Source organism: Dermacentor variabilis, chromosome 9 (genome assembly GCF_050947875.1).
Source record: "Dermacentor variabilis isolate Ectoservices chromosome 9, ASM5094787v1, whole genome shotgun sequence".
NCBI lineage: Eukaryota > Metazoa > Arthropoda > Arachnida > Ixodida > Ixodidae > Dermacentor > Dermacentor variabilis.
This window is the reverse complement of record NC_134576.1, coordinates 122,220,348-122,292,436: the sequence shown is the minus strand read 5'-3', so window position 1 is coordinate 122,292,436 and position 72,089 is coordinate 122,220,348. Positions and strand designations below refer to the sequence as shown.

The window sequence follows — 72,089 nt, the reverse complement described above, 5'->3', positions numbered from 1 at the left end:
ACTCCATATTATTACGGTCGACCTTGCGCATTTACAACAAGAAACACTGGTAAAGTGTGTTATTTCTTTCTGTAAAAAAAAAAACTTATCTTTCCCTAGAAGATATGGAAGTCAAAGCTCACGAAGCACTGTAACATAGTTTAAAGGACATATCTGGAACTATTTGTACTAATCTCGACAAAGAAAAAAGAAAGTCAAATCATCATGCAGGCGGCCGCGTTCTGAAACGGCAGAGGAATGTTCGTCGTCTGAACGCTTCAGATAATTTAATAACTCTTGAGAGGAAACGCTTGTGAGAAAAAAAATATATACAGACAAAGTTACGAGCACATTCGAGACGCACCCTTAAATATTAGGCAACAACGTACATTAGATACGGGGGTCTTACGTGCCAAAAGTGAAAACCACGATCTGATTATCACGCACGCCGTATAGGGAAGGGGTGGGGTGCGGCTCCGGATTAATTTTGACTACCTGTGGTTCTTTTACGTGCAGACTGTGCACGGTACACGGGCGCTTTTGCATTTCACCCTCATCGAAATGCGGCCGCCTCGACCGGGATGTGATCCCGCGACCAAGTGCTTAACAGCGCAACGCCAAATCCAATAAGCAACCGCGGAGAGTCGCACTGCTGCTGCTGCTGCTGCTGCTGCTGATGCTGCTGCTGCTGCTACTACTACTACTACTACTACTACTACTGCTACTACTACTACTACTACTACTACTACTGCTACTACTACTACTACTACTACTACTACTACTACTACTACTACTACTACTACTACTAAACTAAGTAAATAATTAACTCCAAATACAGTTACTACAGGAACAAAAGCAAACACTACTACTACTACTGTCACAAATAGAACTACTACAACAATAACAGCACAAAACTACTACTATTACTAGTATAGCTACAACAACTACTTGTTTTATTGTTAGTGCAATGACAAAAGCAACGATAATTACAGTACCAACAAAAGACGTATGGCTACCTCATAGTGATTGTCATGATGACACTCCGAAAACCGCAGACGACATCCGAAGGAACGCTGTGGTATGTTTAGCCAACCTGTTTCTCAGTTTTACACTTTCAGTAGCGTGGTTTGCCTGCTCAGGGTAGGAAGAAGCCTAGTTGAATATGGAACTTTCAGTAACATTCTCAAAAAAAAAAAAAAGAAGAAGATGTTAGGCGGCGTTTATAAAATCTTGGGTGAATTATTTGCGGAACGTTCACACGTATATCACGTGATGCAGTCCGTACGTCTATGCACCCGCCCCAGCGAGCAACCTGTCTGGAAACGGGACTGTCATGAAACCCGGAGAATGAAATAAATGGCGCTTGGGAAGCACCTGACGTGGAAATCTGCTCAATCGAGTATTTTGCTGTTTCTTCTTTTTTGAAGTATTGGCATATGGAGCAACGCTAAACGCCAGTTGCGTGAACGAAACAATCTTTATTGAAAGTGCTACCATCATAACACTTGAAGAAGACCCCTGTAAAGCTTTTAAGGTATAAAAAAAATACTGCTTAGCAAAGGTTTAGAGAACGTGTCTCAAGCTTTACATATTAAGCAGAAACTCGTGTTTGCGCTTCGCGGCTCTACAATAAAGCGCGTATCGCCGAGTTTGTCCCGCCCGCTCGTTCATCGTATGGCATCACATATGCACCAGCCGATGAAATCTCTCTCTCTCTCTCTCTTTCTCTCTCCGCTGGCGGTGCTCTCTATCGTCCTCCGTCGTCCTTCGCTTGGCATTGTGTTGGTCCATTTCACGTGCGGCTTAACCTTTTGGTTGCTCGTTGCAAAGCCCCTTCCCCTACCTCCCGCCCTTTCCCAGGTTCTCATATTGTGCTGACCTTTGACACATAGCTAAAAGGTCGTGAAGAGCCGGGGGAGCCTGGAGGGGGGGGGGGGGTGGACTGGTTCGTCAGACAGGGTTGTTCGTTGACCGAATTCGCGCGCCCCTCTTCTATCACGCACCCGCCCGCACAATGTTCCATTGTTGGCTCCACACGCTGAGGACCCCCTCGCCTTCCCTGCCGAGCTTCTACACCGTCGAATCGGCGCACATTCATACGAATGTCCTTGAGGAGAGGGTATGGACGTGCTTCATATTTCACGTCTTAAAATCGGGCCGAAGCGATTCTTCGGTATCTTGTCTGGCCAAGTCGTACAGCGTGTCGAAACCCCTCGATGGGGAAGAGCTCTGGTGGAAGCAATCAAGCTCTCCTGGAGACTACGCATGGCTGCTATAAACTGTACTTTCGGGTGCTGTCTAGCCTGATAATGTAAATTAGTGATCAATACGAAAAAAATCCTTCTTTCTTTGCCCTCGATAATATTAATAATCCCAAAGACAGGTCATCTAAAAGACGTGCTGTCTGATAAACCTTAATGTCGAATTCCCCTCAGCTTGCAACACTGTTCGAACTAGGCACATATGTCTCAAGCTGGAGCCGACATTTCGACACGGACACTCCTTTTCGTCAGAGTGGCGACAATTTTTCTCCTTGTCGCAACGGGGACGCTAGCTTAAGGCAGCCCTTGCCCAACCGCTTCAAGCACACTGTCGATCGACCAGTGTCTGATAAGCATGGGGTTCAACATAAGCGCCCGACGCCGAGCTGAGTCTGCAAAGCCCTTTTTTTTTCAATACGGCGTTGCTTATATTCAGCGTGATATGGCCTAGGCCACCCGACTGGTTTGTGCTAGTGACCTCCCCTCCCTCCCTCTTCCCCCCCTCCCCGTACTTCTAAAGTTGGTAATACGCAAAATATGGGAGTCTCAGGCTGCTACTGACGTAATCGACGAGAGAGACTGACTTGTCCTGGTCATGGCAAAGGCAGTTCTCTTCGTCAAAACGTTCACTCGCAAAAGCGCACTGAAATTCAGTCGTTTTTCTAATGAGTCTTTTTTTTTTTAGGAGGTTATAGCAACTCAACACGAATTCAACATAATGTCAACAAGCACTTTTGTAAAGGTTGGCCCCTTGCTGAGTCTTGTATTCTTTGACCGCTGTTGGTCACTTCAAGTGTCCGCGTTCTTGTAATCTAGGGTTGCGCAAATAGAAAATTTTGAGGTCGGATCGAATACGAAACGAATAGTGCTAGAAGCGAACCGAATCGAATATCGAATATAAATCGATCAGTTTCCAAACGGTGAAAATCCATTCTGACTATCGATTTTGACATCGTAGTTTATTGACAGTAACGCTACCAAGTATGTGCAATTGCATAGCTCTTTGTGAAGCGTTGTTTGTTAAAATCACAAACGGCAGTATTAGGAGCAAACGACCAGTTTGTTCGCATAGTCAAGACTCGTTGGTCAGTGACAATAATAATGCTTTAGCAGGAACAGTCTGGCTACCCGAGTGACCTATAGCGGGCTTCACTGCGTAACTTCTCGAGTTGCATGCCTACCTATAGGCCGTCTGGGTTGAATTTATCGCTCACTTGTAGCCGGTTTAAAAGGGTCCGGGAACTATTCGAAATATGTTCGCATTTACGCATAATGACTGTTCGATTCGGAGACCGAATAAAATAGGCTGATATTCAATTCGATTTGCGAAAGTTTCGAATATTCGCATGGCCCCTAAAGCGTAAACCTCCTGTATCGTTTCCTTCGCCTACAGTCTATATTCGTGTGTAAGTGAATATGGTGCCGATCAGCGTGGGGGAACAGTGTAGTCGAGTGGACGGGAGACACAGATATAGTTCACACTACACATCATGTCGAGTGTGCATCAACTATAGCCCTGCTTAAAAACTCTCGTAAATACCCCGCCGTGGTTGCTCAGTGGCTCTGGTGTTTCGCTGCTAAGCACAAGGTCTTGGGATCAAACCCCGTCGTGGCGGCCGCATTTCGATAGAGGCGTAATGCAAAAAAATAAGAAGAAAGAAAAGAGAGAAAGACGGGCACGTGTACCATGCAGTGTGTGCTCGTTGAAGAACCCCAGGTATTCAACATTAATTGTATTTTTTCCTTACTTATGAGGGTATGAGTGCTTACGGGGGTATGAGCCATAGAGGATGATAGTTTTCTGTCGACGGACGCGAAAGAATGCCGGGATCCTAGCCATATACAGCTTTGCTGTAAAAATAAAATCTTTTGACGCGATAGCGTTAAGGATTCCGTCTCGCAGAAAATTCGGTGTCGCCGTCGGCGTCCGGCGTCGCCGCGAGCGAAAATTTCCGTATATACTGAGGCCACATATGTGCCACACCTTGCTATATGACGTGCGGTATGTCTAACATTCTTGACAAAGTTATTCCTCGAAATTTTGAGAATGACAGCCCACAAACAAATGCAAGGAAGAAAGAACGACGGAAAGCTGAGCTAGTTGGTAAGGATTCATTATGCAAAGAAAAGAGGTGAGGAGTCCACACAGGACACAAGAGTAGAGAAGTGGACAACGCTAACGCCAACTATCAACTGAAGGGAGCACAAGGGAGCAAAAAGGAGCACATGAACTGAAGGGAGCAATGAGTGCATTAAAGAACAAGTGCAAGAGTCGAATTTTATTGGCATATGCGGTGTTTCTACGGGAGCTTTTCTAGGAATTCTTTCAATGTACTTAAAGTCGACGCTGATTGGGTGGAGAGATGGCGTGTTTCTGCAGAAATCAGGCATTTGTATTGGCTCAAAGGTTGCCCCTATTCTTAGCAATATTTACCTGAGTAAGGTTGACAGTTGCTTAGAGAAAGCCTTAGGTGATTGCCTTATCAAGATATTTCGTTACGTAGATGATTACCTGATTTTCTGCAATAGGGAAGAATTCGATTCCGCTGCTACCTCAGTAAGTGAGCAATTTAAACTTTATGGAGGAGGATAAAAGTTTACCAAGGAATTTCCTCAGCGACGCGTAATCCGGTTTCTAGATATTTCCTTGGCCTTCGAACAAAATCACGTTTGTTTGCAGTACTCCCCAAGATCTTCGAAGCCGTTGTTAAACTTTCAATCCAAGCATTCCAAAGTAGTAAAAAATGGAATTGCCATGTCGTGCCTTAAGTCTTCTCTCACCAGATCCTGCCTGCTCAAAATCAGCGACAGTTTTAATGCGCAGGTCCGGCGCCTATTAGAAGCAGGTTATCCTAGCGTAGCAGTGGTCACTGTGGCTGAATGCCTAAAGAAGTCGGTTTCGAGGAGGACGGGCGTGATTACGGAAAGCAGTAATAGCAAAAAAAATATAGAAGAGTAGTGACTATTCCGTACATTCATTCAGTATCGCACAGGCTTAAAAAAGCTGCAAGTAGATATGATGTTAATGTTGCTTTCACTGCTCCCAGTAAGCTAGGTAAGATATGCGTTGCCATGCAGAGGAAAAAGGAGCAGGTAAAAGGCAAAAAAAAGAACAGATATTTGTCCAGTGAAGCACAATAAGAACAACAGTTTTACTGATTGTCCTATGGGTGTGGTTTATAAAATTCCCTTTAGCTGTGGCCAGTTTTACGTAAGGCAAACTGGGCGGCGTATCAATCAGAGGCTAATGGAACATAAAAGGTTGTTAACCGGTGAATCGCCTTCTAATCTTTCCCTACATTGCCAAGATTGTAACTGCACGCCAGAGTTAGATGAATGCACGATATTGTACAGGCACAAGAATGAAGATAAGCGTCTTATGGTAGAAGCATGGCATACTTATAATGCTGGAAGTGCGTGCGTGAGTCAGCCTTCGATTACTTTACATAAGGAAGAGATTAAGTGCCTTAACAATTACCTCTCACGTAGACCGGCACATGTACCCGACTGACACGAGGTGATACCATTCCAGAGCTTGCGCAGATGAGTTTTGTGTCTTTCTTTTTTTTTTCACCTCAGTGCTTCCTTCATTTGATAGTCCGCGTTCGTGTTGTCCACTTCTCTACTCTTGTGTCCTGTCTGCACGCCTCACCTCTTTTCTTGCACAAGGAAGAAAGAAGAACACCGAGAGCGCACGCCTTTTATGTTAAATCTTCTCAGACGTAAATATTAAAAGTGCGAAACAATAACACAAACCTAAAGATGATGTAATCTTTTCTTTCGCGCGGCTGCGCACAACCTCCGGGCTCGGCCCACGGAAGAAGCCGCGCTTCTACCAGGAAGCTCGCCTTCGCGCATAGCGTTCGCCGCCAGCGTTTCCCGGTAAACGTTGCGACTGCATAAGCTGCAAGTGCAGGGAAACGTGAGGATCAGTCAAGGCTCTTTTAAAGCTATCGCGTTCCACTCGTAACGGCGAAGCTTACGTGTTCTCCAATTTTTATGCACTCGAGTCTTGCATGCGGCACTGCATGATCGCGCTCGTGACATCTGTTTCTAAATAGGTTAGGGCCATTGAGCGCTCCTAGAAGGGGCATTCAAAACGGTTCGCTGAGTTTAAAACTATGTCGCACAGACTGATGTGATACTTTAATTGTATTGTATATCATTACGTCGAATTTCACACAGCCTAATGGCTGAATTCTACGCAGTACAGCATCAATTTATTATGCGTCAAGGAGGAATTCCTAGCATGATTTAGCTAAAAAGTTTACGTTCCCTAATTTTGCAATATATAAATTTACCAGCTTGAACAATATTCATCATAATCATCATCATCATCAGCAGCAGCATCATATTTATGTCCACTGCAGGACGAAGGCCTCTCCCTGCGATCCCCAATTACCTCTGTCCTGTGCCAACCGATTCCAACTAGACCCGCAAATTTCCTAATTTCGTCGCACCACGTAGTCTTCCGCCATCAGAAGAACCTTGGTACCCATTCTACCAGCCTAATGGTCCAATGGTTATCTAATCTGAGCATTACATGGCCTGCCCAGCGCCATTTTTTATCCTAATGTCTATTAGAATATCGCCTATAACCGTTTGCTCTCGCATCCAAACCGCTCTCTTTCTGTCTCTTAAAGTTATGCCTAGCATTCTTCGTTCCATCGCTCTTTGCGCGGTCCTTAAGTTGTTCCCAAGCTTCTTTGTCAGTCTCCAAGTCTCTGCGCCATATGTCAGCACCAGTAAAATGCACTGATCGTATACTTTCCTTACAATAGTATTAGTAATGCGTTTAATTTTATTTTCCGTTACTTTGGCAGGGCAAAATGCTACCAGTAAGTCTGAGGCGAGCGATCGCAAGCTGGCAGCGTTCGATCTCTTTAATTAAAGGCAGTAAAATAAAGAATGCGAGGCGGCAGCGACATCCTTGATCATGGTTCTTTTTGATGAGATGTTATGCAATAAAGCTGAGAAACGTATGGTAGAATTTGGCGCCACCAACCGCCGCTACTAGGAGAGCTGCAGAACAAGTAATATCCGCAGTAATGCGTCGAATGGATAATTTGCAGTATACGTTCCTATTATCCACGTGTTGAAATTGGAAGTGCGTCAATTCTCATCTGAATTATAATGGTATAACAGCAACATAACGAACTCATCGAGACAAAAAATGAAAACGAAGGTCCTGATATGCAATGCGAGGCACGGAGTTATGGCTACAAACATATACATACATACATACATACATACACATATATATATATATATATATATATATATATATATATATATATATATATATATATATATATATATATATATATATATATATCGCCAGCAGGCCCCTATATTGGACGGCTTCGCCCAAGCCACTGCTGGCGCTCACGAGTCACTTTGTCCTTCACTTCTTCGACTGCTGGCTCCGATGCCGAAGTTACACAATATATATATATATATATATATATATATATATATATATATATATATATATATATATATATATATATATATATATATATATATATATATATATATATATATATATATATATCTATGCTGAAATTTCGCATTAGGGAGCATCGTAATCACTTTTTTTTTCTCAGCATACACGGCTAAAATATCTTAGGTTACTCATTAAGGCATGCTGCCATCTACGCGAACATGAACACCATCGCATTTGACGTTGCCCTACGGGCGTCCCGTAGTATTTCTCCAAGTGTCCCCGCCGCGGGGATCCCGCGCTGCTCTGAGAAACGCGCCAACGCGCCTGTCGTGCAGCAGGCAACCAGACAGGTGGTACTGTCATCGCTCAGTCCTCCGACTATAAAGCCGCCGTGCCAAGACGCACTTGCCGTTATGGGGCGCCACCTGCCACCCCGAATTCACGCTCCACTTCCCGCGTCGGCGCCTTGACCTCTCATTTATTTTTTATTTTTTTTGTGTCCCCGTCTCCCTCCGCTTCTGCCTCCCTCTGATTCAAGTCTTGCCGTCGCCCCTTTAAACCGTAAGCCGCACCTAACAGTGACGCATGCGGTCGGCCATTCAAAGCGCCTCCGCGCGTCCTCCAAAATCGAACAGCTTTCCTTTAGTCATGCGCGCCCGTTCAGACCGGTCTCCTCCGCTGCCTTGTGTGCGTCGAAAGGAGCACGTATTTATACAAACTCGCGAACAAAATATTGTGGTTCGCGTTTGTGGCTCTTCGCTTTTTATGGGGCCCTGAATGCTTCGGAACTTTCTTTGACAGTGGGGGAGTGATAAGATCGAGGGGTTTCTTCTGCCGCATCGTAGTTTAATATTTTGTGTATTTTTCAGTGTGATTTCCTATTGGCAGTGAAGATGAGTACTGCTGTCGAAAGCCCGAGAAGGGTGCATGAAAGAATCCTCTTCGGTGCCTGAGTTGTACACAGCGAACTTTTGCTTTGGTGCGGTTGAGTAAAGGAGGGGAGGGGGAGAATGCGTTCGATTTTGCTGATTTTCATTTAGGAAACCGAAATCTCTTTCTCCAGAAAGAAAGGCGCACCTTGCCGCCTTGCGCCACTGAAATCTTCCGCAGTTCGGTTTACCCGGACTGCATCGGTTCTTCAACTGCGACCTTCGATTCTATATTTTCTGTTTAATTCTATTCCCAGCCAAAAAATCGAAGAAAGGGTGTCTCGTGTGGACCAATATTTATTATTTTTTTGTGGTGTTCGTGTTTCTTCTTCCTTTCTATTTATTTTTTATGAATTTGGCGAAAACATAGTTGGGAGTGCAAAGGGCTTCTGCTGCTGAGTTCAAGCAATGTAAGAAAGAAAAAGTATGCCCTAGAAGTTAAGATCAGTGTGTACCGGCTAAATGCATCGGCTTTGAATTTCATTTCCAATCTTCCTATTTAGGATTCCAGAAAGTTAACATTACTGTTAACGTTTTCTTTATTTTTTGTACTTTGAATACTACTTTGAATACCACTTTGAATACTACTTTGAATACCAAGGTGCTACTTGCCTTAGTGGTGTCACCAAACTCCGCCCCTTCTCTGCCAATTCACTGTCGACGTTTCCGGGCGGCAAATAATAATAATATTTGGGGTTCTACGTGCCAAAACCACTTTCTGATTATGAGGCACGCCGTAGTTGAGGACTCCGCATATTTTGCCCACCTGGGGTTCTTTAACGTGCACCTAAATCTAAGCACACGGGTGTTTTCGCATTTCGCCCCCATCGAAATGCGGCCGCCGTGGCCGGGATTCGATCCCGCGACCTCGTGCACAGCAGCCCAACACCATAGCCACTGAGCAACCACGGCGGGTCCGGGCGGTAAAGCTAGACAATGGAGAGTAATAGCGTGTCCGGTATTCCGATATACGCAATAGCGTTTGTGTAGTACCTGGTTATCAGACACTGGTAACGATATGTTGTGACGCTTCGCCTGACCACAATGCCTTGTGTACACGTTTTCCTGTTCTGAGTGCTCTCGCCAGAAAAAAAAAACAATTTAAAAAGGCAACGCTCTCACAATTTGCGCCGCTGTCAAAAAATTTGCACCAGCAGTTTGGTAGAATACACTTGGTCACCGCAGTAATAGCGCTATATTTGTCTAGTTGAGCTCCGAGCCACCAGGTGCCGCCACGAACTCGGCTGCTGGCGTTTACGCCTCCTTAATTAGACAATAATCTAGTACCCTATACGTGTAACCTGATGATCCGCTAACGCCGTTGCGTGTTTCGGACATGCTGAACCTCTCTAGTAACTCTGCACTCTCGTTTCATCTTTAACGAGCAACGCCGCGTATATCGCGCAAGTAGTGCGCTCTTAGAAGTGTAACGCTCCGCGCTTTTCCTAGTGAACTTGCTTTTGACCGGCGATGGGCTTTACCGATTGATTTCTTCATATATCCGTAACTCATCATGTATATGCTACGGTCAAGTAACGAATCGATTGAATACGTTGAGCTTACGGTATATGTGACGTGCTATGTTTTGTCCATGCATGCAGGAGATGCGCAGTGGAAGCTGTGCAGGGAGAGTGGTTATGCGAACGTGTCACTCCGCCACTATTTTCACCGTTAATAGGTTCACATCGATATAATCTTGGCACTTGCTCCGTATATTATGACTGCAGCGTATGAAGTGGGCCTTGCGCTAGATCGCGTAGCATATTTTTTTCTAGCTGTCTTGATCGCTACTTACTGACTGCCTGCATTAGAGAGTAAGTATAGCCAGCCTATAACGACGACTACGTGACGATCTAATGGAAACCATTGACCAAATGGTAGAGAAAATTCAGCTTCAGGATTTTTTAACTGCTATCCCAGTACAACGTGTACAAAAGAAGAAAAAAGAAAGGAATGAGAACGTATGGTTGCTAATCGAATCGGTTAGAAGAACTATAACCCTTAGCGCGCCAAACTACCAAACAAAGAAGCAAACGGCAAGCGCGACACGAAGGTTGGCAAGCGGGCAATTTAAAGGAGCACTGGCATGAAATTTCCGACTTGATTATGTATAGGGTGTCCCGGCTAACTTTAGCAAAGCTTTTCAACAATATATATATATATATATATATATATTGTACTGTAAAATAGGGAGCAGTGGGGCTGTGGCAAGGAGAGAGACAACGACGACGAGAAAAAACAACCTTGTTTCGGTGCTCGGTCGGCTACACTACCTCTCGCTGCTCCAACGTTCTAGTCGCGAACGCTTACTGTTCAAAGTGCTTCGCGACAATATATATATATATATATATATATATATATATATATATATATATATATATATATATATATATATATATATATATAGAGAGAGAGAGAGAGAGAGAGAGAGAGAACACGGTGCAATATTCGATTTTAAGACTTCCCGTGTTTGGTTGCCAGAACGACGGAACACCGCAGGTCTTATAATTGTGTATCGCACGGTGTTATTTAAATCATTATTATTTTTGTTGAATATATATTGGTAAATATGCGCGTCGAAAAGTAGGTCCAAACCCACTCTAAGCCCTCTAAGAGATACTAGCAAGCGTTAAGAAATGCGAACAGATTCTATATCTATAGCAACTTGCTTCGACGAACCAGTTTTAGTATCGGTACCCCGGAAGTTGGCTGCATGATGACGTCACGAAACGGCTAGCTCCGTTTCCGGTATACCGCAGGGCTCGTGTCACACGCGAGCCCAGTCAGTAGAAAGGCGCGCTAGCGCTCTCATCGGTTATTCTTTTTGCTTCCCTCGCGAGCAGCGTCATCATACCCAGTGTTATTTATACACGACGTCACCAAGCGTTCAAGTGTTTCTATGAGTCATGACGTCATGGTAACGTCGACGACGCCGCGGCGATCGTTCTTAGACCAACCTTCATATCAAGGTAAAATGTCGATAACTGTTTCCCAACCTTCACACATATTGAATGCTTGTACGACTTCGTATGCGAAATCACACACACACACACACACACACACACACACACACACACACACATATATATATATATATATATATATATATATATATATATATATATATATATATATATATATATATATATATATATGAAATCGTATGTGTGTCAGCATACGCCTTTCAGGAAAGACAGACCGAACGAAACAGAAAACAGGAGCAAACAACGGAAAGTAACGGAAAGGAATCGCTGGTAGAGCAGGTTCCAGGATGTGGGAACAATATTTTTCCACGACAGGTGGTGGCATTTCATTCGCGCGGAAGGAATAAGGGTGGAGAGGAGGAGCGTTGTGGGAGCCGGGATTTCTTTTCCCCATTGTGGGGTTTTGAAAGCAGGAGCGGGGTCTCCGAGCTTTATGTATATATATATATATATATATGTATTTTTTTTTGCCGCGCGTTTTGACCTCCGCCTTTTTCGGGTCACGCGTTCGCGCTCCCTGACGCGAGCCGTCCCGTCGCTGCACAACAACGGGGTTTGTGCCGGCGCAGACCTTTGAAGCTTTCTTTTGTGCACTCGCGCTCCCCGACACTGACTTGTTACATGCGGATATGTATTTTTTGTATTATTTCCTTCTCGAATGCTTTATTTAAGATGTGCTCGCGTGCATATGTGCACGCTTGGCGTTTCTTGCGGCATCTTGATGCAACCTGTTCGATAACCTGCTGCGCTTCGCCTGTGGCCGCACTGCACGATGGATGTGCTTTCTTGGGGGTATTTAATCGAAACGCGCGTCTATTCCTTGAAGTATTTCTGTGGCGGATCCTGTGATCCTATGATGCACGGTTTATATATATATATATATATATATATATATATATATATATATATATATATATATATATATATATATATATATATATATATATATATATATATATATATATATATATATATATATATATATATATATATATGAACACATTACAAACACAGGACACAGGTTTACTTTTGAAGATGTGGGATGAAAAGATGCGCTGCAGATGGATGGGCATTTATTTGCGTGTGACAAATTGGCAATGGCATCGCTGTATCTTTCTTTCTTTCTTTCTTTCTTTCTTTTTTTCGTTCTTTCTTTCTGTTGACGTGAAACGTCTTTAAAAGCGGTCAGAGGGGGCCGCTTGCTGAAATCAATGTAACGAAAACATCTTTTAGCATCGTCATTTATGTACAGTGCTCACGGAATGAAACGCGCGAATTTAGGGCTAAGTAATGCGCATACTTTCGTTTCAACCGGCTGCAGTTCGTGTCACATCGACGTAATTTTGGCGCGTACGCTTACATCGGAGTCCTCGTCACGTTTGGTGACCAAATTCCTAGCGACATGCCATGGTGCTCTCGCGTACTTTGCACATATGTAGGGTTCTACTAGATGCTCCGTGTCCTATTTCATTCCGTGAACACTGTACCCTAAGGTAACCGTACTGCCCACGAACCTTACTTTGACATCTTTGCGTAGAGGAGACAAGCCTTTTACTCGACCACGCATGTGTCGCGTCCGCAGAGGGAGCCTTTGTGGCGCCACGATCGACGCAATCGGATGAACCAAGCGTTCAGAGAGGCGCGCGTAGTTCGGCATTACGTAACGTTTGTCCATCCGAGCAGGAATCATTACGTCACAGCAGGTGTAATCTTCCATACTCGAAACTATTGTTCATGAGGAGTTGTATAGGGCCTACTATTGTACAATATGTTTTGCAAAAGATTTCGCGCTTGCTCGGTTATGCCCCTCGGTCCTCCAAAACGGAAAGCTTTCATAACTTCTTGGGTTTAGCGTTTGGGTGCTTCAGAGAGCGACGTAATTTCTTAACGACGAGCAGTTAACGATTTCCGGGCAGGCTTTGCGAAAATTTGTGACGTCGCCAGCAGCCATCTGGTGCAGAGATTTGGAGGAGGCGTCGCATCTTTCTTGCCGAGCGCCTTTTTCAAAAAGACTAAGCTTATCGCGCGGTTCCACAGCTGCAATTTATCGACAAAGCTGGCCCCGCGGTCCGCGGCGGCTCTGCTTCTGTGACATTGTGCCGCTGAACGCGAAGGTCGCGGGCTCGAATCCTCGTTTCGGCGGCAGTATTTTATACGGAAGTACCGCTCGTGTATCTAGATTTGAATGCACGTAAAAATAATTCCGGGTGTTCCAAATTAATCCGAGTCCCTCCACTGTGGCACCGCCCCGTGTGCCGTCTCGTGATCACTGAGTGAGTGAGTGAGTGAGTGAGTGAGTGAATAAACTTTATTGTAGGTCCGGCGAGGACGCGAACTCGTCGCGCACCCGGCTAGTCCCACGTCGGGACCGGCAGGTCTAGCCCACCGGCCCGGTCGCGGGCCGGTGGGCCGCGACCGGGCCACCGGCTTAGTTTTGCCACTCTGGTATTGCCCTTTGATCTCTATTTCAGTGTAAGATGCACGTACGGCTCAGACATTGCTAATCCCGCACCTGTGTTGCATTAATATACATGCGATGCAAATGATCACGGCGCATTAGAGAGGCCGACACAGCGCTGGCAACTGTTCATCCTTGACAACACAAATACTATGTAGTATATAATAGTACATATAGTATATACAGTGTATATACTATATATACAGTGTATATACTATATATACACTATATATATATATATATATATATATATATATATATATATATATATATATATATATATATATATATATATATATATATATATATATATATATATATATATATATATATATATGTAGTATCACTGTATGTAGCATATCAAGAAAGTGGCTGACAAATCGAATAGCACACTCTGGTATTAAGGTTATAAACAGGGATAATGTTCCTTCGGGTGCCAGCCTTTCTGAGGCACCTTGTCCCTGTTTATAACCTTTGTACCACAGTGTGTAGCGTATGTAGCACACACAGCGCGGCCGCAACGTGCTTTATTATTGTCGCAACTTATTCAATACATACTGGTGCATGGCTAGTTGGTTAATCATGATGTAATATGGCGGCGCTCTCCGATACAAGGACGCAACACAGCGAACAACTGCGCTAGTGTTTTTTCGCTGTGTTACGTCCGTGTATCGAGGGGCGCTGCCATACTGCATCGCAATTTCTTCACTATTTTCTTTTTTAAAACATTGGCTACAGCCTGCATGCGAATATCAAGGCAGCGATGTCTCGCATGATCTCATTTCAGATCCGTGTAACGAGAGTGAAGCGTTACGTTAGGTAGGCGTTACGTTGCGCAGTGGACGTAACCTTATCTGTCGACTAGCCTAACGACAAGTTATACTAATGTATTGACTGTAGTTGAATGGGTCGCGTTCTTAACGTTTCTCGAGCAATATCTTCCTGACGAAAAGTTTTTTTTTAATGCGTTTGTGAAGTAATCGCCTGGCTTAAATCTGAAATCTTATCGAATATTTCGTATCAGCAACTACGGCCCCGGCGATAGAAAATTGACTAAGGATCACCTAAGGATCGATTCCAATTCGGTCACTTTAACGTGGCATGCTTTGCGCATTCGCTCATGGCCACGTTCGTTATCGCAACACCGGCGGTTACCAATCCTTGTGACATATACTTACACTTGAAGTCGATAAAAAATAAAAAAAAAGATCATAAAACTTCCGTAACATTGAGTACTAAATATCACTTATTGGATTGTTGAAATAAAGACTTCGAATCCTCCGAAATGTTGCTTGTCGAATATAAGCTTCGAATCTAGGAATCTGGCCTACGTTAAGCATGTAGAATAATGCATTTCAAGGAATTGAGCAAAGGCGATGTTTATTTGCAATGTCCTGCAGGGCGGGTCGGTTTGCAGGCTCACTGAGGATAGTGTCTCGACGGGACCAACGAGTTGCAGCCAAGACGCTCGCCGACCTCGTAAAAGGAACTTGTTTACGTTCCTCGCAAGCTGCGGCAGGCATCCCCGGGATTTCTTGGAACCGTGCGTCCCTTGGGTCCGGATCACGGTGAGTCACGGAGAATCTTCGTTTCTTTTTTTTCTTTTTACGGTGCAGGGGGGGAATGCTTTGGTCGTCTATATAGCCGTCCGTTGCCTAGCTATTGCGACGCCTAACACTTGCACGAGCTGAAGGTGTGATTTATGCTCGTGACGTCACTCAGCGGCCCCGGCCGCTGCGACAGCGCGAGCACTCGGTATCCGCTGGCTCCCGTGCTCGGTTGCTCACAGCGTGGATCATTAGATCACACAGCCCGCTTTTTCTTGTTTCTTGTTTGAAACAAACGATGACAATATAAACGCGTCTATGCGAGCACTGTAGACGTGTTTCCGCGAGGCCGCGTTAGCTAGAGACCTTTAAGGCACATTCACACCGAAAGCGGAGCGTCTAAGCGGACAAGCGGATTTTCAAAGCGGCGAGGCGGCGAGCGCCCGCGCCTGTTCAGAACGGCCGCGTTGTCTGGCTATCCGCGCCGCCGGGAAGGAGGGGCATCTCGCAATTTCTTTAGCAATTTTAAGGATGTGGCGCCATCTCGCGGCACTTTGGGTTTGTGCGCGCACTTTCGATATTTTTTTCTTTGTGGGTCGGCGCGCTCCCGTCCGCTATCTACTTCTGCAAAATAAGCTCAGACGAAGAAGACGAGATCGTTGGCATTTTACTCGTCACTTGTCTAGTCGATTTTCAAGATTTGTTACAGCGCAACACAAGACAAGAACAAAAGAAGGTATAAAGCGACGACACGGCGCCGTGTCGTCGTTTTATACCTTCTCTTGTCCTTGTCTTGTGTTGCGCTGTAACAAACCTTACTATGAATCCCAACCAACTGGCCCAACTTGCCGTTTTGACGCTTTTGAATAACAGAAGCGAAAAGCCCAGAGAAAGGCATTCGTTTACATTCATTCACCAGCGCTTCCGCAGTGTCGGGTTCTTATTGGCTGCGGCCAAAGTGGCCAACTTATCCGCGCGGAAAAAATCGGTCCGGGCGCGATCCGGCCAAGCGGCCGCGTATTTTCCGCAAAGCGGAAAATCCGCGGCCGCTTGGCCGGATCCGCTTGTCCGCTCCGCCTTCGGTGTGAACGTGCCTTTAGCAGTGCCGTATTACGGTACGGTAAGTGCGGTATACGGTACGGCATTACCGTTCCGTACTAACTTACCGCGATGACCGAAGACGTTTTAGCTGCGTGTGCCGCTCGATGCGTACGGTAATGTGATAATGATGATAGCGGCTAACATTGGGGCTTTGCAGAATACAATAACTACGCGCTGAGCGCGAAATATTCATTTTGACGAATACTAGAAAGCTTTAGCTTGTCCATAGACGCATTATACAGAAGTGCCCGGCTACGGCAAACGTAGACACCAGTCACAAGACCGGTAGCGACATCTTGTGACACTTCGTCCTGAAACACGTGAAACCTTTTGTTACATAGGTGTTCTTATCTGATCAATATATAAAAAAGGGTTTGTTTCTTGTAAATTGCACCGCTACTGACACTTTACATCAGCAGATAAGTATAATATAGTTAGTTACTGCAATAAAAACTCTACGTCCCCTCTAAGTAAACTCTGCATCACTAGGTGGCGCCACCGACCTGGTTTTTTTTTTATGTCACTGTTTACTTGTTGCCACTTCGTCGCTCCTCAGAAGGTAATTTAAGGTAACTTCTTGCCTTGGTATTATCATGGTAAACAAAGCACGCGAGACGTGGCCATGCACGGCGTGGACTCTGTGGCCGACATCAGCTTCTCACTGTTTTCTCTTGGTGCAGCGCGGTGCCACACGGTGCCACACGGTGCCACACGGTGCCAGCCGAGCCTTACCGACTCCTTACCGTCTAGTATGCCGTACGGAAAGTCATTCCGTACGGTAAAGTTCGCGCATGCGCACTCCTCAACCGGTACGGTATTACGCACTTACCGTACCGTATACCGTACTTTCCGTCGCACCGCTAAAGACCCTAGTATCGGATCCGTTGACAGCCGCCGATGGCCAGGAGCCTGCAGGCATAGCTCGCTGGGCCATCGAATCCGACACCGGTGGCGCTTGTGATACGATCGCTTGCAGCTCGTATAACGAAGCGCCTATGTTAGTCGGCACAACGTGTACACAGTTATGTCACGCTTAAATTGCAGCACATTTGATTTCATTGGCGCCGACAGAAGCTAACGAGCATGCCAGGCGAGCTTGCGATCGCTGGGAGACAATGTAGGCCTAGCTTGCCGGCCGTCTATCCGGGGCCGAGGGTCCTTGCGATGCGTCCGCAGCTCGTAATAAAGCGCCTAAATTCGTCAGCACAATCAATGCCTGAACATTTATGTTTCTCTTAAGTAAAAATACGGTTAGTTTTCCCGGTGCCGTTAGTAGCGATGAGTAAACACGCCAGTCGGGCGAGCCGCTTCTTATACAGACGATTGCTGGCGCGTCTGCGCTTACCGCATCCGAGTATATATAATTCACGCCAACGATTTACTATTTCGCACAACGTTTTATAACTCGCACTCTTTCGAGGTCACTTTATTCTAGAAGTTATTTCGTGTCAGAAACAAATTGTAGCCGATTTATGTGCCGCCGTCAGCGGCGAAAGAGGCCCGCGTTTCGACCACGGAGAGAAAAACAAAAAAAAAACAGACATGATCAGAGCGGCGAGGCGCCCGCTCGCCGGCCCCGCCCCGCCGGGTCTACCACGTGGCCATGACGTTCACGCTACCGGCGCTATCATTGGCTGCGGTCGTCCGACCGATGCGGTAGTCGCACGACAATATTCAGCAAGTTGGTCGCGCACGCTGGCTGCGCGTCAGAGCATACGTCATGGCTTTTTGCAAACACGTGACCACTTTGTTTACATTCCCGTTTCTCCCGTCTCGTTGCTTTCTGGAACCGAAACTTCGACTGGTCGCTACAAAAGGGACTACAAATAATTACCTGTCGCGCTCTGAAGTAAATGAAGTTTCGTGCCGTGATTACTGGGTCATTAACTACTTAGTAAAGCAGAAAAAAACCACGTGGATTTTTTGTGTCAGTACTCCTTTAAGACATCTTTATTTGACAATTTGTAGCGGCCATTCTCAAATTTGCAATGCATCGGGTACTTTAGCAGTTACACACAGGAGGACATCTCTCTTTGACAATTTGTAGCGGCCATTGTAAGATTTCCCATGCATCGAGTTGGTTACCAGTTACACACAGGAGGGCTCCTTTCATTTAACTCGGCATCTGCTGAGGCCCTTTTAAATGTCATGTCCTAGCTGCAGGGGAGGCGATGTAACCGGTTTCATACATGGTTGTGATTGAAGCCATAGCGGGGGCAATGTGCAGCTGTTGTATTTTGCACATTGGGTGACCCATCGCATGCGCTGTTGTTTCGATAGCGTGAGTTCCGTCTCTCGGATTAGATTGCAAAGCAGCAGCAGCATCACGCAAAAGTGTGGAGAAGTAGGCTAAGAATGCTAATCGCGTCAACATAGTTAAGATTCAAAGTAACCTTCGTTCACACTTCCCCAGACGGATGCGTGTGAATACACTCGGGGTGAACGCAACGCGTGGTCACGCCACATTCAGGGCATCATCATCATCATCATCATGTTATTTTCGTAAACGTATGTACAGAGAATCCTCACAGGTGGGACTCAAAGTGTCGAGGTGAATCTCAGGGGGTAGTGGGTACAGATGTCAGTGAGACCCTTGAAGAGTGCCAGCTAAAATCTTAAATGTTCGTAAATAATCGACAGCGTAGTAGGCAATTGAAGAACTTTCATTTGCCCTTGCAATTGAGTTTTTTGGCACTTGCAGTTGCAATTTTAATTGTAGGGCTTGGTTTCAAGTTAACACCTTCTTAATGTATGGCCACCAAGATCTGTTATGTATGACCACATCTGTTAAAGTGTTTTTATAGCTCTTTGATGCGACTGTTTACAACAATGAACGTTTCAAAAGCTCTCCCTACTTCACATCCTGGTACACAAGCATGCGTACGATTCCTTATATCTGTCCAACTGCACCGGTGCATAATATATACATGCCAACTTTTCCGAATGTTCCGTGTAGTTTACGCATTTGGTCTCGTCCCGAGATTTTACGAATGTTGTGTGAAGTTTTGCGTGAAGATCTGAAAAAGAAACATAATTGTTTGCGAAAATGTTTCGCTCGCTGGTCCCCCAAACGTTCCCTTTGGAAGTATTCTCGTGGTTAAACGATGCAAGAGGGTTACTCGCTTCGAGAAAGATTACACAGACGAATTCCAGAAGCACGCGAAATCGGCAGTACCAAACCTACTGGAATAAAGTAACTCAACTAGAAGAACGGGGAGTGTGGGGCCCGAGTTTTCTTGCCCACAACCATAGAAGCCAGCATATAATGCTCACCCGCCGTGGTTGCTCAGTGGCTATGGTGTTGGGCTGCTGAGCACGAGGTCGCGGGATCGAATCCCGGCCACGGCGGCCGCATTTCGATGGGGGCGAAATGCGAAAACACCCGTGTGCTTAGATTTAGGTGCACGTTAAAGAACCCCAGGTGGTCAAAATTTCCGGAGTCCTCCACTACGGCGTGCCTCATAATCAGAAAGTGGTTTTGGCACGTAAAACGCCAAATATTATTATATTATTAGCATATAATGCAGTCAGTGAAAGCGCCGGGTAAGTTATTTGTTGTTCATAATTGATGCGTAGAAATGATAAGTTAAAGGTAAACGAAAGTTGAGGAAAAGCAATTTGCCGTGAGCGGGAACTGAAACGACATCTGCATTACGCCTGCGTTGTACTGCCAACTGTGCTACGGCAGCGGCTCTAGCCCGGTCCACATTCTTCGTTATTTATGTGTACGAGATATAACATTGGAAGTGTTGGCCAGTGCCACCCAAGTACATGGCGGTGAATGCGTAACATTCACGTAAGGGCACGTAGCGCCTGGCGTAGGGTCTCACGTAGGGTCACGTAGCGCGTGACGTAGCGCATGACGTAGCGCGTGACGTAGTGCTAGTGGCGTACGTAGCGCCGATGGCATCACGTAGCCCGTGAACTCTTTCAGAGCAGGCATCTGACCAATAAACCCTCGTATGCTGCGCGAGGGCATCAAACCTACTGCAGCCAAGACCCTCGCCATGCAATAAAAGAACGGGAACTGAGGGCTCCCATTTTTCTGTTAGTGACAAACGTAAAAATAAAGTAGTGACCGCGCAATTTTCACGTTGGTATACGTATGCCTGTCCCTCGCGAGCCATATCCCCCTGCTCGTTTCGGCGCGTTCGCGACTCACCTTCTTTCGTAGCAGCGAGGTTATCGGCGAGAAAACGCGGCACACACAAGTCGCGCGCTCTCCCCGTTTTACGCCGAGAGAGAGAGAAAAAGAAAACCGCGCGACAACCTCGTAACAAAACGGTCCGCAACCCCATCGGTCCAAGAAACGCGAAGAAGACGCCGCCGCCGCCGCTTCTAGAAACGCGGCATTGTACTACACGCGAACGGCGACCGCCATCCTCGTCACAATGGATTTTCCGGACTGCCGCCCCTATCCGAGTACCATTGTCTTGAACGCAGTCGGTTCCGCGCGCCCCGTGAGAAACGGAGCCCACCACCGCGCCAGCATTGGCGGCAGAGGGGGTTTCCCTCCCACCACCATTTGAATAAGTTTAGCCGCGCTGGCTTGCGATGCCATATGCTACACTCGACGCCTCCGCCGCGCACCACCGTGGAAATCATCCTCCGGCACTTGCCCTGCCTCTCTCATTGTGCGTCGTTCGAATAATCGCACGCGCACTGGTTTGACTCTCGTATTGCAGCGGTGAGAACGAGGAAGGAAGAGAAACGCTTTCCGCACACGGTGTATTAGTGGTCCGGGCGTCACTTCTTTTTTCTCCTCTCCCTCTCAGAGTCCGTCTCGTCTTCCACTTTGCGCAATCCTTTCGACTTCCCGCGTCGGCCGGCGATCCGGCGCGGGGAAAGACCTCTGCCCGAGATGCGCGATGGGAGCGAAGCTCGTTCCCCTGCCTTGACGTTTGTTCGTAAATTTTTTTTTTTTTGCTCCTACTCTCGCTGCGCCGCGTTCCTCGTGCACTTGCTCTCTCTTCTGCACCTGCTCACCGCAAAGCTAAAAAAGCAACGTTGCCTCATTTCTTTTCATAAACATTTTACTTTCTTTTTGTTCGTTTTCGGCTTCAATGTTTCGCCACGTATGTGTGCACAGTGCAGTTCGCTGTTAAAGGGAACGCGCTAATTACCGGCTATCGCCTCGGTGGCTATCGCCTCTAGCTAAAATTGCCGCTGAAGTTATGTCGATTCATTGAAAAGGGGGGAGTAGAAAAGGTATGAGTGCCACCGACCCCAATTCGTTTGCGGCGAAGCCGGGTGATCGCGCATTTGCACATTGTTCACTGCGAATGTGCTAGTAGAGTGCCAGGACGTGTACTTACTTGGAGTACTCCTCAGGACATAATTTGGCTTTGGCAGGTTTTCCTGTATTTCCTACCTGTGTTTATATACATTTACTACGGTTTTCTTTCCCCACCTTCCTTGTATACGCCGTGGCACAGCCCTGTGTCATGCCGAGTTGTGGCTTTTTGGCTGTGTCCTCGCGACATTTCAGTGTCGCAAATAAAAATTTCATTGAAATAATCGTAATTGATTTGAAGTTACCGCCATTCGAGCACGCCTATCTTAATGTCACAAATCTGTTCTGCGCTGCGAAAGCCCGTGAGGCGTAGGAAGGTTCGTGAAAGAGAGATATGCTTATCCACCCGAATTGTAGCACGAACCTACACAACGGAATCCACGTGGGTTTCTCAGAACGAAAACTTAGTTCGCCGTTGAATAAAAAAATATGTTTGTCCCGGTGTGGCGATCGAACGCAAAACCAACGGACAAGGTGTTTCCGTGGCGGTCGCGCTCACCATCGGAGCCAACCAGTACTTTCTCAAAGGCGATCAGAACTATTAGCCTACACTTCCGCCAGACTGTGGTGTGTATCGCGTTTCTCGCCTCTTTACTCTGGCAGTATTTCTAATAATAAAAAATTCCGGCAGAGACCCATCTTACGACCAATGTCGACGTTAATGCGATTACCATTGAAGCAACGCGTAGTGACACACCGTGGTCACGCCAACATCGAAACGCCTGTGCAGTCGAACTCTCTCGTTCGCACTGCCTGCTGCGCATGCTGCGACATCTAGTGGTGCCGCCGTAAGAACTGCGTGTGGCCAACACCACCTAGATAGCGCAAGGCCTGTCCGCTCTGATCCATGACGTCATGCTATTAGCCCGAAATTTTCATTGCCAAGGCTGGCGTGACGATAGCGGTGACGTCAAAATCGCCGTTGCTTACTCGGGAGCATCCCCATTAGACTCTATGGCAGTCGGGCCACTAGCATGTCGTCATGGATCGGAGTGAGCGGGCCTTGTGCTATCGAGGCGGTGTTGGTGTGGCGCGCTTTCAGTTTCACCGTGCATTAGAGAAACTTAAACGACCACCTTTTTGTCATTGTAGGGCGGCACATATGCCTATTGGCACACTCCTAGTTAGACCCAAGTTGGCATCAAAGAGGTTCGCTGAATAGCGAGCACCACAGACCCGAGTGACACATACCCAGTGCTCCAAGTCGAAAAAATGCTCATTGAATAAGCGGCACGTAGGTGCAGAGTGCCGCATGCCGAGAGACCCCAAGTTGGTCAGATGGTTGGTTTCTAACCCCGTTCTCTCGGCACAGCAAGCTCGATGCGCTTCGCATTTGACCGTGGGCTAACGCTGAAGCAGGTTGGCGGGGGAGAACGTTTAGAAGGCGTAGATAAGGCAGTACCCCTCCCCGAGAAGTGCGTTAAGCGCCCAACGAATGCTAATCGCGCTGAAAGAAATACTCGAAAAAAATCTTCGGTACTTTTCGGTATTGCACCTGGGTACCCCGGGGCACAGCAACCCGATGTTAAGTCCTCCTCGGCCACAATCACGGGGTGGGCAACGAAGGATTAATTCTCGGCGTTTAGTACGTACCCGCATGCACATCACCGGTGCAATCTCGGAGGCTATACATGCACAAGGAAGGGGACTTCGCGCGCGCCCCTCTAGAGGGCGCATCGTGTCCAAAGAGAAGCGCGAGATAGAACCCGGCTGCAGTAGACGGTTGATACGTACCACTTGAATGCTGATCTCATTAGCGGTGATAAACATCCCGCAGGGATATGGAGTCTGTCCGATTTCTTTCTTTACTGCATGGAAATAATGTCAGTAATTTGATATGAACATTATTTACACTACATCTACACTTGTTCGCACGGATGCGCAAACGCATAGACGCACAAATGACTCACGGCATGCTAACGAAGCTCCCCCCCCCCCCCCACAGCAAACAAACATAAAGAATTGGGCCAACAAACCGAAACATCCGGAAGCGCAAGCCACTATGGAATGAGATGAAAGGTATTGACCACGCTACGCCCTTCAGCAGCTTTTAAAAAAAAGTACAGCAACAACAAAAACAGCCCTTGTCGATGTAAGTTGGCTCGGTGTACGCGTCTGTCGATCGTATGGCTCCTCAACAATGAAGAAGGTACTACTAACATGAATAAATCGTGTGGTTTATAAATGGTAGCCTAGCCCATTGCAGATGGAGGCCGAACTAATTGACAACTAGAAGCAAAGGAACACCAAACGTGGCAAATCAGTTCTGCCGACGCACGCGGGTAGCCAGTGTGGGTTTCCTTTGCAAATTCGCGCTACAAGTCAGGAGGATGACAATTTTCGATTTCACACATGTTTTAAATTTATTTCACTTGAAACAAAACATAAAGGAAAATGGAGGGGAAAGAAAGAATGGGATAGTAGGGTGAACTTAAAACATGATCTGCGGCGTCCGTTTGTGAAATGCTACGCCGAGGCATGTTATTCTTCTCATTTTGACGATGCCCCCCCTTTTTTTTTTTTCTGGAATAACGCCCCGCGCTCCAGCGGATCCCATTCCGAAGGTCGGGACACTATTGAAGGGCTAAAGGAGACCTACATGGTTGCACGCATTGCACCGCTAGCAAACCCTATTCTTCTCCTCGCGAACAAAAACAGCTATAGTAAGCCGAAATGTCATATTCCATTGCCATTCGGTGCCAGGGCGGGCCCATAAGGGGTGCATAATAGACGTGGCATCTGAAACGACCCCCGAAATTGCATGCACCGACTGCGAATGAGGTGGGAAAAAAGTGCTCCTTAGAAAGAAAATAAGGAGGAAAGGTGTTTTCCCAGGTGTTCTTCTGTTATTTATTTATTTGTTTATTTATTTATTTTACCTACATCGCCCAGTCATGGGCATTAGAGCAAGGGTTACTGTGACACAGAAATGTATAAGGATGATAATGCAAAATGAAATTTACAAGACGAAGTGAACGAGCGTTGAAATTGCCTTCCGCGCGTCGACTTGGTGCGCGATTCGACTGCTACGCCTTTGTGCACCCCTCTGTTGCCCATTGTTGATTTCCAGCGGATGGGCTCGGCTCAAATGGGTGGCCACCCCTGGTGCATCTAAGGTGCATCCACCCGCTTCCCCACTCCCCAACAAGCAACTTCCCGCGCCATAGTGTCATTCGCATTCACGCGCAAGTGTTGCGTTTTGCTCGACAAGAAAGAAAAAGAAAAAAAAGAAGAAGGCGAACCCGGCCCTTTCGCTTCTCCGCGCTCGCAGCAGGTTCAAGGGTTCAGGTGAGAACATGGCATGCGAAACCCCGTGAGTCATGCGCTTCACATTCCGGCCAGCCGGGAGCTTTCTCTGGCTTGATGTGCGTGAGGCCGAGCAACAAAGACCCATGGCTTCATTCAGAGCCAAGGACGTACCTGCTTGTCGCGACTTTTCTGTGTTTTATATTGTGCCTGCTGAGGGCGATGCGATATACTTATGCAGGCGATCACGTAGAAGGAGCAATGTGGGAAACTGTACTCCTGCTCGGCGCTCGCGTTTGATTGCGTAAGAACGCTTCTGTTACAAATCATCGATCTCGCATCGGCAGGTTGCTGTTCTAGCATACATACATACATACATACATACATACATACATACATACATACATACATACATACATACATACGTACGTACGTACGTACGTACGTACATTTTACCTCCAGAAATAGATTTCTGTTGAAAACCATCGGTTAAAAGGCATTGAAAACAGCTCAATTAAGCCTGGTCAAGGTGTCGCAAAATATGGTGGGTTTGCACTATACGAAAAAAAAAATGTGCTGCAGGGCGCGTCATCAGGTGCGTTAGACAGTCTTTACCGTCACCATACCATCTTACTTTACGTACACTGCAGGATAAAGGCCTCTCAGCGACCTTCTGTGAGTACCGGCTTGCGTCAGCTGGCCCGATCCTCCGGCCACAAATTTCTTAATCTAACCTCACAATCTTGTCCTCCGTCCTCCTGGACTACGCTTCCCTTCCCGTGGCCCCCATTCTCTCCCTCTGGTGGACCGTAGGCTATATCCATTACGTATTTCTTTATCTGACCAACTTTCCCCCTTAATCTCGACTACAACACATGTAATCAATACGGCTCGCGTTCGCAGGCCCTTCCTCTAGATGCGCCCGTGGCCTCCCGTAATAGTTTTCTAGGTGTAGTTAGTACAACTAACTCTAGAGGAAAAATCTGGACGGGAAAGTGCACTCCCAAGCAAGATTACACCCTGTTGCCACACAACGATAATCGTCATCTGCCCTGCTTCCGTTTCCTTTCTTGCAAACTCTGCGCCCGCTACTTTCCTGTCGGGAATTCTATGTCATGCTGATAACGCGCATGCCGTTTGTTACTGGGAAGTACCGGGCTCGCCGCGTTAAGCAAAGGAAATGCGGACAAGACAGATGACGATTATCGTTGTGTGGCAACAGGGTGTAACCCCAAAGGGTGTAACTTTGCCTAGGAGAGTGGCCACCGCGGAGGGCGTCGCCATATCAATACTGCCTCTTCAATCGCGGCCAGCACAAGTATCTCCAGAATGGCTAAAAATGATTATATTTACCGTTAGAAGTACTCGAAACGTAATGCCAAAGTAGGCGTTTTAACATACGTAGCGCGTGCGTGTAGACAGTGTGTAAAATTCATTCCGTACGTTGCTTTCGAGGAAGATCCCATGGCTATTTATAGAATTTATTGTGCGCGAGAGAGTGCGTGTGCAGACGCCTTAACTAGATGGCGCCACCATGCTCGTCTCGTCTCGGGATCGAGTTCGATTCCGCGTCTCGTTTGAAATCGCATCTCGTCTTCTGCTCTCCCGCTGTCGATTCGCGCCGAGACTTTTCTCGTACTAGACGTTGCAGATGCGGCTTCGTTAAATACTATGAACTTTTATTGTTCCACCTCATTGTGCAGTCACTTTGTGTACCGCTATTTGTTTTAACTATCATCTTACGGGAGCAGTTTTATTACGTGCTGTAAGTTTCGCTCTCTTTTGAAGCGTAGAATAAGTCATTTTCAAGCGCGATACAAAATCTCGTACATGCATTGAAGGTCTGTGAGTTATCGCTGTATGTCCTTGCTTCGACACTGCCACGGTGAAGCACCATTTGAACAACGTTTTGCTCACATATATAGCATTATATTTTATCTGCCATCCTCTTCTACAAAAAGTTGACGCGGTGCTGTTTTGTTCTGATACAAAAAAAAAGGGGGGGGGGGGGCATCTTGTCTCTCGTTTTCTCAATCTGTCTCTGCCTCTTGCTTGCTGGTGATTTCGAACCGTTCATGAAAGCGACCAGCTGGCTCATTTAGGAAGCTGCACCGGAGCAGAAAACGATATTAAACATAAGATAATGTGAAACTGCTAACTACAACATAATTCTGCATTTACGTATTTCACCAAGCGTTGGCTCGAAACGACAGCGATCAACTTTGAGTAAAATATTGACCTACGCAGGCCGGGGTACCCGGTGTGGTCTGCACTTCGTTCAGTCAATCCTCTTGTGCCCAACTTAAGTACTGGCGTAGTTTCGAAGTATCTCGATTACGATGGCATTGCTAGCGATGCGCATATGACAGTTATTTAGTGGTTCAACAAGTTAATCCATCGTGGAAAGGAATTACATCGAAACAAAGGAAAGGACAAGACGCGATGCGAAGAAACAAAACCCATACAATATCTTAAACGTCCTCTAGCCGCGTGCCTTTAAGGTATTGTAACAAAGCGTATTAAGCATAGAGTCCGTACAACTGACCCGGAACATCATTGGTCGAACTGAATATCGGGGTCGATGGAGCCAAACAGTTACTGCACCCTGAGTTGAGGTAAATGTATACACGTACTACACGGCGTCATAGGCTGAGTACGTATCTCCAAGTCTAGCAAAGCGTCTCAGGAGCTCGCTACTTTCACAGGATTTTAACATTGGGGTCATGGTGGCGCCCTTGAGGTTACTGATTTCAATGCATGGGCGCTGTAGGGAGCTTTTCCTTTAGAGTTGGTTATACTAACGTTTCTTTTTTAATGTTAATAGAGCTTATGCTTCAGCGAATTGAATCATCGCACAGTCAGGCTTTCTTCATGGACCAATTATTTCGGCGCACATCGCCTAAGAATGGCAGGTTCTGAACTTTAAAGGAAGGGTCGATCAAATAATTGACCTCAGTCCACCAGAGCTTCGAAGTTTCTGTGCTTGAGTCCGTGCTGTGAGAAGCCGATAATGCATTAGGCAGCGATATTATGATACTCTTAACGCTTCTTGCCTGCCTTCTTCTTGCGACATTGGTGCACTTGAACGCGATAATGAGTGTTGTCACCTTCTAGCGTTTCAATGCGCCTGTCGTGGCCTTAGGGTTCGGCATTGACACTTTATTCTTGTCATACATTACTTCGCGCTATCCGTGCCCCAAATTGAATGCTTTCCCTAGCGCGTTCTCCGAATTGCTCCTTTTCGCTTTTCACTTCTCACGCCGCACACGTCTGTCCTTCTGGAACGACGCTTATTATTTATGCTACGAAAACGTCGTCTCTTGATTTCGTGATTAGACGCCTTCCTCTTCCAAGTAACGCAGCGGCTCGCGTTGTTACTTGTGCCAGATAACTTCAAGCCTGCCCGTTATCGGTTGAGGAAATCTCGTCCTTATAGGGGACATTGTGACCCCACCCCTCCCCTTCCGCCAGTGACATATGGGCGGCAGAGGAATTGAGGTCTCCATCTGGGATATCAAAGGTAGAAACTGTGATTCAGAATTTTGCTCGAATCATCACAGTCCCTAGCGCATCAGCATAAACAAATTAACTGGGGACTACTTGAGCAGAATAACGAAATTTCGTTACTGAGCTAATCCCATTCATGGTAATTCCAAGAAGAGGTGATCAATGCAGGTGCTTAACAGAAATGCGCTTTTTATTAGCTTCTAAAGCGTGCTTTAGCCTTACAAAAAAAAAGAAGTTCGCGATGCATTGACATTCCTTCCACTGCAGTACACTCACTGAATAAGTTAACAGCCATACAAACACAAAACATGACAATCGAGCTGACCTAGCTAGTGCTGTGTGTGTGTGTGTGTGTGTGTGTGTGCGTGTGCGTGCGCGTGCGCGTGCGCGCGCGTGTGTGTGTGTGTGTGTGCGTGCGCGCGCGCGCGCGCGCGTACCGTGCTTGCGCTGTTTCTTTCCCAAACCATGCAACTGTCACCCACACGAACTCGACGCACGACATCTTGCAGTATTCAGGGCATTACGCGTCTCTTGAGCTGCCGGTAAACTTTGTCACTAGCGCAGTGCCGAAACCACGCACATTTTAGCGCCTACGCTGTAGCCTATATATATGTCGCTTCGGTTGATTCTCTTGTGGGGGAGAAGTTCGCGCCGGTTTGTTTATACACAGACCACCCTCCTCTTCGTCCTGTCAAGGTGTGCCGCTCCGTCGTGCGCATATCCCAAGGCACAAAAAAAGATATGTATGTGCATAACGCAGAAACGGTGCGGCAACGAGAGCGCGACCTCGACTTTCGCCTGCAGAGACCACTTTCGCTCTTTAGCCAACGCCCGTCACAACAATCTGACGGCGACGCGCGCGACACCTTATAGGTGACGTCTCACCCGGCTTTGTTCGGTGCAGCGTATTGGCTACCGCTCGGCTCATGTTGGCCACGGAGTGTTTCGCGTGTCCGGTATTCCGGTATACGCAATGACTTTTGCGTACAATAGAGACTTTTAGCGTGTCCGCTATTCCGGTAAACGGGAGCGGTTCGGGCGGATTACCGGATTTGCGGGGGCGTAGCAAGATCGCTGCAGCCGCCTGGTAGCGTAGAGTTCAACCAGACAAACGCAGAGCTAAAACTGCAGTAACCCACTATATCCTGCTTCGCTAGTGGTGCAAATTTTTGGCAGCGGCGTAATTGTGAACACGATTACGCCACTGTCGAATATTTACACCAGCAGCTAAGCAGAATATAGTAATTAGCTCTGTGTTTGTGTGGTTGAGCTTTGCACCACCAGCTGGCGCCGCCAATCCGGCCGCTCACGTTTACGCCCCCGCTATACCGGCAAACCGCCCGCACTTGCCGGAATGCGGGACACGCTAAAAGTCTCTAATACCGGGTTACCGAACGCCGGTTCTCGACATCTTGTGACGCATCGTCTGAACGCAATGCTTTATAGACACTTCATTGTCGCATACTGCGAGTGTTCTTTTCGCAAAAAAAAAAATCACTTATAAAGTCAACGCGTGCTCACGATTACGCTGCTGCCGAAAATTTACACCAGCAGAGAAATAGAGTACACTTGGTTACTGAAATAATAGCTCTGTGTTTGGCTGCGCTCTGGGCAACCAGGTGGCGCCACTAGCCCGTCGGCTCACGTACACAACTCCGCCTCGATTGTGCACGTGCGCGAAGTATTACTGCCTCGCGCGTTCGCAACACAACTATGATTGCTTCCGAATTTTGGCCCAATAGAACGGATAAAGGGTAGTAAAGAAAGCCACAAGAACGTTTGAAGCCATAAAGCACGAATATGACACAAACTCATAGCTAATAAAGACAATGTAGAAAATAAAGTGCGCTCTTTCGGTCGTCTCCTTCTTATTCCGTATGTTATTTTACATTGCGACACATTGCCTTTATTGTTCGTGTACTAAACCATCATTCTCAGGATAGCCGAACTATCTCAGAGCCGGAGTTCTCTCTAGTATAATTTTATGCATTGAGCATGCATTGAGCCACACCATCTATGCATTGCATTGCATCTATGCATTGCACTATGCATTGAGCCACACCATCGAAGCCATACGAGTCGGTCCAAAACGCGATCCTCCCTGCAGAGCGCGCGGTATGTTTTAGTGCTCCCGTCCTGCAGGCGGAGCCAGGCAGAGCATTCGCACAAGTTATCATCGATTGAAAACTACCGAGAACCACAGATACTCGGCCAATGCGCAGTCTCGGAAGTCTCGTGTTGGACCGACTTTCCGAGGAAAAAGAAGCGAAGGGGGTGGCTTCACGGGGAGTTGTCTTGCCAAGAGTGGCTGCGTGACGCATTGTTCGCCCCTAGTTTAATTATTTGCTTCCTCAATGTACCGAATCCTTCCGTGAATCTTCCATTCCGCCCCTTGCAACCACGTGAAGCCAAAAAAGAAAAAAACTATGAAGCCCTGGAAAGCATAGGGAAAATCAATCTGTTTTTTAATTGAAATGTACAAATAGTGCAGGAAAACGGAAATTAACGTGGATGGAAAGACAACTGGCTGCCGGCGGGAAGCGAACCCACATCATCCGCGCTACGCGTGCGATGTTCTACCGATTGAGCATACGGCGATGGTTGCTATCCCGTTCACTTTCGTGAAAGAGAGAGAGAAAGGAAAAAAACGAAGCAGAGTACGCAGTGTTACTGAACGAAAACAGGAATGAAAAAAAAAACGCTATAGGTATCGCTTCGTTCCGACATGAACATCAAGAACTATAATGTCGTCCACTGAGAAGTACGTCTGTCGATTTCTGAAACTGCAGTGCACCTTCGTGTGTGCGCGCATGCGTACTAGACCAAACACTGGGAGCATTTGCCAGTGCCACTGACGACATGTCGGAACCACCTTTCAGCCGCTGGCGTCACCTAGAAGCGTGAACTTTGGCAATAGGCAAATGTCCAATAAACCTCATGGCGTCTCACGCGGAAATGGGGCGAGAAAAGGGGAGATCATAGGCTGACGTGAACGAGCCCATCTTCTGGTTGTTCAAACGTGTTTACTATGGCACATTCTCCTCCTCTCTTGACTATTGTCATCACGGATAGACGAAGCTGGAGTGTCCTGGCACCTTAGAGTAGGGCCACGTACGCAGCCCGTCTCACCAATTGTCTTTCCATCTTGGCTGACGGTATGCCCGTATAGCCCCCGCTGCAGTGCACGGAACTTGGAAAGACTGGGCGTACACGCACCCCCTGTAGGCATACAGGGGGTGCGCGCTCACGTGCGCCCTGCCCACGCCTCCGGTCCAACAGCAACACACGGCCACGCGCATGCGGTCGCCGCAGTGTCGCCAGACACCGAACGAAACCACGACCACCGCCGCCACACCTTGCGCGTGCTCCAGTGCACGCGCGCCCTCGCTTTCTTTCAGTGGGTCAAACGTCGGGCGCGCGCGCCCCAATCCTATATCGCGCTTATCGCTCGCCCGGAAAGACACACGCACGCACGTATTATAAGGCTGCGGCGGCGACGCGAGGTCATCGCTTTTATACCGTCTTTTCCCGAGGCGCCAGCGCCGCAGCAGCAGCAGGGCGCGACACCAGACGCTGCATCCTTCATGCCCCTCCCCCCCTACCCAACTCTCCCCCCCTCCCCCGCCACCTCCGCCCCTGCTGAGATTATATTTTAGCCCTCGGCGTTTTGTATTACGGCGCTATCTGTATACAAGGGAGGAAGGACAGTTTGCGGGGGGTGGTACGTAGCGCGGCGATGTGACGCCCGCGCCTTGCGGTGGCTTTAAGCATGCCGCTGGAGCTCCTCGTGTGGCGTTCTGACCAAGGTTTGATTTGCGACAATGCGCCGAGGACGACATGGCGCAAGGCAGCACGGGCCGGGGATATAACCACTGCTGCACGACCGGCGCAATTTGCTCTGGCGGAAACCATGACGTGTGTCAACAGCGCTGGCGCTATGCCGGTGCGTCGCAGCCTCACGACGATGTGACAAAACGCCAAGCCAGCGTCGTATACGCGCTTTGAACACCGCCCAAAGAATGCAGTTGGGTTAAATTGTTGCTTGACGTCCACTGCCCGTTTCCACTCGGACCAGTGCACACCACATTGCGCGCTGTGCTCTCAGCTTCTCGGCAATGTGCGCTCGCGCAACGCAAGGCTGCCCTGCAGCCCTTACAAATAATAGTTCTAGAGAAACTGTTGAGCTTCTGTTGACTTTCTGTTGCTTTCAATGTAATGGCTGTTGATGTGCAGTTGAACACCGTGCGCTATTTCTGTAAGGGCTATAGCTGCGCTGCATGCTGCAGAAACCACTGAGCGGAGCGCGACGTTACGCGTCTTGACTCCGTCGGCTCTTGCAGCCAAAACACACTGCGTGTTTCCTGGATAGCTTTCTAACCTTCCAAGCACTCGTGACATGCAAGCGCCGCCAGTGCCATGACATCACTCCGGCGGCGACGCGCTTCGGGTATCCGCATAATTGCTGTCGAAAGAAAGAAAAGTAACACAGATATGCTTTCGGATGTTAGAGACCTTGTATTTACACAATCAATTGACAAACGAAAGTCTCCCCCCAAAAAATATTGTTTCAGATCACCAGCCAATAAGCAAGATGCAGAGTCAACTAGATCAATCAGTGCTTCTCCAGAAGGGTGCTAACAACATACATGCACTTGGTCTCATCCACTATAAGAAGGCTTGGTTTTAAAGAAAAAAAGAAGTCGAGTATCCCGTGTGCGGTGGCACACTGTTTGAGTGAAGCTGCTGCTCTTGTTTAGCGACCATTTGCAAGTGTGGAGCGCACGGTTAACTACGCCCTCTCCTTAGAACCCCCGTACCTTTCCCCTGCCTGCCACCCCAAGCTGCAACTCCCAAGATGGGACATCAACAGTGTACAGAAAATGAAAACATTTGTACCATCACAACCAAGTTGGACTCCCATTCATCGGAAAATACGCCGCTCAATACGAACTTGCTGTGCTTGAAAGTGCGGATCCATGCAAGAGTACGACGTAATGAGGACGAAGTCATGACGACGATTAAATGACGACGGCATGACGGTACTGGGATCACGATGCTGAACTGCCGACGGAATGTTACTGGGGAACGACCACGACGGCATCATGGCGGTGGTGCGAATACAAGAACTACACGAATACAAGGAATAGCTGTAGGATGACGGCGCATTGACGGCAATGGCATGACGGCGACTGCACGACGATGTAATGGCGACGACTGCATTATTACGACAGTGGCACGATGACTGGGAAATGGCGGCGACAGAATGAAGGCGGCATGGCAACGAAGAAATGATTACAAAGGAACTAGTGAAGGCGATGAAATGACAACGGTATGACAACGCTGGTGTGTTTTTGTTGGAGTTCAAGTCCGCGCTTGCCACCCCAGGCTGCCTTGCTCGCATTGTATTCGGTTCCAATTTGCGGAATTTTCGATGACCACTAATTGTGGAAAACGACAACGACGACGACGATGGCAACAACAACAACAATAACACCACCACCACCACCAACAAAAATAACACCACCACCACCACCAACAACAACAACAACAGCAACAACAACAACAACAATAATAATAAGAACTATAACAGTAACAATAACAACAACAGCAACAGTAACACCACAACCACCACCACCAACAACAATAACACCACCAACAACAACACCAATAACAACAATAACACCGCCACCACCACCACCACCAACAACAACAACAACAAATAATAGTAATAATGCCCACTCAGAACAAGGCCTGTCTCAGCGATCTCCAATTACCCTTTCTTGTACCAGCGGACCCCATCTTAAGCTTTCGAAATTCCTTTCACTACACGACTTAATTCTCTGCCATCTTCGACTTCGTTTTTCGCCTCTTGGCACTCAAACTCTTAACATAACGCCGATTATCCGCCCTATATAAGCATTACGTGGCCTGCCCAGCCCCCTTTTTTAATGCGTTAGCATTAGGAGTGTCTAAAGGGGGGCTGCTTAAAAGAAAAAAATTACCGACGATTACGTTACTTCCTAATGCGAAATTTGAGCGCAGCGAATAAGCTGTTTCACCTTTTCGATAGATTGAGGCAAAGAAATCGAGCAACACATGTATGCGCTATCACAGAATTTTTTTTTTATATTTCCCGTACTCCTGGATCATCTCGACGGCGGCGACGGTAAGCTTCTGCTTCGGCGGCACGCACCTCTGGATTCTGACGGCGACGGCGCTGGGCCTCTGCTCTGGCAGCTCGTTTAGCAGCAGCAGCAGCAGCAGCAGCAGCAGCAGCAGACGGAGGACTTCCATCGGTCGTCTCGCTCATGGCTCAGAAAGAACTGGCAGATAATTTCGCAGTGGCGAACGGCAGCGGCAATTTCGGCTCGGGCGGTGCACATATACAGATCCGCCGCCACCGATCTGGCTCTCTGATTGCCACCGCACAGGGCGAACGGCAGCGGCAATTTCGGCTCGGGCGGTGCACATATACAGATCCGCCGCCACCGATCTGGCTCTCTGATTGCCACCGCACAGGGGTTGCATTGGAGGAGGAGCGAAGAAAGGAATTAAGTTCGAGCCGGCGCTTTGACAACCGGAGACTCGCAGGAAGAGGGGGGAGGGGGGCGGCGTGTACACCCAGCGGCAAACGATGGGGGCAGAAGCGCGCGCAGCAAGCGGACAACACGATAAAGGGAGGAGGGAAGAGATAGCAGCGACTGACTGATGCCGCTGACGCCGATACAGGGGGGGGGGGACCCTTTCCTCCTCTTTCTGCATGGCGGCGACGGTGTTCTATGCAGTCACGTTATCTTGACTCTCTAGCGGCGTCAGCGGCATCCAGCGGTATCAGTCGGTCGCTGCTAGCGCTGGGGGGATGAAAGGGGGGCGGAGCTGGTTACGAGGCCGACGACGACGCGAAACCCAGGAACGGACGCCAAAGAGCTGCGCTCTAAAAATGATAATAAGAACACAGTCCAAGATACGATTATGAGGCCTACCATTCTAGGTCATCAGAGGTCTGGCTACAGAACACCGTTGGTGTTATAACCGTATCTTGCAATGTGTTTTTATAATTTCTTTCTTTTCTTCTATCATCTTTTTTTCTTTCTTTAGGCAGCTTGGCTCAAGTTAGCTCGGATACCCTATATATGTATAGTGCAACTGACGCTGGTTTGCGCCGGACCACTGTGAGTTTCACTCAGCTCCTAGAAGAGGCAGAACGTATTTATTTATTTACATTACCTTATGGGGCCACATTGAAAGGCATTGAGTAAGGGGGCAACAGTAATTACATGACAAAAATAGCAAAGCGCAGCATTGTTATACAATGTTAATACGCAACGAATTCACGTTACCACGAACTGTTTCACGACGGGAGATGGATGCAATGTGATCACGGAGGCTGTTCCGATGTGCAAGAGCTCTTGGTAGTGGTGATGACTTAAATGCCTGCCATGAATGCGCATGAAACTAAGTGCGTTGCGAGTGCGACGATATATGCTCACAGGACCATGAAGCGGCGAAAAGTGAAAGTTATTGCTATAGGTACCTGTGAAACAGACATAAAGGAGCAATGACGCGGCGATCTTCTGACTGAAATGCAAGGTCTTGTTTTATTCGGGTAATGCTCGAATGATAGTCGTAGTTGCCTGAGATGAATCTGGGCTGCCCTATTCTGGATGGCTTCCAACATACGGAGCAGACAATCTTGATATGGTGACCGTGTGGATGAAGCGTATTTTAGTTGGGGGCGAACGTAAGTATGCTAGTTTTCGTACATGAGAAGGCGCGTTACGCAAGTTTCTACGCAGGTAGCCGAGAGATCGAGAAGTTTTGGATGAGACAGTTGCTACATGGTTTTTTCCAGGATAAGTCCGATGAATGATAAAGGCTGGATATCTGCAAGATGGAGCAGTCGGTACTACGGTATTATTAATCGAATAGTGGAGCACTGAACTCGTGCGCTTTCGACTAAACATGATTAACTTGTATTTGGAGGCGTTAAGGTACATCTGCCAAGTTACGCACAATCTATCGCTTAGTTCAAAGTCCTTTTGGAGAGTAAGATGATCATCGAAACATTTAATATTGCGGTAGATGACGCAGCCGTCAGCGAACAACCTAACTGGGGATGAAAGGTTAGTGGGCAAGTCGTTGATGTATGTTGAGTGAGATCCTGAAAAAAACACATTGCAATGTAGTGCAACCGATTTAAATTATAGATCCGGGACCTCACAGAGGTGCGAAGTAAGGCTAACGCATTTGTTTCGCATTTACCGCAGCATCGCCATTGACTGTTTTTCTTCTCTTAATCAAATCATGACCGGCAGCTTATCACTATATTCTTGAGAAGATAATTGTGCAATCATTCCATAATATTCGACTATCATAGGGCAGAAGCTTCTAACAAAGACGCTTGAGAATTTGTAAGACCGCCCAACTAATGATGAAATAAAAACAAAGAAATGTTATAAAAATTAGAGACAAGAAGACACCAGAGTGGATTACGGGTGTAGCCGACATTCTAGTTGACAGTGTCAGTGTATACAGCCACAAATATATCCGACGAGATACCGACCGACCCAGCAGCGGTCACGCCTACCCCAGGAGGGCAGGCAAAGGAAACTTCGCTTTACAAAATTTATCCGTGCTAAGCAATGAACCCTTGTATACGCCCATGGACAGAACAGCTTACAGGTAGTCAACAATCCTTGCCGGACAATTTACTGCGCTCGTCGTTTCTTTTGCCGTACGTGCACACTTGATCCGTATTTGCATAGCATTAAGGAACGCAGCCGACACAACCTGTCCAGTCGTCCATACTTTTGATCCTCGTAGGTGTTTCACACCTCATTTATTCGATTCCTCATTTGCCCGCAAAAAAAAAAAACGTATGTGGCGTCAATGTGGCCGAACGTCGACCGGTGGTCGACCGTGGCGAAGACGGCGCTCACGGTTTCGCTGCCGGCGCCGGCGCCGGCGGCGGCGCGTTTTCGATGTTGGCCTTGGCCGACGGTTCCGGCACGTTGGCGTCCGTCATCACCGTCTCGTGCAGACGGGTGTACGAGGGCCTCTTGAGCCTCAGCGGAGACATGGGCGCGATGGTGATGTTCAGCTCGTTGGCCCCCTTGGACATGGCCGCCTTGACGCCGTACTGGTCCATGTTGTCCACGGGTACGCCGTCCACCATGACGAGCACGTCGCCCGGGTACATGCACTTGTTGGGCGTCACCACCTGAACGTCGGTGGTCTGCACGCCAGGCATGGAGAGAGAGAGAGAGAGAGAGAGAGAGAGAGAGGGTCATTAGTATCTGTGTGCAACAGTTCTTGACAGTCCAGGACCAGCTGTGGAACAAGATGTGAGCAGGCGATGGGTGTGTTGTCTTGTCTTGAAAACAGTGTCCAGGCTATGCAGTTTTTTTTTTATCATAGAAGATTAGCTACGTAGTTGTGACAGATGGTCGGCAGTCGTCTAACAAGAGGCACGTCAGGCAGGAGCGAACGTTTTGACAAATGAACTTTTCAATAGGGTGTCTGCCACCGGGGAAAATCTAGACAACTTGTGAGTTCTGGGAAATCCAGTGTAAGACAGGAAATTTTTCCGTCGGTTGCTTCGAATCAGAGAAATTGGTACTTACAGTGAATGGCAACGCTAGTGGTAAGCTAATAAATAGAGGGAGCTACATTTTCATCTGAACCTGCGCAATCGTCGAATAGTGGTGTCTTAATTGCTGGCTTTGTGAGAGCTATTCCAACCCTCGTGGGTTGGAATATCGTAAAATGCATGATTCCTACAACTCTGATACTCCATCTCACGTGATTAGCAGCTTATACTAGGTGAAATTTATGGGCTGGCATGGCAACATGAGAAGCTATAAACTGCCATTTTTCTTTCTTTGCGCCTATGCCTCCAATATCATAGACTTCAATACAATTGTCACAAAAGAAACAGTCAACCAAAACCATGTAAGATAAGGCAACTTGAAAATGACAGTGTAGTTGACATCAGCAATCGTGCTGGAGAAATTCTTTCTCCAACCAATATTGATAGCATGAGGCCTTCGTCCTGCCATGAAACTCTACTTGCATAGCTTTCGCAATACACGTATCAGCAGAAGACGATGAGGCGCACACACACATGACGTTGCGTATTGTTTGATGCACGTGTGATCACACATCTCTCCCTTGGGGAAGTATGCAGCTAAGCTTGACTTCCTTGTTGTCGTGATCGATATGAAAGGAAAACTAGGGACATCTCCTGCCGCAAGCACTGTAACTCTCTCGCTCGATCGGGGCGAACTGGGGCTGTATTCTGAAACGTTCGCCTTCCGCGATAGTCGCGTTCAATAAATCGAGCGACTGCTCACCCGTGACGTCAGCAGGCACTACCAACACGCGCTGTCGAACGCTTCACATCGCATGAGAAAGCGCACCGTGCGAGTTGTAGAGCGGCTTGGGTCTGTTGTTTTCGAGTGTGGTGGCCGCAGTACGGGTTCTGCGCACTGCCTACGGTTGGTTACGGCCGCTTTGGGCAGAATAAATTGAATAAGTAAGCGTGAAATGTTTTACTTTAAATGAATGAACAAATATCGCCGCGAAACAACGCGTGTAAGAGGCCAACCAAAAAAGGCTACTATAAGCTACCACCTATCTTACCTCTACTACACTCCACCACCAACCGAACACCAAAAGACGTGTTCGTTTATTCAATATATGTCGAGAGCACCCATCGACACCATAACGTTAAAATGACGTAGGCCGGAACTACTAGGTGGCGCTGTTTGTTTTCCGGTTTTGCTAAAACCGCCAATCAGGGCGCCGTTGGCGGAAGCGTGGCCAAGGCGATAGTCTCGCGGAAGGCGAACGTTTCGGAATACGGGCCCTGATTTACGACATCGATGCAGTCATGTGGTAGCGTACATGCTTGTGCTTATAATGCACAAATCCTCGGGAGTGTAGGGAACTTTCAGTGCCATTAATGTAGAGGGGTCGAAGAATATGAAAGCATCTCCTGATCAGTTTAATTGTTGAATTTGAGTAAGAAGCTATAGCTGCCTGATCTGAGATGTTAGGCGATTATGAAGTCCGAAAAGTGGGACACTTTCAAGAGCGTGGCAATATACCATGAATACCCAGTTGTGTGGCTATAGGCGCAGCTATTCAGAAAGGCAATGAGAGCCCTTTCAGAGTCATCTGACAGATCAGGGCTTTTCTTCAGGAATGATTTACCACTTGCGCGATAACTAAAGTTATGATTTCAAGCTATGTACATCAACAACAATAACAAAAGAGACACAACAGGATGGCTCATAAGGAACTCCTGGTGCCAGAAGTAGTACGCATTTCTGCTGATGCCGTTATTAAGCCAGCGACCTTCACCGAAACTAATTAAAACGTCAGCTTGAGCGCGACTGTGTTCAAATATAGCATGGTGTCCATTCCGCGATCTTCCGTGACGGCACATAGCTGTTCTCTTACACAGAAGAGGGCACTCTTGAGTGGAAGTTAGATTAGGTACGTCAGCGAAAAGAAAAATTGGGAAGCCCTTGAACACGTAAACAAGGAATTGAGAACATCTATATAAAAGAAATCATCATACGCATACAAGGAACGTCTCACAACCAAGTATCAGGGAGACGTCAGTGGTATGCTTTTTTTCATGCTCTATACGCGCGTGGTGCATGACGCAGCTCGCAGTGCGAAATACCGCCGCGGTCACTCTGAGCTATACAATTTCTTGTAAACTCTTTGTAAGGACTACGCGTTCCTCATTATTGCGAGAAAGCCACAGGCTTGCTGCGTACCTTCTGGATGACGTGGCAGTGTACCAGGGCCTTCTTCTGCTCGTTCCACGCCTTGGCCTCGAACACCTTGAAGCCGTAGTAGCCGCTGCCGCTGCACGCGGTCTTGATGGCCCTCACCTGGATGGTGTCCTGGCCGGCCGCCTTGAGGATCTGGTCCCAGTCGCGTCGTGACTCGAGCAGCCTGAAGGCGCTCGAGGACAGCACGGTGACAACGAGCTGGTCACCGCAGTCCTGCATGCGGCGCTTGACCTCAGCGACGGGCAAATCCGAGGTGTCGGCTCCGTTGACGGCCACAATCACGTCGCCCTCGAGCACGTGCGAGACTTCGGCGGGACTGCCGCTCTTGACTTTCTGCGCGAGGTCGAGAGGAAGATCTCGTAAATGGACAGTAAAGGAAAAAAAAACACAATAAGTCGAGCAGGATCGATATATATATATATATATATATATATATATATATATATATATGCATGCGATGCATTTACGGACTATGTCTAGTCAAGATTGCTGACCAAAACATCTCCACCCAAGAGCGTCGTTGTCTTGCTTTAGGTGAGGGCTGACATAACCACATCACTTCGTGATATGTGCAGCAGTTAAGTGAAGCATGGGAAGCGCTTCAGCGGCCGGTCAGAACACGTTCGTTTTTCAGGCGAAAATTTTTGTGAAGCTCGTTCGTATTAGTTTGTATAGCTTCTGTCTACTTTTGTATGGACGACTGCTTTTGCCTTGAACAGTCAGGATTAATTCGGAGGCCCCGCCCTTCGCCGTTTCTCATAGGACCTGCATCGCTTTGGAACGGTGCATTTAGTTCACTTTATATAGAAAGTCGACTCTCGTTATATCAAGCTCAGTTAGCTCAACCTTCTGCGTAATTCGAACGCACTGGATACTCCAGGCGATAAACCATACATTGCTATGGAAAGAAAAAAACCCGTTTACGGGTTAATTCGAACGCGAAAGCATGCCGCTTCGGGTAATTCGACCCTGTCGCGCGCCTTCATGAGCGCAGCGGCTACTAAAGCTTGGAAAGCGAGACAATCAGTAAATGCCGCTTCTGCTTCCCTAGCGATGAAGCTGTGTTACTATATATTTATTTTACTTTCATTTTCGGAACCTTAAGAACTTTATACTTTTTCTTCCAGCCTGAGGCAGCGGTTAAACGTGTCGGCGCTCGCTTGAGTCGAGTTTCGAAAGCAAGAGGCCGGAAAATATTACGGACCGCCTCAGGCAACAAACAAAAAACCAGAACTCGTTCATTCTGCCGCCGTTTGTTAATTCGAACTTTCGGGTAATTCTACCGAACCTCGCGGTCCCGCAATGGTCGAATTAACGGCAGTCTCTATTGATACGTGTGCACGACATGCCCGCAGCATGTGACGAAATTTCGCCTCCCTTACAAAGCATCCACATTAGGACATTGCACAGTCAGCGGTTAATTAGGCGAAAATATGCATTGACGAAAACATGCCCCGTCCGAGCACTGACCTCGACCATGTAGAACCTCTTGTTGTTCTCTCCCATGACTTCCACGATGTTGATGCCGAAGCTCCAGTACTTTCCGAGGCTCTTGGTCCGCCACATGATCAAGTCCATTTTCTCCTTCGCCGTTATCGACTTGTCAGCGGAGGCTCCAGCTACGAAGTGGAAAAAAAAAGGAAACTATGCAGACAGCTTTAGCGCACTTAGCGGGCGCGTTTTCCAACCGCACTGGCTGATTGATACGGCACACTGCTGCGCAGAGTAAGGTCGGGGATTCGACTCCCGGTGAGCGATGGTGTACTGACCGTGCACTTTTGTCACCACCTCTTTTCTATTTGCTAATCTTTCACGCTCCTCCTCGCTCCATTCTTTCCTTTAAGAACTTGCATCTTACCGAACAAAAGATAACAGAGAGAGCGTGTACGCTAGTTGCAGGAAAATAAGTAACAATCGTACCCAATATTGTTACGTGGTTGCTGTGTTGCCTCGCTTCATCACACAAACATTTTCTTTTTCTCGTGTACAAGCTTTACTACAGCTTAGCCGAATTTCGTATACCGCTTCTGAAGTGCGGTACACGAAAGCGGTATACCCGGTATACCCACTTTATAAGCGGTATACCGCTTATGAAGTGCGTAAACTCCTTATGAAGTGCAGTTCATGAGTCATTTCCAGTGGGCCCCACTAAGTTAAATAAACCAAACTCGAAGGCTTTGCTTTTGCAGACTGCATGCGCCGGAAGCAATCGCAGCTGCAGGAGAGACGTCATGGACGCCATGTTTGAGGCACCCACTATAACCGGCGCTTTTTTTACCTGCGTACGTTTAAAAAAATGGCTGTGGCTTAGCTAAGGTTAAGCCCAGGATGCGAAGCATACTAGCCTTTAGTTTAGTTGTTGAACCACTGTTTAGCCTGGTGAACTGCTGTTGCTTGGCTATATTTGGTTCGGCTAGAGGAAGAAACAACTCATGCGTTACTCTGCTTCGCCTTCAAGAGTGGAACGTGACAGCGTTCCCGTCGACCCGCCAAAGGGTGTAAGACAATGGGCTACGGCGCAGCGACTACGCACCCCGCATTGGACGCGGTGAGCGTCGAGCAACGCAGCGTTCGGTGCGGCAACGAAATGTGCGCCTGAGCAAGATACGCACTCCTGAGCCTCAGAAACAGCTAGTTTCTAAGGCAACACCGCATTCACTAGAGGCGCTTTTGTACCTCTTTGAAGCATCGTACTCGTGGCTCAGTGGTAGCGTCTCCGTCTCTCACTCCAGAGACCCTGGTTCGATTCCCACCCAGCCCATCTTGCAAGAGTTCAGCCAAAGCCACCTAGAAACAAGCGCAGCTGCTTATATACCGCCGCGACGGCGCGAGTTGGAGCCCCGTTTCTCCTCTGTCGTGACGTCACGGTGTCACGTGGTCAGCCTTGAAGGCGACGCCGCGAGCGACGGCGCGAGTTGGAGCCCCGTTTCTCCTCTGTCGTGACGTCACGGTGCCACGTGGTATGGCATGGGGTCAAAGGTCATTGAAGGCGACACCGCCGCGCCTGAGGAGCTGGGTTGAGCTCTAGTAATATGCTTCGCATAAAACATCAGGCTCATTCAGTGGTAGTCCCATAGCGCCGCGCGTCACTCAAAATTTTCTCGGCATCGTCGGTGAAGCCATGGGGGTATTCATTATGCAGGTTTTATTCGTGATTAGAAAACCGCGACGGTCAAGGACGTTGATTCTGTTAACAATTGTTTCTTTGCAACCATGTTGCACGTTGTTGGAGTAATAGTGTACCACGAAGCGTATAAGAGAGCTATCATGCGCCCGTAAATTCGTCCTTGAAGGTTGATCCCAAACCGAAACGTGGAAATAACTTAGTTGTGTTTTTCGATGCGCGTAATGTGCAATGCGTTACATGTGCGTGTTTATAACAAAAGCCTTTCGGGTAATAGCGAGCGCTTGCCCTGTATTATTCACTCGTCGTTGTCCCTTCGAGGTTTACCGACTATGAATCCGCGCCAATTCGCCGTGGTTGGCGATTGCGTTGAGGCTTTGCACTCACTCAGGCCGCTGATGCCGGCTTTGACGTCCACGTCCGAGGCCTTCTTGTAGTCCAGCTCCTCTGTATCCCCGGGAGTTGACTTGAACAAGGAGTCCTTCAGTTCCACGGGACCAGCGGCCGATTTCGCCTGCGGGGAGTAGTAGCATAAACTACAGTAGACCAAGCCTACTGCAATTCTGCGTGTTCCATCAAAAAAAATGTTACTGTGTAACTCACAGTATGTGCCACCTAGTAGGACACGCTGGGGTTCAGAAGTGATGGTCACGTAAACAGCGTGGCTATCGGTGGAGATCAGTGAAACAAATGTAGTACAGTAAGGCTTCCTTATAATAAAGTTGAAGGATTACTTATTTATCTTAATTATTACATTATTAATTTACATTATTACGAATCTTTCTAGGGATTGCAACAGAAATTCAAGTTGTTTCGTCATGTTCAATATTTCTTCATATCTCGTTTCCTTATAAGGAGGTAAGCTGTATTGGTTTAAAAATGAAGAAAAAAGTGCCTGCCGTGATTTATCGCTCACGGCCAACGCCGCGGACGCCGACGCCGACGACACCGGCTTTTCTGAGACACGAGCTCCTTAACGCTATCGCGTTAATAATTGGGGCTGATTTGTCAAGGCACAGGTAACGTTACAACAGAATGATAGATGGCTAGATTGCGCTCAATATTGTCACAGCTCGAGCAGTGATAAAAAGCAACTTGACAACTCTGACACGCCGTCTCAACCACAGCGAGCACCGCTGGGACGGTGCTTCATCTGCCGGTGCTTACGTCACGGCTAAGCGATGAAGAACGCAATGATGTTGGCTTGACTGAACGCTCGGGTTACGCTGAAGCTGATGATTTCTGTACTGCGCATATAGCTCGACGAATGCCAACTAATTACTGCCGATAAAATATTCATCGTGACAACTTAGCTAAACCTAAGTAGGTCAAGCAGTCCAAGGGACTCTTTGACACCACTAACGACTATCATCAGTCATCATCATCATTAGAGCAGTGTGTTTGCGCGAGCCTCTACATTGACTCTCGTAAATAGTGTATATTGAGTCTCTATAGCAGAGGCGCAGGTAAACTGATCTGCAGGGGCGAACAGTAATAGAACGGCGGGATAATTAATGGAGGAGTAGGGCAGCCTACATAACAAAAAAACAGTTTTTTTAAGGCAAACGTGATATTTTCATATTTGATGGTTTGCTAACGGGATAAATATAGACTGAAAATGCCGCCTTGTACACACCCGCACCAACGAAACACAATGTGAAGTATGTGATATTTTTTTTAAGACTCGCTATGTTTAATTTTACGAGAAAGCGTTTGATTCAGTCGAAACCTCAGCAGTCATGGAGGCATTACGGAATCAGGGTGTAGATGAGCCATATTTAAAAATACTGTAAGATATCTATAGCGGCTCCACAGCTACCGTAGTCCTCCACAAAGAAAGCAACAAAATCCCTATAAAGAAAGGCGTCAGACAGGGAGATACGATATCTCCAATGCTATTCACAGCATGTTTACAGGAGGTATTCAGAGGCCTGGAGTGGGAAGAATTGGGGATAAAAGTTGATGGAGAATACCTTAGCAACTTGCGATTCGCTGATGATATTGCCTTGCTTAGTAACTCAGGAGTGTGTGTGTGTGTGTGTGAAATTTTATAGCACGCTTTTCCTACCTTTCAATTATATTCTGCATAAGTGATTGTCTGTGCCCATCGTATAATTTGTCACTGTTATGCGGAATACACACGTACCTATCCGGTATTGCTACACATATTACCTAAGCAACACTATGTTGTCTAGGGACCCCTGTTAAATATCATTCTGAGTTCAGGGATACCAACTGTTTGATTATGAGGTATAGGACTCTTCTTGCGTCCGAAGAAACTATTCTGTCTGCGCCACGGATCAGAAGAGTTGACAATGAAAGCAGCAGAAGTAGCCGCGGTACAGTACACTTAGCTGTGGCCTTGCGCAGTTGAGTTCGAAGCCGTGGGTTCGACCTGATCGTGCTGACCTCAAATCAGTGGGCGCAACTTGCAAAAACACTCGCGTGCTTATATTTAGGTGCATACTAAAAAAAAAAAAAACAGGGGGTCGAAATAGCCCGGAGCGCCCGCTATGGCGTTTCTCATAACCAGATCGTGGTTCTGTCTCGTCAAACCATAATTAACTTTTTTTTTAAGAAGCAGAAAGCTATGGTATCGTAGTTTTGGTACGTAAAACTCCAGAGTTCAATTTTTTAAGCATTAGAAGGCTACCCAAACCGTGCTTCGTGGAGCCAGTTGCTGCTATATATATATATATATATATATATATATATATATATATATATATATATATTCTTAGTAAATCACCTAAATGTGTAGCAGAAGACCATCACCATGACGTGCGTAGCTTGGAGGCTTTGTGTTCGCAATCCTCCATGTCGATGAGTTCTCTCACGCAGGCCGATATTGCATGATGTCACAGAAATATGATTGAATAAACCGGGCCATACAAAATGGGAGGTTTTACGTACAAACTATATCACAAACGCTAAGCGTATACGTGTAACATGGCTACCGCAAGTAGAGAAGAGGCCAGTACCATTGCTAGCGCAAGAGAGAAGAGGCCAGTACTCACAAAGGTCATCATTTTCTTGAAGCTGGGGGAGGCGTACGAGTAAAGGGCCTTCTGCGTAGACGCCTCGACGTCCACCATGTCGTCCACCTTGAGAAGCTTTCGCTTCAGGGTGTTGCTGGTAGCGCTGACAGCTGCGAATCACGAACAAGAGGCGTTGATATTCTCTCTGCATGTTCGGAAGGGCTCAGCAAAGTAGTGGTAACCGACAAAGATGCCATAGTTGACGAACTGGTGCGCATTGCGTGGTGGCTCACTGGATTTCGTAATCTCATTCCGCGTATGCGGAATGAGATTACGAAATCGAAGTCCAACACATTCGCAGAAATTCCGCGAAAATTTTCCGCTACGTGGAACATTTAGTGTTCCACCAAGGAGAACACTGTCACTCCTAATATCGTTCCACGTAGGTAAACGTAGATGTCATCAACTAAGTGGAACCACTCACGTGGAACGAGATTGAGAGCGTGCTGCTGAACACGGGTGCGTCGGCTCGACTGACGGCCGCGGCGGACGCGTATCGACGGAGGGCTACGTCCAAGAACACTGATGTATTTAAGGTTTAGGTGCTCTTTTAAGAACCCTACGCTACCAAAATTGACGCTTGGTATTCATACCCACAACCGTGGCGTCTCTCCCAACCTCAGTGCTGCAGGGCGACATGTAACCCCACCAAGTAATCAGTAAATGCACTTCCAAGTGCAGGTCATTAGCCACATTTACGTAGCAGGCGACACAACACAGCGTGTCGCATTCTCTAAAGCATCGCGGTAATTACTATGCGACAGCGTCTGCATGCGGCGCATTATTCTTAGTTGGAACCTCTTTCCGGCGGCTTGCATTGCACCGGTGAGTGGAGGAGAGAACACGGCGGCAACCTTCTCGCTGCTTCAATGCGCCAAGCGTTTTAGAGGCACCACACCAGGCGACTTACCCAGTCCCGAACTACCTTCTTCTGTCGCATCGACACGATTCACCTTCCTGGCGCATTACTCTCTCTCTCTCTCTCTCTCTCTCTCTGTTATTTCTTCTTTATGTCCACCTCCCCTTTCCCAAGGCGCTTAAACGCGCTCCGTAAGGGGCTGTAGGAAGAGCGCCCATTCCTCGCTTCAACCACTCTCTCTAGCCTATTTACCTCCGTTTACATCAACGCGACGTGCTATAAGTTCGATATGATGGGCCAGTTGTCGTATTCTTGTAAACGCCCTTATAGGTATTGCCTAAATCCATGACCTGTGGGCTGGTCTCTCCGGCTGACAGAAGCGGATCTCGAAGGCCGTGCTTTCGACAACTACGCGCACCAGAAGTCATCGCGGAGCTGCGAACACGTGGTGCAAGCCATTTTCTCAGCACCACCAATTGCAAGAGAGGAGAGCGGCCCACTCACTGAATCGTTCCGGCTTGTCCGCTTCCTTCTTCTTGGTCATGCACTCTCCGATGGCGGGAATGTTGCAGAGGTCTTTGGTGGTGGCCAGCCTCTTCCAGTTGAAACCCGCGTAGAACGGGTGCTCGCGGATCTCCGCGTACGTGGTTGAGCCGAGCCGCTCGACGGGGTTCTTCTTGAGCAACTTGAAGACCATGTCCTTGGCCTCGGGCGTGGCCGAGTGCGGGTGCTCCTCGACCTTTGGCCACTTGAGCGGCTGGTTGATGATCTTGTCCGTCAGCTCCTGCTTGGTCTCGCCGCGGAAGGGCACCCGGCCGGTCATCATCTTGTAGAAGGTGGCGCCCGCCGACCACCAGTCGCAGGACCGGCCGTACGGCCTCCGCTTGAGGATCTCGGGGGCCATGTAGGGTATGGTTCCCGCGGACTCGCCGTCGTAAAACTCGAACGCCGTTTTGGTGAAGTAACCCTTACAGACGCGCCTCGAGACTGCGCGTTATGCGGGAAGGAAACGGGTGAACCGCAGCGGTAAAGCACCAACACACACGAAAATTTTGAAAAGCAAAGAGTTTTCTAGAAACATTACTAGAGGGAACTCTGATACGTTAGTGTCTTCAGGAGCTGCAGGTAGGACGGTTCAGCCACTGTGAGAAAGACTGGCACATGGACTTGCCTAGAATTTGACCTTCTGGATTCGAACGGCTTTGTGACCTTGCAAATTAATCATTTTCAACAATGTATTGCGTCATAAAGGCCACTATTCAGTGATTATACTGTGCGCACAATCTCATTGCTTTCTGCGTTTACAAGAAAAAAGCAATTGCATAGAAATTTCCGCCATAAAGACAAGCAAAGCATTACAAAGCGACGAGAATGTCGGAAAACACAAGCACGTAGCTCAGATGAATCCATGAGTACCAACCGCCGTTGCCATGGTGGCTGAACAATAGCAGTGCAAGAATTCAGTTCATTAATTTTAGTAGAAAACGGTGTGGTCAAGAGGAATAAACTATCCCCTTCCAGGTGACAATCAATACTTTCAGTTTACAATTTAGTTCAATCAAATTTGTTGTATCTTCAGAATCATGAAAAGCGTGTCACGATGCATGGTGGATGCGGAATTTTCAATAGTTCAGTGAGTTTTGTCCAGTTTCCCGAATGTCGACCCCGTGCTCTACAGAGAAGCAGTCATACATGTAAACGTCGACTATTTCATGTCTAGCATGCTGGGAGAGCACTTATCTGGCCACTTGAAAAATAAGCCTAGTGCTAAATATCGTCAATAACAATGTAAAAAAGCGAACCCGCTACATGATGGTGTTAGTTTCGCTGCTTGATGTCTGAGTACGACCGAGAGCGAACAGCTGTATGCATTGCAACTCGCGTTATTGAATAGCTTCACACATATTCAAACTTGCAACGCAGGTTCGTGCACAGGTGCTTCAAGATGTCTACGACAGGTTCTCAATATTGTGTTCATGAGGACCTTCGCTTTTGGCGCACTATATTTACGTGCACAATTCTGCACACAGTGCCTGAAGGGGATATCAGTACTTGCAGACGACTTCCTGTGGCAATATAAGGAAAACTAGAGAAGCGTAGCGTAATTGTGAAAGCGCTCCTGAAGTTATTCCCACAGTGTCTCATACGCGTTTGCTTGAAAAAAACACTTTCCTTACTACAGCACCTATTTTCGGTTTGGATATAAAATTTAGAATTTTATTTTCTTGCTTTACTTTTCGATTCGTGGCACTCGCGAAACCAGCGCAACTGGAAGCTACGCTGATTCACTGTCTGCTCCAAGAAATTGAAACCTACAGTGCTGTCAAACTCTGCCGGAACTACTTGGTGCTGTAACACACGTGCAAAAGCTCCGCTCCCCGTAGCTTGTTTTGCATTGACCCAGAAGGCTTGCCCCTGAGTGCAGGGGAGTCGGCAAGTTCTTCAGATAGGGTGGCCCACGTTTCGATACGGAGACCGTCGTTGGGATTCAACCAATACTCGAAGTATGACTTTTTGCTACAGAACGTCTGTGTCTGACATCACAGAAGAGCAGCGCTAGAATACGGCAAAAGGCAGGAAAGAGAACACAGTCACTGCGCTAACAACTGTATCTATGCGTGTTCACTGTACTCCTGACTGGCAGCGGTCAGTGAAGTGCGTCAAGCAACACTTCCCTGACGAGCACCGGCCGGTCAGGCATATGTGTTTGTACGATGAACAGAAAGCACAGGTATAACGTTAGAAAGCTTGCAATCTATAGAAATGTCTTGCACTGTCGCCAGTACAAACGTGCGCCCGTGGTTTCCGAGTGCGAAGCGTTGCACAAAAACGACTGACTAGAAATTTTATGCTATCTAACGTACAGTCGAGTGCAAAAGTTTAGAGACCACGGCATGTGAAAAAAAAAACTGGAATTAATTTCTTCTAGCACAGCCATGCAACGTGAAATTGTATAAAAGCAAGGCGCTCGTCAAGCAGGCGCACGTGGGCAGTACACTTGATTTCGGCCTTTATGCCTAGGCTGAGAAGAAAAAAAAAAGAAATTTAGGGGCAACATTGATCCTTAAACTTTTGCCCTCGACTGTACATGTTGAAATTTCTGCGAAGCGAAGCCCTCGTGAAGCCGTTGCGTAACTGCTATAAAGCTAAACGTGATACGCACAGTCGCCTTCATTGTCATCTATTCAACACGTAATCTCGCGCAACTTTCGTGTTTATACACCTTACTGTTCACAAACTTTAATGTGATGCAATGTTTGTGTTTACGCGCTGCGCTGCGCACTATGTACGCCGTAATGCACACGATAGAGTTCATGCTAGTAGTGCACGCTATGGACTCGCGCGCAGTGATGTCGTGAGGGCGCAGGGGATGTTCGTCGATGGAAGAATGGTGAGGACAGATGCATGCTACAAGAAGTACAGCGCGAAAGACAGGGTTAAAATTGAACCAGTATGCTTACCGTTTCATTCCTGAATCCACGTCTTATTGGAAACTGACGCGCGCACACGTGTTGTACATGATGTGAGGCATGAGATCATTCGGCAAGCCGGCAACTACGGTCAAGACAGTCAAGGAGGCTTCGCTAGGAAAGACTGATTTCACGATTTGAATGACCGAGACTGATCGTTCAAAGATGATAGTGTCAGCATTCCTACCCTGGAACATTCCGCGAAATAAATTGATTATCTTGCTACGGTCTTCTGATGTGAATGCCTCGTTTGCAACCCGTTTTAATGCGTTTAGCATCCCTTGTGAAGCTAACTGTGATCTGTTGCGAACGTCTGGTACTGAAACCGGGGTTCGTTCTTTTTTTCTTTTTTTATGCTGCTTTTCATACGGCGACCTAACCGCGCATTAAGAAATGCACTTTAACTTGAAGTCAATGCTTTACTTGATTACTTGAGCTATATAGATGACTCTTGGCGTGAACGGGCCGAAGAAGACGTGATGAGAGTCTTGAGCACGTTCATGCCAGAACGTCATCTAGATCAAGTGAAGCGTGGGCTTCAAGGTTAAGGCACGTTTCCGAATAAAAGGTGAGTCTCTGTATGAAAGGCACAGCATGATAATACACACATACAGTCTTTAGTCAGCGCAGTATGGTGTGCATTCCTTCCCATTTTGTCCCTTCTTCCAGCACTAGTTTTCTATGCGATCATGAACGAAGTAGCCCGCCAAGTCAATCCCACTCTTTAACAAAAGTGCGGAGAAATAAATACTCGAAAACTGCAGCGAAAATCCTTTCGGTCCCAGTTAATATGGTTCCGCACTCTTGAAAAAAATAATTCATTGTGGAAAAAAAGGCTTTCTACAACAGGAATGCATTTCACGATACCTTTGAGTTTACGCATTTCTAGAAATAGTGCAGAGTACGGAGTTTTTCTAGCACAAGGTTATGTATTGTGCGATGGCTGACTTCAGCTGTGCAGTGACACGTCCCGTAAGAAGAATAATTAAAGCACTGAGTGTAGTTCTTACTAATAATTTTATTGGTCATTATCGCGGAAATATTGATGTTCTCCACTGCTACGGAGCTTGGTGAACAAACGTTATCATTTTATAACTTTGGGTAGCCTTCGCACGGACACGTCGTACTTTCGGCACGTACAGAAGGAGCAGCACCATTACTTTAACCTTTTTAATGACGACGCCTATAAAAGCCAGAATTTTTTTCTGTCTAAAATGTGCAACCAGATCGAGAATAGGCATAATCAACAAAAAGAAATAAAGATATGTTGCGTTAACTTATTTCAGCGATACGGGGAAACCCAAGGCAGAGAATTGGAAGTGGCCTTCAGCCCAAGCCACCTATGGCTTAGTTTTGGAATTGGTGCAGACAGCTGTCATTATATGCAAACCATAGTGTACATTCCAATTGCTTTAAATCACGTGCGCGACACCACAGCAGCCGAAAATACTGCATAGGTATGTCTCCTCTGACTATGCTTTCAAAAGAAAGCGAGTCGAGTGCCGAATCCCTTCTACCGCGTCCTGTGCTCCTGCTCTAAACCGACAAATGACGCTTGCCGCCTGTAATTCAGCGTTGGCCGAAGAGATTTTATCCAGAGACTTCGTATTCAGTCTTGAAACCCATCAAGCAAACAAGTAATTTCTTGTATGTTGCCTGTAGGCAGCACTCGAACATAAATGTTTAATTACTGTCGTTGCTGCTAATTACCATTTCGGCAGTGGGACATTAAAAATGTTCACAATTTCAGCAATAATCAGATGCGAGCGTTGCGACTTACAATGCCCGATGCAGACCTTGTTGGTGTCGAAGTCGATGACCTTCACTCGACCCCCTGGAATGATCAGCATGCTGAAAGGAAACAATTGGCACTTGCACAGATCCCACGAGCATGTTGGAATCTCATGGAAACAGAATTTCCTAGACTGCAGGTCTTCAGTTGCCCAAACTATTCTTAGTAGTAGCAGCTACGAACGCGAGTATTGAAATAAATTTCAGTGCAGTTGGTTAAATCTTTCAAGACGAGAGGACATGCTTAAAGCACTGTCTCTGGAGAAGCCTTTGTTTCTTCACAAATCAATGTATAGTTTTATCAGCCCTGAATAACGTCGGGCTTAGTATTGCCTCACCTCCGGAGATCTTAATGCCAGAAAAAAAAGAATATAACACACACGTTAAACGTTTTCTTTAGGCAACGAAATTATTAATGCGGAAGCATTACAAGGCTCGTGAGGCGGAAAATCCGCCCTAGTTGTCGGCATTGCCGCGACCAACAAAGGTCCAAAAAAATCATCCAGCCCTCGACCTCTGGTGGGAGTGTAGCCCACACGACCTTTGGTGTTAAGATAGAGTTAATTAGGGCACTCGAGCCCACGGCCATTGGTGTTAAGGCACGTGAAGCGAGGCTCACGTGAAAACGATTAATCAGCAGTCGTCGTGCAACTGCACATCTTCATCGGCGCGGACAGTGAGGCGGCCACTCACTTGGACACTTTGATGTCCCGGTGGAGCAGGCCCCTGAGGTGCATGTGCTCCAGCGCGAGGATGAGCTGCGCCATGACGATGCGGCACTCCTCGGTGGGCAGGTACACCGCCTTGTCCACCACGCGCATCAGGTCGGCGCCACAGATGTATTCCATCACGGTGATGTAGGCGTCCTGATGGCATAGAGACACCTCACGTCATCATCATCATCATCATCATCATCATCATCATCATCATCATCATCATCATCATCATCATTTATTATCCCTTAAGGGCCCTGGATTGGGCATTACATAAGGGGGGGGGGGGTTAACAAGAGAAGTATTCACATGGTCATATAATTATAAAGCGAAATAAAAAGGCAGACAGGCAAAGTAACATTATACATTGTTATGGAACCGTGGTTGAAGGCAAAGACGGAGAAAAAATAAAAGATGAAAATAACACCCATGCAGTTGATCTCCGCATATGTTTGCAATTGAATAAAAAGGTTACAATACAATTCAATATAAAATTCAATTCAATACAACATTCAATTCAATACAAAAATACAATTCAATACACATATATATACACACAAGTCAAAGCAGAAAATGTGACATATATGTTATGTCATATATGTTATGCGGATTTATCTGGCACAGACAATCGCAACAAATGTTGGCGAGAGAAGAACCCCCGATCACTTGCTCCTGTGGTGCAGTGCATTCGTGGCACCACGGAAGCAACTCTTGAGCTTCTGTGCTGCGCCGCCGGCTGTCGGCCGACAGTAAGACTAAGAGTTAAGTGCTTACGAGTCAGCACCGAGGCGCGCTCACTCGTAGTTCTTGTTTTACTTAGGAATTCCAGCCATAAGTGAATTCTTTTTCCAATTTGTATCTACCTGTGGTGCCGCGTCCACATAAGCTATCAAACTATTGTCGAGTTGTAGTGACGGTGAAGGGTTGTGAATTACCTTCTCGTTGTGCCCTCAGCACTACAGCCAAAGGTGCCGCATGCCCTGCATGGGCATCCGACAGCTGGGCAGCTCGGTTTCTCTCCTACGCTCGCGAGGATACAAGAGAAGTATACTACTCGCCGCAACTAACCGCAGATCTGAAATATCGAGTTCTAAGTAACTAGGACTATTAATTAATCATGATCTTCGTTGGAATAATCACGTGACCTACATTATTAAAAGAGCTATGAAACGCTTGGGATATTTACGCATATCTTTAGGTAAATCAACGACAGAAATTAAACTCTCTGCCTATAAAATTTACGTAAGACTGATCCTCGAATACGCCGCAGTAATTTGGGACCCCCATACATAAGCTTAACATTAAAAAACTCGAGAAAGTACAGAGGAAAGCGTTCAGATTTATTTATAACTCTTATAGTTGAAAACATCCCCTGCAGCACTTTTACAGACAGCCAACTTGGAGAGCTTGGAGCCAAGGCGGTATCGTGATAGACTAAAACCCTTCTATTTACTGTATCATGACCAATTAGGAAAAGATAAGAATTTGTGCTTTCAGCCACTGCAGCGACGGCAAACTCGATCCTTCCACTCCAGAAAAGTCGGCGAACATTTGGCCAAAACGAATGCTTTAAGATACTCGTTTTTCCCGCGTACAATCCGTAACTGAAACGACCTGCCCGCTGAGGTGTTCGAAAGCCCCACTATTTCGTCTTCCATGTGCGCGCTTGATCGTTCGCGATAAGTAATTGCCTTCTATTTATCAAGCGTTTTTTTTTTCATACGTTTTCATTCGTGCGAGTTCGTTCTGAGCTGCGATATCGAATACTCACTTTGTTATGCGTAGGGCCGGGTGCTGTTACGCGCAACGTTAGGATGCTGTTGATCAGGAATTTTTGTACCCTTGTAATGATTATTTATTCTTGTATTGTTTCATAGGCTGCTGAACACGAGGTCGCGGGATCGAATCCAGGCCACGGCGGCCGCATGTCGATGGGGGCGAAATGCGAAAACACCCGTGTACTTATATTTAGGTGCACGTTAAAGAACCCCAGGTGGTCGAAATTTCCGGAGTCCTCCACTACGGCGTGCCTCATAATCAGAAAGTGGTTTTCGCACGTAAAACCCCATAATTTCTTTTTGTTGTTTCATGTATACCCGCTCCTGCCCAAGGTCTGACACTCAAGCCAGCAGTATGTACCAAATAAATAAAAAAAAATTAATAAATCGTTAGTGTCACCCGAAACAGCATTCCACATACTTCCAACCCCTGTCCAGAACATTATTCCACGCACTTTTCTCTGCGACAAAGTTACATAATAAATTTTAACGAAATACGCGGTATTGTATTCCAGTGAAATAATCCATGTCACTGGAAGCATTATTTTGTGCGTAGGACCCGCTTGCCAATGAAGTACCGCGCGTACATCAAGACACAGGAGGTTTCTAAGACATTTGTAGAACACTGGACATAAAGTGGAGACGAATGACAGCGCTTCTTCCATCTTCTTCCTACGCCCTGCGTCCTGCGCTGTCATTAGCCACTTTTATACAACGCAGAACGCAGTTCCGCACGCAATTTTTTTTATCTAATCTGCAAGTTTTTCCGTAAACTTATATCTATTGAGACGTCTAAAGTGGGCAAGATTGATGTAATATAGACCGCTCTGATATATACCACTGATTTGTGAGTAAGACTTCTGCGCAATCCTCGTAAACGGGGTCACAACTTCACGCAACCCGTAAATTTCTATGTTAAATTTGTCCGATTCAGACGCTCAAATAGATACAACGACGAAACTTTGATGACTGTTCTCGGTGTGAAGTTATGGATTTGTAAACTTTGTGCTTGTATTTGTTCTATAGTTAGGACCCCTCTGCAATATTATTTTTTAAATTTGAGATCCTTCATTGTAAAAGATGTTTACACCCTTAAGGGTGTTTTCGTATTCTAGTCGCACTGGTAGCACCCTTATCGTTAGGGCCTTACAAAAATTTATGGATTCCGACAGCGGAACTCTAACTAGACGTGCGATGACAAAAGACGTAGTCGAAAATTGTGCGATCATTTTGACCGTCTTGGGCGCACACAAATACCCGACAAGATAATTTTACAGGTAGAGATATAAAACTCTCCTGTCAGATATTCCTGTGCGCCCAAAACTGTCAGAATGATTACATAGTTTTCAATTACGTCTTCTGTCATCGCGCGTCTAGTTATAGCTCCGTTTTCGTCCTCTATAAATTTTTAAAGCCCTAACAGTAAGGGTGTTACCAGTGCGACAAGAAAACATCCTTAAGAGGAAGCTTTAGCTCGGGCCCAACTCCGGCGTGGCCTATTCAAATACATGTAAAAACGCAAAAACGTTTTTCAGAGATAACCCCTGGACCGATTTTAATGAAATTTGTTGCACTTGAGAGAGAAAGTTAAATTCTAGTGATTATTGCTCGCGGAATTCCTATTTAAGTCCTGAATTTTGTTACAAAGATTTTCAAACATTCGGAAGTTGGAAAAAAATAGAAGCACGAAGTTTACAAATTTATAGCGCTGCGTAAAAACAGATATCTCGATTCTGTAAACGGGATCCATTATATTAATGAAAGCGGACAAATTTGATTCGTAATTTTATATCTTACGTGAAGTTGTTACGTTGTTTACAAGGGTTCTGCAAAAGCTATATTTCCATACTACTAATTTTTTTTTAGATTAATGTGTAACACATCAATTTTGTCCGCTTTAGATGTATCATTAAATGTAATTCACGGAAATGCATTATCAATTTTCGTTGCCGAGTTACAGAGCTGTAAACTTGATAGTTTCGTTTCTTGATAATTTTCGATTTTTGGCAATTTTTTATAAACAATTGACGACCTGAATCAAAAATCTGAAACAAACAGCCACTAGATTTTATGCTTTTTCTTTTAAATGCAACAAACCTCGTCAAATTTTGTGCGGTGGTTGCCGAGAAAAACGAATTCTCCTTTTACGTGTATTTAGATAGGAGCACCCGAGCTAAAGCTTCCTCTTAAGGGTGTAAACATTTTTACAGTGCATCAACGTTCTGCTCCCTTCAGTCGGTAGAATACATTCTCGTAAACGCAACCAATTTCAGTCTTACCCGTCGAGCGGTTATTTGATGAGAGCATTTCTGCGTTTTACGTGTATTTGAATACGACATTATGGAGCCCCCTTGTGTGACACTTACACGAGTACAATAGCAGGAGTAGTATTTGACGAGAAATGGGCTCCCGATGACGGATGCGCACACTTTGTCGATGCAGGCCTGCTTGTGCCTCTGGAATCGGTCGCATGCCACCAGCTTCATGGTGCAGATCAGGTTGGTCGGCTTGTAGGCCACCTTGTACACTGCACTGCGACGGAACGACTCGAAGCATGAATCCCTTTTGGCATGTCCTTCGAGATAGCGTGTATCTACAGTCGCGATCACGGATGCCATGCTTTCGTCAAAGAAAGCCGTACTGAACGTCCTAGAAGGAAATCTAGTGCTAGGGTCTCCTTCCTTAGACTTCTAATAGGCGCATTGTGCTACTTCACTGTCTCTAGGATGGGCTCACTTTGCTATGGCACTGTTTCTAAGATACGCACACCTTGCTATGGCCCTGCCTCTAGGATAGGCCCTCTTTGGTATGGCACTATCTGTAGGATAAGCCCACTTTGCTATTGCACTGTCTCTAGGATACGCCCACCTTGCTATGACACTGTCTCTCAGATGTGCCCGCTTTGCCATGTCACTGTCTCCATGATAGGCCCGCTTTGCTAGGGGATTGTCTTTAGGATAGGCCCACTTTACTCGTCGAGAAAGCGACAGCGAAGACGGTCGCTTTTGATGGTATTTGGGTAGCGTTTGTTGTTTCATGACGTCGTTGAGTAGTGAACAGAGGCAGTGACCGGCATATCTGTGAGGGTAGTACAGATGTCTATATAAGCCCATTCGTTTGTATCATATGTGCTTTCCTCATTTGAGCTCTCCTTGAGATATTTGACGAGACACCAGTAGCAGCAACAGCAGCGATGATCGGCAAAGTCCTGGGGGTTTCGCCATGAAAGCTTCGCTTTAATACGGGGCGAGAGGCGATACATAGAACACCAGGATAGTATGGCAGCACAGAGTTTTTGGATGAAAGCGCAAGTCCCAACAATAACTGTTAAAAAAACGTATATATTTTCCCGCGGCGACGTCAATGCTACGCAAACAATCTCCTATGTGGCTTTCGTAGCCATCGTGGCTTTTTGATCCATACATTTTCAAAACGTCTGATCTACAAAAAGCGCGAAACGTTGACCCACGCATTTCCAGCCTCGGAGTAGATCCTTTAACCAGCAATATAAGTTTAAGCGATGAAATGAGTCCAAAGTGATATTTTACCCAACATGACAAAAAGCTGATTCTGTGAAGGTAGCTGTTTCGTCATTCAAGAGTAGACTTCGCTAACTATTTTATGGCTATAGCAAATATATGGGCACTCAAGGCGCATTTCTGTCGTCGGCGTCGCCGTGAGTTTCTGTATAAAGTCCAAGGGCGCTAAAACCGCCGCCGTGCGCCGTAGCTGTGCGTGCGAGTGAAAGCGTGTGAGGGTGGGCTGGCGAACGCGGTTCGATCTCGACCTAGGAACCCGGGCCGGCAGCGTGCCCTCTCCTGTCGCGCGCGAGGCATGGGGGTCAGGTGAGGGAGGGGGGGTGGAGTTATCCTCCGGCGGCTACTGAGGGTGCTTCGATGTCCTCTCGCCCGCCACTCCGTACAGGGTTGAGATATCCGCGGCGTCTACTACGGCGTTGGGCACGCGAATGGCGGACAGCGTGGTAGACGCCTTTGGCAGACTCCGTAGGGATGCGTTGCCGGCGCTCGTGTGTCTTGAAAGCGATGTGCGACGTGGCCAAATTGCGCGCCCACGCGGGCCTCATCTTCAAAGGGATCTGGGATGTTTGCGCAGTACGCGTAGTGCCGGTAGCTTCGTATGCGCTGTGCTTTCGACGTTTCGTTCGCGTTGAAGCGAGAGAATGAAGGAAGGTCAATTCGCTCGCTGCTGTCGCGATTCCTCACTCCAGAATTTTGACAGCGAGTTTCCGCGCTCGTCGAGCGATATGTGTTCATGTTTGCCTGTGCACGCGTGACACCGTGTTTGTTAATTCAGGTAAAGCACGTTAGCGGGCTTGTTGGTTTGAATCCATGATAGAATGTGTAAGCACGACTGAACAAACACGTAGAAAGAAGCAGACACACAAAGACAGCGCTGTCTCTGGGTGTCTGTTTCTTTCTCCGTCCTCGTTCAGTCACGCTTACACATTCTATCATTGTTAATTTAGTTAGCGAATGTTTACAAGTTTACATGGCTGACCAAACTACTATCCTTGCTTTGTACAGTTATCTATTAATTTTCTATCGCAATCAGTGCTTCGCCTTTCGGGTGTAACTGCGGCTCTTTTTTAGCTTAAACTGAATGCTTTTCTTTAGTGTTAACTTAAAGGAGTATATAGACGCTACATTTCCTACTTTTTCAAGTTTTGCGTTACACGAACGTCGTCGACCTCGAAACCCCAGAAAATAAAATGTTGGCAAAGCTCAGAGCAGACTGAATAATCTACCATAACAATTTTTTTTTCTGAGGACCAGTCTCAGTTTCCCTTAGCTCTACGTGCCGATGACACGATGCAAATGGAGTCACGTGGTAGCAGGCCTCGTGATGCTTTTACACTCGCCGGCTCTGTCTCGTTCGGTCGCATGTAATGCTATTTTTTTCTTGCGTGGCATAGCAGACGTGGCAGCAGCATAGCAGACAACCGAGCCTGCCTGAGCGAGTGCCAAAATGGTCTGCTCCCGTGTGACCCAACTTACGCTTCATGACGTCATAACACAAGCGACTCCTGCGAAACGATGAACTCTCTCATAGCAGAGCTATTATAGTACAGTTGTTAAGTCCCTGTATGAGACGAAACTAGATGAGCGGCTTTAGTAGGGTCGCCATCTGATGTACATAAGCATCCACTTCTTCACTTCTCATCATTATCATCTATCCAAGTGATAACATTCCCCTCTCATCTTCCACAGTGCAGAGTAGCGCATTAGAGCGCACTAGCTTAGATTGAGCTCTGGGTCTTTCCTGCAAATAAAATCTTTCTCTTTTTATTTAATAAGCTTTCAGGGATTTCTCTGAGGTTTGGCAGTGCTGTGTTTTTCGTTGGGGCACTGTGAAAAATTCTTACACTCTGAAGGGTGTAAGAATTAAGGGTCGCCGATGCTCACCCTTAAGGGCGTTAACTTGTCTCATGAGTAAAACCCCTAACCTTAGGGCCACAAAAAATTTCATTGCACACGACAGCGAGCTGAAATTACACGTGCGGTTAGAAAAGGCGTAGTTGAAAGCTGCGTACTGGTTCCGACCACCTTGGGCGCGCAGAATTATCTCGCAAGATAATTCGACAGCGATAGCTTTGAAAGTTTATTTACCGTACTTTTCGTGTCGTCTGTAGCAACTGTCATAGTTTCTACTTCACACACACACACGCACACGCACACGCACACGCACGCACACACACACACACACACACACACACACACACACACACACACACACACACACACACACACACACACACACACACACACACACAGAGAGAGAGAAAAGAAAATGTCGGGAGAAAACGTCATCGCTCCTCACCAATCTTACCCTTTAAAACTAAACATGAGAGGTGTTATCAATGGAACAACCAAACCCCTTTTATACACCCAATTAAGCTGTAAAAAAACGTCAATGAGGTCCAGGACCTTCGGACGACGCAACAAAGTAAGAAAGAAAAATGTCCTCCATGTCAGTGTGAGGCTCCTTCAAGTGGGAAGCGCCTTCGGCAGTGAGAGAGGCCTTACCCGAACCCTCCGGCGCCGAGCAGCTTGATGGAGAGGAAGTCCTTCATCTTCGGGATGTACGACCAGAAGGGCGCGATCTCGGCCAGGTTGAGCTTCTCGGTCTTGGCCACGACCGTGTCGCCGATGCCCATCCAGTCGGTGGGCGGCACCTCGGAGACTTTCTCCAGGGACGTGGCCAGCTCGCCCACGATGATCAGCAGCTTGCGGATGCTGTCGCCCAGGAGCTTGGCAATCTCGGGGCTCTTCTTGTGAGCCAGGTTATGCAAACCTGTATTTTTTTTTTTTGTGTGTGTGGGACATCATCAGCGACCCCGCGGATATATATATAGCCGACGGAATTTAGTTGCTTAAGTTCCGCGACTTCCATCGTGGCTGATACCCCCGATGTAATTATGAAAGAAAAAACTAAAAAAAAAATAAACGCTGTAATGGGGAGGACCGTGCATTAATTTGGCCACCGGGCGTTTGACCACCCGGGGGTTCTTCAGCGTGCAATTAAATCTTCAAGTACACGAGTGTCTTTCTCGTTCTTTTTTTTTTAAATTTCGCTTTTCCCAGTGTCATCGCAATGCGGTCTGCCACAGTCGGATCGAACCCGTGACCTCGCGCTCAGCTGCGTGACGCGCCGCATATCCACTGGGAAACCGCGCTGGTTCAGCCGACTAAATTTGCGAGCCTGTAAAAGCTTAACGCTTTTCTGTCAAAAGCCTCACTATAGGAGTCACTATAGGAGTCACTATAGGAGTCACTATAGGAGTCACTATAGGAGTGTTTGTTGGCTTCTTATGATATCACTATAGGAGTCTTAACTCTCCCAAAACGCGATGCCGTCTGCGAAAAAAAAAACCTGATTGCAAAGGTGGTGGATGCACTGGAAACTAATTTACAGCCTTACAAATGCATAAGGGTGTAAACAGGTTAAAGGGTGTAAACAGGTAAGGGTGTGAACAACTCGCAAACTTACACCTAAAAGAAAGAGTGTAAGGACGTGAGTTGTAAACTGATTTACACCCTCACGCACACTTAGGGGTGTAAATCAGTTTTCCGTATGGGGTGCAACAACGATGGTATATAGATTACACGAGACAAAATGCCTCTTTTTCCTCGCCAAACTTCTGCGCCAAAAAGACGCGTGAGCGGGAGATTTTCTGGGGTCACGATCATACCGCTGCGACACCGCAGATAAGGGCGTCTCTAGACTATCTTTAAATACTATATATGGTAAAATTCAGTAAGCGTAATAAGCACCACGTATCACTTTCTTTTTCTGTCAGAGTTCGGTCCCGCGACTTCGTTCCCAGAAAACCTGTTCCTCGAATGGTCGCCGTGGCTCATCGCGGCGGGTGACACCTATGCACGAGGGACATTGTGTGAGCGAAATAGCAGCACTACAAATCAAGAAACAGATACGCATCGCAGCAGGCGCCAGTCCGTACGTGTGCCCTCCTCACGTGCGCTTATAACTGTTACCTGAGACGTCTGTACGTCAATTGACACGTGTCCTTCACAGGCGTCAGTTATTAGTTAACCCCAACGTCACAAGCATCCGTGACATCGGCACCCGTGGTTGACGTGGGTCCATGCTTCTCTCTGCCTTGTGACTGTCTCGTTGCGCCGCATGATGTCAATAAGCAGGCACCGCGACTGACCCCTCCCCCCCCCCACTCCTCCACAAAAGAAAATCAGTTAACCTCCTACGGTGTGTGTGTGCATACCTATGAGGTTCTCGGCCGTGTCACGGACGTCCTGGAACGTGACGACCTGCTTGTTGAGCTTGTCATGAATGTCCTGCGCGGCGAGCAACACTTCCTCCATGCAGAAGAACATGAGCGGCTCGCGGTCCAGGTCTATCTTGCTCTCGCGCCGGATGTAGAACTCCAGCAGCACCGTGGTCACCTTGGGGATGCGCGGGAATAGCGTGGTGACGACCTTGGCCGCAGTGCGCTTCTTCTCCTCCATCCCATCGGCTGCATCAGAGCGCGCCCACGCATCAGCACAGACTACGCGTAGCCCGTTAAGTACGCGGTGCGCAGAAAATAACTGAAGAAACATCTATTTAAAAAAAATTGGAGGACGCTTAAGCTTCGCCTTCAAGAGTGGAACGCGACAGCGTTCCCGTCGACCCGCCAAGGGGTGTAAGACAATGGGCTACGGCGCAGCGACTACGCGCCCCGCATCGGACGCGGTGAGCGTCGAGCAACGCAGCGTTCGGCGCGACAAAGAAATGTGCGCCTGAGCAAGCGACGCACGCCTGAGCTTTTAGAAACAGCTCGTTTCTAAGGCAACACCGCGTTCACTAGAGGCGCTTTTGTACCGCTTCGAAGCATCGAACTCGTGGCTCAGTAATAAAGAAAAAAAAACTCGTGGCTCAGTGGTAACGTCTCCGTCTCACACTCCGGAGACCCTGGTTCGATTCCCACCCAGCCCATCTTGGAAGTTGCTTTTTATTTATGAAGTGCCTGCCGTGAATTATCGCTCACGGCCAACGCCGCGGACGCCGACACCGGCTTTTCTGCGACACGAGCTCCTTAACGCTATCGCGTTAAAATGTGCAGAATACACCAACACTAGGGATATTCAACGACGCGCAGTGGATCGACAGCTCTTCCGCACACAACAGCAACTCCAGCGTTTCGGCACGTGTTAGTTATGTAGATAGATACCTGACGAAGCGTAATAAGTGACCCTGCTGCAACGCCTGAAGGCACAAGCGCGAAGATTAGATAAATCCACGCGCTTCCACTTCGCATACGTAGTGTCCAAATCCACGCCCCAGCGACGGCTCTATCTGGATATGAGAAACAAATCTCGGAAGCTGTGCTTTTGCCGACTGCACGCGCCGGAAGCAGTTCGAGAGCCCGAAACACGTCATAGACGCCGTGTTTCACACATCACCCATTCCTGCGGTTAGCTGACCGATCGGAGCGCCCCATAGGTCCGTCTATTCATTTCTCTGTAGGGAAGCTCTATGGCGTTGTACGCGCTAGACCTGCGGTCTGACTCACCGTCTGCGGCCGGTGGCGGTGCAGAGGGCGGTGACACCACCGCGGCAGCCATGGCGTCGGCCGGAGACGAGAGCGCAGCCGGTCAGCAGCAGTGCACGAAGTCTTGCCGTTCCCAGCTGCCGCGGTGTACCGCGCCGGTGTGGCGTCGGCGGAGGCCCGGTGGGTCGGGAAACCGACGACGGGCTGAGCACGGGGGACAGGGCCAGCGCGCGAGCCTCGATGGCTGCCGCGCTGCCTGCGGTTCAGGGGAGCATCGCAAATACCACGGCACGCGTCCTGATGACGATGATGATAGGGATCACGTTGATGATGCTCACCTGAAGCCGTGGCGCATACCCACTAAGGGAGATTCGCCGAGAATCGAGTGGGTACGCTGGCAAAAGTGCGTCAATTGAATTGAGGACACACTAAACAGAAAGCGCGCATCCCGATTATGATGATGATGATATGATGATGTGATGCTGTTGCTGCTGCTGATGATGATGATGACCTCAAGCCGTGGCGCATGCCCACTAAGGGATATCGGCCGAGAATCCAGTGGGCACGCTGGCAAAAGTGCGTCAATTGAATTGAGGACACACTAAACAGAAAGCGCGCATCCCGATTATGATGATGATGATGATGATAATGACCTCAAACCGTGGCGCATGCACACTAAGGGAGATTGGCCGAGAATCTAGTGGGTACGCCGGCAAAAGTGCATTAATTGAATTGAAGACCCACAAAACAGAAACGCACAGAATCAGTTTAGATGGATAAGTATTCTTGAAGAACGCTATACTTTCGTTGACTTTGCGTTGATCAGTTGATTTTTGGCATGATTACTACTAGAAGTACCGGATTGCAAAGTAATTCCTTGCACTCAGGCCGTCGTGTGTGGGAAATGTTCTCCGAGATTTCCGAGTACAGGTTTTGGCGCTTTCCGAATACAATTTACTCCATCTTTTAACAATAAAAATCTAACAAGGCCCGAGCAGATGGCGTCAAAATCCATGTGTTGTCCGCTTCCCTCTTCTTGTGTCCGTGTCTGCACGCCTAACATTTTTTTACATTAAATTTCAGTAAATGAAACGGATAAGGTCAGAAGGTCAGTTTTTGAAGGTGCAATGGCGTGTCGCTGCGCGGTTGAATCCCGATTTACAACAAGCGACGGTGAATTCTCTTTTCTCAATCACTCTGCCTTCACCGACCCTTCAAACATTTTCTGTTTCTCTATTTCACACGTCCCGCAGTCGTTCATCGCTGATGTAGCCTGGGGCCGCGCCAACGCGAAATTGAGGAAAGCGTGAGACAGATATTCTGCAAAATGGTGTCAAGTACGGTCAAGCGAGCTGTACACCATTCGCAAAAAAATTAATAAATAAAATAAATGAAACTCCAGTAAAACGCGAGAACGTACGCACTCTTTGACGCGAAAAAACAAGCGGGTCACAGGCGAAAGGAAACACCTCGCGACCCTGTGACGCTCGTATGTCGGTCGAGGCGTTTCTTAAGAGAAGTCAACAGCGTGGAAGTGAAGCGGGCGGCGCGGCGATCCCTGCCTGCGCCTGCAGCTAGATCGAAGAAAGGATCAAGAAGGGAGTGTTTCGTGCGGCCGTCTGGGAGTCACCGATGATTATGCCCGCTTGTGTTTGTGCTATGGCTAGCGCAGTAGCTATTTCCTCTGCGGCTTCTGCGTGTAGCGTGTGAACTGTAGCGCTCGTCGTGCATTTTCCCTCGTAATTTATCACCACTGCTGTGTAGGCGCGCTTGTGTCTGTACCTAACTGCGGCTACAAACGTGGTGTCCTTGCTATTACCGAATTTCTTCTGCATATTGCGTGCTCTGCTTTTCCGTCTACCCTGATGGTGGGTAGGACAGCATATTCTTGGGTATTGGAGGGATGGTTATCATTTCTCTTATGCGTCCGGGCATATCTACGTTGAAGCCATGTTGGGTATGACATCTTATACCTAGGCGATTCAATATTTGCCTACCTGTTTTAGTTTTGGACAGGCATTCGTATTGTGCGATTCGTTGTGCCTCGATTAGCTCATCCAGTGTATTGTGGAGACCTAGCTGCAGTAGTTCATCGTTGCTGGTGGTGATGGAGAGTCCGATTGCTTGCTTGTAGATTTTTCTGATTAAGCAGCCTAATTTGTATTCTTCTGAAGAGTACCATCGTAGGTACGATGCCACGTATACTATTCTGCTTATTACGAACGCTTGCACTAGTTCAAGCAGATTGCCTTCTTTCATTCCACTATCGCCAACGGTCGAATCTCCCCAGAGGCACTGCGACTCCTAAAATTAGCTAATAACCGCGACAAAAGGGTCGATCTCATCTGGACACCCGCTCACACGCTACCAGACGGTAGCAATGAGGCGGTGCATCACATGGCTCGAGAGCTTACGGACCGAACCTCGGTTAGCCCCGCCTCACTGACTACCTACGAGTGGGAGTGGGAAGATCGAATGACCAGATTTCACGAAATTACGCAACACCATAGATTGCAGAGGCGTACCTTCCCGCCGCCGCACCCAAAATTAAGCAAAAATCAGTCTGTCTCGAATGGCGGCAGTTACAGACCAGATCCTATCCGAGACCAGCTATTATGCACCTAATACACCCAGATTTATACACGACGGACAAGTGCAGATATTGCGACTCTAGAGCCACCCTGGAGCACATCCTATGGGAATGTCCGGCTGTAATACAGCATAACCGTGATGCCGCTTCAAACAGCGACAGCCCCTGCGCGCGCTGGGAGTCTGCGTTGCTCAGCTCGGGCCTGCAGCACCAACTCTGGGCCGTCCAGCGAGCCGAGGAAGCCGCCAAGGGCCAACAATCCTCGGCCGAAACCTAGGCGGGGTCCAGGCCCACCCAACCGAATCGCAGGGCGCTGAATAAAGTTATTTGAATGAATGAAGAAGGAAGTGAAAAGGCAGTTCCGTTAAACGGTCTCGCTTTCCGTACGAGAGTGCACTCTTAAACAAAATCAGCCCTTTCGGTCGTATCTTGCCACAGAACGATAATCTTCATCAGCCTTCTCCGCATTTCCTTTCTATAGCGCTGGGAGCCCGGTACTTTCAAGTCACAAATGGCACGCGCGTTATCAGTGCCGGACCCTGCATGTATACACTCTTAGGCAAATATACACCCCAGCGGGTGTACATTTGCCTAAGAGTGTAAACATGCAGGATCGCGTGTATTTACGTATATGGGAACGTGCAGCGGCCTCCGACACCGTAATGGCGATCTCACGAGCAGAGTAAACGCGCGTACTAAATGATATCACCAGGGAGAGGTACAGTAGATGTCTAGTAGGAGAGATGCAATAAAACAAGGACTACGTCGACGATGGTGAAAGACACTTCCGTTTTGTGCAGCTGTATTGTTGAACGCAAGCCATAAATGGCATGTAGCGCCCACGCGAGCCAGATATTTGTTTGATCGCTTTATTTTTCTGCTTGTCTGCCGGTCTGTTTGTTTGTTTTTTTGACGTTAAGTAAAGCGCGGAACCAACGGTATTTCAAGAATCTCCCACTACCTCGACCCTGCATCGACCCCTGCCAAGCTTTCATATCTGCAAATGGCTTGTTCTCTAATGTTAGCACTCACATATGGTTCAGCTTTGTTCGGTGGCAGTTTTTTTTTTTTTTTTTTTGCCGTTTAACCATCGCTTCAATGTTATCGCTCAGCGCAAGGCACGCCTGCGCGTATTCGAAGTTCACACGAAATCACCGCGGACTCTATATAGCGAAAGAGTCTTATCTGATCAGTTTGTGTGCGTTAGGAATATCTTCCTTCTACTAACTTCTGGTGAATTCCAATGGCGCATTCGGACCACTTCCCGCAGTAGCTTTTCTGCTCCTCGCGGGGCAAGTCTCTTCCATTGGGAGATTGAGAGTGCCTACCGTATCTTACATTAGCGGATTGGTAGCAGCCCCGCCACTAGATCTACTCCACAGAGCAGCGCCCTCTACTTCGCAAAATCAACCGGAAGTCCCTTAATGTCAGGTCACCCACAGCCAACGTACCGCTATGGCACGCGCGCGCCTGTCAACGCGAATCGCGGTCTCTCGGAAGCAATTAATGTTGCATATAATGTTCAGAGACAGTCCCTGGCGTCCGTTCTTGCGCACCTTCAGAATAGACCATTGTCAGTTGAAACGATTTTCACATGTCGCCGGCAGAAGAAATCGCAGCTGAAGGCGACGAAGGGACTATTTCGGTTTTTGAAAGAGACGGGGCTTGGACAAGCGGCTGTGACAGTGATGTCACGTACCACGCAAGAGTGACGGGCAGCAACTCACGATGTGTGTGCTGTGCTACATGCTCTCTCTCTCTCTTCTTCCCATCTTTCATCCCCGCCATCACGCTCCCATATGTAGAGTAGCAAACCAGTTGAGCTAAACTGGTTAACCTCCCGGCCTTTCCTTCTCCATTTTTTCCGTCCTTCCTTCGCATCGTCAGATTTCACTGCTTGCAGGGAGCGATGATTCACCTAGCTGAAGTTCCGGATCGACCAGCGGGGACTCGAGCGACAAATAAGCTTCGGAAGCCAGTGTATTCAAGCAAGAAGCTTTCGACATCATGTTTCGGCCGCCGGCCAAGAGACCGAAAGTTCCGCATTTCGTCGGCGACGTCGTTCGCCAATACTCGGACGGAGCGGCAACAACGGCTTCCTTTTCCGAAGTTTGCATTTTTAACAGACTTTACTCTTTGTTGACGAAATGCAGCTCCGAAAGCTACTTCGATGCGTTGCCAACGGGCTTGACCGCGGCCTTCGCTTCGTCTCCGCTGTTCCCGTCCCACAATCCCGACGGACGAGAGAAGCAGACTTGCATGCGGTGTGACTTACGTTTGGGCGCAGGAGGCTAAAAGAAGGAACACGAAACTTCTAAACATAACGCGCGAGCAATGTTGGCCTTTTTCGGAAGCGAATGTGCGCTAGCGCCCCCTGCCGGTTGCTCTGGCGGGAGCGCCTGCGTATCAGTCGCAGATTTTCATTCTCATTGAATGAAATTAAATTAAACTATGGGGTTTTGCGTGCCAACACCACTTTCTGATTAGGAGGTACGCCGTAGTGGAGGACTGCGGAAATTCCGACCGCCTGGGATTCTTTAACGTGCACCTAAATCTAAGTACACGGGCGTTTTCGCATTTCGCCCCCGTCGATATGCGGCCGCCGTGGCCGGGATTCGATCCCGCGACCTCGTGCTCAGCAACCCAGCACCATAGCCACTAAGCATTTCATTCTGATGCCCTCCGCCGTAGCCGAATGCTCCAGTGCAGAGTGCTTTGGCTAAACTGTAAAATAATATGCACCCTTAAAAGGGAAAAAGAGTGTAAATGTGTCTATAACTCACACCCTTAGGATGTCAGTTGTATAAATCACACCCTAGTGGTGTGAGTTATAGACACATTTACACCCTTTTTCACTTTTAAGGGTGCAAATTATTGTACAGTGCACTCCGAAGCTACCATTGGCCTTCACTGTTATAAGACTTCATAGTGAATTCCCTCGATGCGTTACTCAACCGAACAATTTTGCTACGATTTCGCAGATTTCGATTTGACCACCACCCCTTTTTCAGTATGTTGGTGTCTCGTGACGATTTTTATATCACTCTAGGCATAAAAATAATGGCAACATATTTTGGTGAACAAAAGCTCAGATGTCTCCTGCAAGATAGCGGCCAAATGCATCCTCATACTTGTATTTTGATTATGAGTTCGAACGCTATTTCTTGTAAAACTAGCTTCACAGATTTCCAGATGCTCTGTTTCGGGAACAGTAATAATCATATATACAAAAAAGCAGCAGTAATATATATATATATATATATTACTGCTGCTTTTTTTTTTCCTTCACCGAGTTTTGTTTGACTTCGAATGCTGAAAAAAACTACCATAACATCAAAACTCACGCAGATTTCATGATTACTTAATTCGAACAATGCTGATTACACTGAAGATATACAAAAAAAATGTCTTTTATAAAGCTTACCTCTTTTGCATAACACCGCGCTGTTGCCTGAGCTTCTTTTCGAGACGACTGTTAACTTTCTAGACCCTGGATCATATTACATTACAGAACAGTCCGAGTATACCAATTGCGTGCACGTGAGCAAATCTGCTGTGTTTAACAGCGCGATTACCCTCAAAACGTGCTGTTATTGTACGGGTATCTTCAAATCAAATCAAACTTTATTCAAACATTCGGGATGCTGAGGGCTGCGGTACAACAGGCATCAGTTTAGTAATAGCGTAAGAAAAGCGATTATGTTGCATAAACAAAATAGTTTAAGTTTGAGTTCAAAAAAAAAAAAAGAAAAAGCGATGAAGGGCCGTAATCGATAATTTCAGATTGTTAGATTCATACGGTAATATCTTTCCCTCTCCTGGCCCAGCCGAGAGCCCGTGCTGTCATCCGCGAAGTGTCAAGGCGAGGGCGCGCTTTGAGCCTCCAGCTACCGCACAAATCCGATCGCTTGCAGCCGATCCCTTCGGACCGTGTCACGCGCCCCAGATGACCGAAAACGTCCGCCAGGGGGCAGTGAGTGCGGAAGCTGCGGGAGACGGCGATAATGACGGTCGCATAAGGACATGCCGTGCGGAGCGCGCCCATTGTCGGTCGAAAAGCGTGAGGGTGCGAGGCAGTTCCATGTGCCCTTTTTAATGCGCGCGCTTTTGTTGCGCCGTAGGGTTATCGCGGGCCCCATTGCGGCGTGTCGATTTCGGCAGATAGAAACGTTGCTTGAGATGGATGCACAGTCGCGATCAACTTGAAGGTGATCGCGCGAGCATCGATCGGCGGGCCTTCCAAGCAGCATAGCGGCCGATTTCGGAACGGCGAAGATAAAAATTGCGCGGCCTTCTTCCCCTATTATGCTCTTCCAGGCTGCAGCCATCACCCCCAAGACCAACTCGCCACATTCTTGCGTTTGTTTCCCTTTCATGGCAATGATCCGTGTGCGTCGCTTCCTCGTGCATATCTTGGCTAACAATGACGCCTCCGTGCAATGGCTCATAACGCAATCGAAATGAATTCGCAGGTTATGTCGTGAACGCTGACGGGAGTGACAGCTTTTCAGGGAACACCAAAAGAGAGAGAGGGGGGAGCTATCTGATGTCTCCCTCTCGACCGACGGTGATGACGTAACGTGGCGCTGCTCCTAGTTTTGGTCGCCTCTCGAGCCTTCAAATTGATCGCGACCGTACGCGTGGCTTGGCGGATCATTGTCGTCGTAGCGGGTGTTGCAATCAGGATTCGCTTTGCTGTCATCGCTGCTGTCGGGGAAGACCACCGTCGCCAGCGTCACGGCGAGTCGCCGTGCAGGAATCCCGGGCCACTCAATTTTAATTCTTTCGCAGTTTTTTTTCTTCTTCTTCTTTTCGGGCCGAACCTATATACTCCGACGGTGAGCGCGCCGATATTTTATTTGCAATATCGTTCATTTTCGTACACGCGCACTTAGCTTTCTTAGTCTGGTTGGGTCTTCGTTGTCTCGTTGGGGTGTCTTGGACGGGCCCAGACAGATGACGATGCAATGCTTCAACTGCTGGAAACAAACAAACAGACAAACAAAAAAGGACCATGGGAAATTGAAAGAATGGGAAAAAAGAAATTGGGAAGGAAAATCTGTACGACAACACACAGGGCAGAGGCTTGCTATTTGAGGCTCGAGCTGGTTGCCTAAGGACAAAAACGTGCCGGAGCAAA

General features: G+C 47.5%; 1 protein-coding gene across 2 annotated transcripts; it reads right to left on the bottom strand.

Annotated features, from left to right (window-relative positions):
• Positions 1-37,544: 37,544 nt before the first annotated feature.
• On the bottom strand, positions 37,545-64,659 carry LOC142557396 (microtubule-associated serine/threonine-protein kinase 3-like). Of its 2 annotated transcripts, XM_075669196.1 has the most exons (12): positions 64,381-64,659; positions 63,091-63,342; positions 61,376-61,643; positions 57,698-57,863; positions 53,534-53,706; positions 52,830-52,900; positions 48,084-48,566; positions 46,700-46,830; positions 44,070-44,196; positions 42,029-42,177; positions 40,541-40,891; positions 37,545-37,986 (listed from the first exon to the last, which is right to left on the bottom strand). In XM_075669196.1, the coding sequence occupies exons 1-12, from the start codon at positions 64,430-64,432 to the stop codon at positions 37,687-37,689; spliced, it is 2,523 nt and encodes an 840-aa protein (XP_075525311.1). In that variant the 5' UTR covers positions 64,433-64,659; the 3' UTR covers positions 37,545-37,686. The 2 variants fall into 2 exon arrangements, with proteins under 2 accessions (XP_075525311.1, XP_075525312.1); XM_075669197.1 differs by lacking the exon at positions 61,376-61,643 and having other exon boundaries at positions 57,698-57,858.
• Positions 64,660-72,089: the final 7,430 nt, after the last annotated feature.

Excerpts from the sequence above, each read along its gene's own strand:
- LOC142557396 (XM_075669196.1), bottom strand. The coding sequence starts at position 64,432 with ATGGCTGCCGCGGTGGTGTCACCGCCCTCTGCACCGCCACCGGCCGCA. Across the intron at positions 48,567-52,829 it reads CAAGGTCTGCATCGGGCATT|TCTCGAGGCGCGTCTGTAAG; the intron begins GTAAGTCGCAAC and ends CATAACGCGCAG. Across the intron at positions 40,892-42,028 it reads AGAGGTTCTACATGGTCGAG|AAAGTCAAGAGCGGCAGTCC; the intron begins GTCAGTGCTCGG and ends GACCTCGCGCAG.